Raw genomic sequence first — 72,089 nt, forward strand, 5'->3', positions numbered from 1 at the left:
ACTTTACGAACTTATGTAATCCTTGCTACATAAGCTTGGTATGAACTCAAGTAGCTTAAGTATGTAAGATTTCCAAGTTGGTGGATTACATAAATAAGTCGAGTCCTACGACTCATTATTTGGTCTCTAACTTCTTCTGGATTCTTATAACTCTATTTCCAATCTTCTCTACTATGGGGTATCGCATTCTCCTTTCCTTAGAGTTGTTTGATAGCGTTATAGATTACCCGGATCACATGGTAACTCTTAAGAAGCTTAAGAGTTCTTAAGAAATCTTAAGAAGCTTTTAGAAGCTTTAAGAAACTTTAGAAAACCTTAAGAAACTTAAGAAGCTTAAGATCCTTTCAACAAACTTAAGAACGTGTTCCAAGGTACAAAAGTATGAGGTGTAACATTTGTATTGTGTAAAGTTGAAGTGATTTACTTGTAAATGTGCTGCTGGTTTTTGTTGTTGGTATGGTTGTTGATATTTTGGCCTAGTTGAAATCTCGGAGATGTTGAAATTATAGGAGAGATGCTGCCCAATTTTTGATAACTTCGGAGCTAGTAATAAGCTAGTCAAGGGAAATTGATAAGGAAATAATTCCTATGGATACGGGGTTGTAGAGTTGGAAACTAGAAAGTGAAAGGTTATTAATCTTAGTAGTACTCTCATGTTAAATAGGTTCAAAAGATGACGAGGCGAACGTGGTTAAGAGTAATCCATAAGAGGTATGTAAAGCTACCCCTTTTTTCTCTTGGCATGTTTGGCATAAGTATGTAAAGCCTATCATTTCTCTTCTTCTAGCTTATCCTAGATGTAAGTAAAAGATGATACAATCTCTAAGGTGATTCCAGTCCTAAGTGTTTCTTATTTACCCTTTAATGTTGGAACTCTTACAATAATTGGCATGACTTTTATGAAGCAAATATATGACTTTTATATGATTCCCAGGGTGTTCCTATTCTCAGAGCCACTTGGATGTCCAATTTAGTGATTTCCAAAAGATATTTTATTATGCCTTGATACGAGTATATGATTTCAGAAGTTCTATTTTTATATAATCCATAGTGATATTCAAAAGGTACTTAATATGACTCCTGTCTTGATTTTTGAATGATAGCTCATTTTGATCATTCCATCGAGCCTCAAATATGAGTTAAATTTCATTTAGTTTCTCACTATTCCACTCTTGGATGCCTCAATGCTTCCTTCACTGAGCCCAGGCCAGGATATACATGATCGTGTGTACTTTTCTGCCTTGTTCATCGTACCCCGATATGAGGGGGCAGGAACGCCCTGTACATGGAGTCGTTTATGGAGTTATGCTATGCCATATACACATATGCTGATGTCTGATGATATGATATGATATGTCCATATGATATGATATGATCTGTGATAGGATGGCGACTATATTTTGTTCACCGTGTCCCGTAATGGGGTCGGATATGATATATGTTTTTCCACTTGCATTATCAGGGGTTGTGATATGTATTTTGATATTTTTGGATATTTTGCTCATTTGTTTTGCACATTCTTTTCTAGTGATGACTTTATTTATTATACTCCATAGTTTACATACTCGGTATATTTTCTATATTCACCCTCTTTCTTTGGGGAGCTGCGTTACATGCCCGCAGGTACTGACGCTCGATTTGCCAATCCACTTGCTTAGAACATCCACTCTGCTATTTGACGGTGCTCCTTTATCCAGATCCCTATTTTGGTACTAACTTTTCTGTTGCATATTTGTACACATTGGTAAGGGGTACGACGGGGCCCTGTCCCATCATATGAGTAGACTACCATTCTGTAGAGGTCTGTAGACTTGTGTTGTAGGTTCTGTATATGTTTTTTGGGTCCTGTATATGTGTTCTGGAATTTTATGTTCCGTGATGGCCTTAACAGCCTTCGTGTGCTACTTCTGCTTTCATGTGCTCCCTAGTGACCTCTTTTGATTTCTACACTTGTTTCTTCTGCTAACATGCTAAGTGGGGCTAAGGGTTTGTATGGGTGCCCAACTCAGGCACTAGTCACGGCCTACTAGATTGGGTCATGACAATTAATGTCATGGGTGATGCAAAATGGATCTAGATCTTTCCATGGTTAGTGAGATAAATCTTTTTTTAACGAAATACTCTTTTTTCGGAGCTGCGTTTGAAAAAGATAACTTTCTCATTAGGATTTGGTATCCTAATATGAATTGTTGCTCTAGAATTCTAGTTTCATGTTGTTCAAGAAAAAACTGATTTGGAGTATCCTACAGTGAGATGTGATTTTTCTTCTACAAATACTCTATTTTGTCATAGCACTATGTCTTGCAACAATTAATTTATTTGACCTACTTAACTCCAAAACTTAAAATATGGTCTCACAAAAGTTATAGGTAATGATGTTAGGGTTATTCATAAATTTGAATCACCTAATTTGGACCATCCTATAAAAATTTATTCCCAAAATACAGAAGAGATATCATTTTCATCGAGAATTAGAACAACATATACAACGTTTTTAGGGGGTGTTACACTCAACTTCTCTTTCAACTCTTTTAACTCTGCAGGAGCCATCCTATATGGTGGAATATAAATAGGCTGAGTATCGGGAAGAATATATATTCCAAAGTCTATCTCCCTATCAGGAGGGACTCTGGGTAAATCATTAGGAAAGACTTCAGTAAACTCACTCATAACTGGAACTAACTGAAGGGATGTTGCCTCCATATTATCATCTCTAAATTGAACAATGGTAGATACACCCCCTTCGAGACTAACTTTATGGACTTAAGGTATGAAATAAATCAAACCTTAGGAAAATATGGACTACCCTTCCACTCAATAACTGGCTTATTTAGAAACTGAACCTTGAAAATTGGGTTCTAGAATCAACTAAGGCATAACAAGCATAAAGTTAGTTCATGCCAAGAATGACATCGAAATCAACCATGTATAACTCAACTAAATCTGCGGAAGTATCTTTATGATAGATAAAGACAATATAAAAAGCTTCTAATATCCGAAGTAGACAATGGTCTAGGCCAATTCTTTACCGTCTCTATTTTCTTTGGATTAACCTTAATCCCATCACTAGACACCACATGGCCAAGAAATGCAACTTCCCTTAGCCAAAATTCGCACTTACTAAATTTGGCAAATAATTGCTTGTCCCTCAACGTTTGCCATACAATCCTCAAGTGACCCATATGATCTTCCTCATTTAGAGAGTAAATCAAGATGACATCAATAAACACTATCACAAACATGTCCAAGTAAGGCTTGAAAATACAATTCATCAAATCCATGAAGATAGTGGGAGTGTTAGTCAATCCAAAAGACATAACTAAAAAATCAAAATGACCATACCTTGTTTGAAACACCATTTTGGGAATATCACACTCCCTTACCCTTAGTTGATGATAATCGAAACGGAGATCAATCTTCGAGAAGTAACTTGCCCCTTACAATTGGTCAAACAAATCATCTATTCTCAGAATTGGATACTTATTCTTTACGGTGACCTTATTCAATTGCCAGTAATCTATACACATTTGGAGTGACCTATCCTTTTTCCTAACAAACAAAACGGGATCACCCCATGGTGAAATACTTGGCCTTATGAAGCCCTTATCCAACAAATTTCTCAATTTTTCTTTCAACTCCTTAAGTTCCGCCGGAGCCATACGGTAATGAGGAATAGAAATAGGTTGAGTATCGAAAAGGATTTCTATGCCAAAGTCAATTTCCCTTTCAAGAGGAACATCGGGCAAATCATCGGGGAAAATATTAGAAAATTCATTAACTATAAGCACCGACTCAAGAGTAGGAGTTTCGGATTCCACATCCCTAACTCGCACTATATAATAAATGCACCCTTTGGAAATCAAATTCTGGGCCTTAAGACAAGAGATGAAAGGACCTTTAACTACCAAATCATTACACTCCTATTCAAGAATAGGCTCGTTAGTAAATTTAAACTTGACCCTACGGTTTCTATAATCAATGGAAGCATAAAAGGCATGTAACCAATCCATACCAAGAATAATGTAAAAATTGGTCATGTTTATTTCAACCATACCATAAGGGATAACTTTATGCAATACCGACACGGGATGATTTCTATAAACTTTCTTGGCTAACAGCGAATCACCAACGGGAGTATAAACCAAAAGAGGCTCTAACAAGTCCTCGAGGCACACATCAAATCTCATAGCAAGGTAAGGAGTAACAAAACACAAATTGGCATCCTGATCAAGCAATGCATAAACATCAAAGTTAAACACCCGTGACCACATCAGAAGAATTCTCAACATCTTGCCTAGAATGAAGAGCATAGAATCGGTTGTTGCATTGTCCACCCATTGGTTGAGCTTGGGCACTTTGTTGCACTTGGACCCCTTGATCAACTTGGCCTTGAGGACGACCTTCCCTTCCTTTGTTAGCAACACTAGGGCACTCGGATTGCTTGTGGCCCATATTGCAATATCCATAACAAGCACCCATTCCCATCGAGCACCTTCCTTCATGATTCTTTCCACACTTAGCACTTTGTAAAAGTGGGGCTACTAGCACTCATACCTCCACCTTGACTCTGAGGGTATGGCACTCTATTTTTAACAAACTTCTTTCCCAAACATTGGCCTTATTGAGAAAGTCCACTACTATCACCTATTCTAGCATTCGAGAACCCAACTTCATACTGGGCTATCTTAGAATCTCTCATCCTTATCTCCTTGCGTTTCTCCACTTCAATTTGTTCGGCAAAATTCATAAGCCGAGATATGTCCATTTCCTTGAAAAGCATAGAGGTATGACATTCCTTGGCAATTGAGTCAGATACCCCCGATATAAATTATCTTATTCAAGCACGTGGATCGGCAACCAATAAAGAAGCATACTTGGATAGCTTGGTGAACTTGAGGGTATATTCCCTCATACTCATGTTTCCTTGCCTAATATTGATGAACTCCAACACCTTTGCCTCCCTTAGATCAAGAGGAAAGAAGTGATCGAGGAAAGTACGCTTGAAGGCTTCCCAATCAATAGGACCTTCATCCACTCTTTCTAACTTCCATTGAGTATACCAAACTTGAGAAACACTCTTGAGTTGGCAGGCCGACAACTCCTCTTTCTCTTTCAAAGTCACCCCTATAATACTCACTATCTTATAAACATCATCAATGAACTTTTGGGGATCCTCATCAATTTTTTGAACCATGGAACTCGAGAGGGTTCATCATTGCAAAGCCTCTTACTCTAGAAACTGGAGTAGGAGAATTAGGAGGAGCAATAACTCCTTGGTTTGTGAAAACTTGGTCTAGCATGGTATTAGCGGTCGGAAACTCTGCATTAGTCACTTGGTCGGAAAGGGGACCATTGTCTTGATTGGCCGGAGGAGCTTTGTCTTTATGAGCATTGACCCCTTTGCATAGATGCTCTTCTTGGAGGCATTTTTGAAAATTGCAATGAACAATTGTTAGGGAGAGGAAGTCATAGAGTATTCTCTATCGCATGACATAGATCATGAAAGAAGTAAGGATTTCCTAAAATTCCCTATAGCCTCTTATTCATAGATATGGCGCGCTTCACACTCATTAATAAGACTCTACTTGATGCGACATGTTGGACTCCCTAGGACATCTTAAGCCTTGTGCTCTGATACCAAGTTTGTCACGGCCTGGACTAGGCCCTAGACATGACGCAGCGATCAAAACCCTGAAGGTCTCCAACCAAGCCTCTTGAATGTATCGTAAGCATGCATAAGGTAATTAAAGTGAAAATAACATAGGAAAGAGTCTCAAAGCATGAATCATAAAAGAGAGTGTAAGCTTGACTATATAGACTCTACATTTTTTATCCAACAATGCCTTTGATAATCAGTATGGTCGGGGGCTAAGACATGTATCTATCTCACCCTTAATATGAATATAACCAAAGTATTGAAAATTAAAGTAACTCATAACTCACCCTCGATAGATGAGGACTCACCAATCTTCATATGATAGAAACTCAACTAGCCACATGTTGAAGAAATGTGATCATCGACCCTACATTATAAGACAATGTAAGCAACAAATATGTGTTAGTACATTTGAATGTACTAAGTATGTGGGAATTCCATTCAATATAAATCATAGGATGCAATGATCAAATAAAGTATATGATGGAAGAAGATAAGTAAAGTCATGAGAAAACCATAATGATCAAAGCATTTAAAAGACATAGTTGAGATCATAAAAGAACATAAAAGAGTATACATATATGGGATAGAATGATAACAAAAAATAAGACCATGTGAGTTATAACATGGAATCCCGATGTCTCCCTATAGAACGAAAGAGAGGGAAATCTACTTTTTAAGGTAGACTCTACCCCGCTAGGCAAGTCATGAATATGTGATATATGTGGATCCACTAGATAGGTCATAAAAGCTAATCCTATGGTGGAACGTAGTTATGAGATAAGAGACTTTATATAAAGACCCCGTAGGTCGAGCCCCCACCTCAAGCCTCATTCGGTGCTAAGTCAAATCCCATGGAATACATAACATAGTAATCATACTTAACGTATCATAAAACTTGTTTGTAGGTTCAAAACTCCTAGAATAGCTCATTTTATATCATAATTGCAACGTGAGAAAAGTCTTTCAACATTATAAACCATACTTGCATAATTCATGTCATTAAGTTCCTAGGTCACCAATCAAGGATCCTAAGTCACCTCTTTCATAGCTTGCATGAAATTCATATCTTGAAGATAACGTAATCCATCATTATAATTCATACTTCAAATTAGGGTATAACTTGTATACATATTCAATATGATTGAAAACCATGAAAGTACTTTGAAAATCATCAAACTTCCAAGTCATGATTTAGGTAAATCATCATTGAATATAGCATCATGCATGGGCATTCATAATTTGACTTGAAATCATACAACTGATGTAGAATTATACTTATAATGATCATTAAAAATAATTAAAAACGTAATTGAAATATCCCAATGCAATTCATAAAAACTAGGGTTACAAAGTAAATGAAATTCAAGAGATATTTTGATGAAAACTTGGCACTCCATGGATGAAAGGAACCCATGGATCAATCCCCACATACCTTGATAAAATCAACTCAGAATTTGAAGAGGAACCTTGCTGGACTTGAAACCCTAACTTGAAATTTTAGGAGGAACTTGAGAGAGATTTGATAGTCTTGCCTTAGGGAATTTAGGGGAATAAATTAGAATAGGTGGGGAATTTGAAGAGATGGGTAATTATAGGCTTTGAACTTGGCCATAAAAGTGTCTAGGTTCATTGAACCAAACTTTGGGAAAAGACCCTTATACACTTTATTAAATATGGATTTTGGACCTACGAATTGAACTTAACGAGTCGTAGAAGTTTTGACAAGTCATAGGAATGACTCATCCAGCAGCTCCTTGAAACCCTGACATTTTGGGGCCTCTGATTCTCTTCCACGAGTCATGTCTATGACTCGTCCTTGAGTCTACGAATCGTAAACTCCACTCATCCTATAGGTCTAAAAACCTGCAAATTTCTGAGTCTCTAAAGTTTCATTACGACTTGGTATTACGACCTGTCAAAAGTCCTATGACTTATCTTGTTGAGTCGTAGGACCTCTTTTGAGATAGGTCCTAAATCATCTTAAGAACTCCTTCTACAAATCATCCCTACGAGTCGTAGGAATAGTTACAAGTCGTAAAGTCACTCGTAATCTTAAGAAAAGTCAACATTTTGAGAATTTCTCCTTGGTTCCAACTTTTCGACTTCTGGGTCTTACAGAGTTGCTTTAGCAATATGCTTAAATTGTTTTTCAATGCCGACCTGAGATAACTTATTGGGGTCCTAAAATTGCTAACTTTGGCGGGCTTAATATCCATTAGTCATACACCGATTGATCTTGTGTAATCTCAACTTCGCCTTTTTCCTATTCTCCAAGCTCTTGGCTTCTTTTGATCTCTTTTGTCCCTATTCATCCTTAACCTCTCATAGCTGAAATTCAAACATATTTTATCCGTAAAGGACATAAATGGGCATTGAGGACATAACTTTGGTGAACCAGAAGGCAAAAATGAGTCCAACATTCTCGATTGACCAAATTCAATGGGTGAAAGGATATCCATTGACGAAATCTCACATACCTAAAATGGAAGCCCTAGCTTATTTCTTGAACTGAAACTTGAAGATGAAGAACCCTAGTTCTTGCTTAAGAGGAGCCTTGAAAGAAAACAATTTGATTTCTAAGTGCTAAGGCATGAATGGGGATGTTTAGGTTGACTAAATTCTCTTAATTCCACTTAGAATAGGCTAAAATGACATATTGTAGAGAATAAAAGAGTGAGATAAGACCAAAATGACCCTGAAGAAAAATTGACATCAACAGGTTCTACGAGCCCATCTACGATCCATAGATTGATCTATGAATTGTACATTCCATCCGTGGAATCAGGATGAAATACTGAGTCTCTAAAGTTTGACCTATAAGACCCATTTACTGTCCGTAGTTTCATCTGTGATCCATAAATGTGGTCCATAAAATTTAGACGAAAATTGAGTTTTTGAAATTTGATTCGCGAGCCCATCTATGACTCGTAAAAGGATGTAACATCCATGGTTTGGGTTTGTGAACTCAAGCTGATTTTTCCAGTTTCTGAAATTGGTTTACGAATACCATCTATGGTCTGTAGTTCTTCCATGAACCGTAAACACCATCCGTAAAACTCTAAAAATTTCTCTATTTTTGAACTTGATCAACGAGCCTTATTTACGGCCCATGATCCCATCTACACTCTGCAGATGTTACTCGTAAATTCCAAAAATTCTGTAGACTTAAATTTCTAAACTCACATGTTGATTTGGGAATTTAGAACTTTTGGGGTGTTACATTTTTGAATGAAATGGACTTAAATAGAGATTTATGTTGATATCATCTATGGAATAATGTGAGGTTCGCACTTGGCACTATGCAGCACATTTGTATGGTCCGCATGTGCTTCTAGTGAATCGGCCAGCTCGCTATCTTTTGGAAAAATGGTCATAATTTTCTACTCCAAAATTAGATGAATGAGCGATCAACAGAGTTTGAAAGAAGACTCAAAGACCTTTGATTTGATAGGCTATGGTCTACATAACTCTACATATTTTCGAATTCATAAGGATTGAAATGTTTTCTTATTCTTGTATAAATCATCATGTTAACGAGCTATTCTTATGACTATTTTATGATGTTGGATTAGTATCTATTATTGCCTTTCCTAATGATGTTAATAACTATGTTTTATGACACTTTTATTGAGATATTGACTAAGGACAGAGAGAACTTTGAGGTGGGGTTCGATCTAGAAGCTCAAGAAGCAACCCAAGGGAAGTCGCAACCGCTAGTCCCTAACTACGTTGCCAGTATAGGTTTGCCTTTGTGCCTAGCTAGTAATACACAAATAGCTCAAATTTAAGATGTTCTCACGAAGTCTACCTTAGCAAGTAGCCTCTCTCTTCTCGATGTGGGAGTTACATCGTATTCCATGTTATAGCTCCCATGGTCTTAAGTGTTGGTTAAAGGATATATCCCACAAATGAATGGAATTTTCTTCTTATGATCCCTTGTGATGATTTTCAAGGATGCATTGACCACATGTTATGGATTATGGTTTTCAATCTCATGCTTTTAAATGATCATTCGTCTTGCATCACATGTTTTATGCTCATCATGCTATCATGTTTACATTTTGCAAATTTCTCACATACTTAGTACATTCTCTATACTAACACATACTTTTTGCCTACATTATATCATAATATAGGGTCTGACGATCATCACGCTCATCCTCCCGCTCGTGGCTAGAGTTGTATATTGCTATCATTGCTTGATTGGTGAGTCCTCATGTCCGGAGGGCATAACCAACATGAGTTTTATGTTCTTTCATTATGACGGTTCTTTCTTTCTTTGGATGAGCTAGGAACATGTCTTATGCCCCCATCTAGACTAATAGAGGCATGTTTTAGACTATCATGAGTTTTATATCTAATTATTCGGTCAGGTTTCTTTAAGTTTTCTCTTTATTTGATATTTACTTTGAGACTTAACTTCCGCTTTATGTTGTCATTTGATGTTTTACTTACCTTATGTACGTGACATATGCTAAGAGTCTTGGTTGGAGTCCCTCGATCTTCCGATCACTGTGTCACGCCAAGGACCTAGCTTGGGTCGTGACATACGCATACGAAAAATGGTTCAGGTCTTAGCTTAAAAACATTGAGGTATTATAGTATGCTAGGCTAAAGCTTCGCTTGGGACCAACAATGGTTCTGAGTGCTGACCATATTTAGGATATACTATCCCATCCCTAGAAATCCTAAAACTTTGAAATTCAAAATTGGAAATATTCCCTCTTGACTTCCTATTCCTGTTCTTCTTCTTCCTCACCCTCCTTCTCGTCCTCTTCTTTCCTTTTCTGTTAATAAGTATTTGAACTGCGCCTGAGGAAGAAGGTGAAATTTGGGAAGGTGAGAGAATTGTTTAAAAAATCCTAAATAACTTGTAGTTGTTTAACCAAATGCATGTTGATGAATAAGGTTTCCATTTGGAGGAATATGGGATGATGGGAAGAAGAACTAAGGCTACTTTTTGGGTAATATTTGAAATTTTATATTTAGGTCTTTCTGTAAATATAAAAACTAATGAGCTTCAAGTAAGAGTACTTTTTCTTATCATACACCCTTAAGTTTAAACGAGGTCACATCTCATTAATTCTTAATCCTTGAGTCATTTTCTCATAAAAGAAGACTTAATTCTCAGTATTTACATAAAAAAAATGCATTAATAATCATAATCAAGTGATATAGGTTGTCATTTAATTTAGGCATAATACATAAATATGCCTTTTAACTTGATTTTAGCTGACATTTATCCCCTCCAACTTTGAGTGTGCACAAATAGGCACTTAAATTTGTATAAAATTGAATAAATAGACACACATGTTCTACGCGGCATAATACACATAGGACTCCACGTATGACATAAAATTGTCATGTAGAACGTGACGTAAGACGAATATATCTATTTATTTAGTTTTTTAGAAGTTTAAGTGTGTACTTGAGTACACCGAAAGTTAGAGAGCATATATGTCAATTAAGATCAAGTTAAAGTGCACATTTATATATTGTGCTTTTAATTTGTAACTCTTAACCACCAATTGCATGTAAAGTATTCGCATCCTAATATTGTGTATGTCTAGTCATCATCATCGTTGTCTTCCTCCCCCAACCCCTTGACACTTGATCCCCCCTCCCATTCCCTCCTTCAAAAGTCCCCCTTCCTCTTTCTTCTTCTCTTTTAGATTTTTCTGCTATCTTTCCTTGAAAGTTTGTTTTCAGTTGTGAAGCTTTAACTTGAAGATTGCGCTACTGAATTACAAAAATAAAAAAGGTAAGTTTAAACCAATAACTCAAAAAATTAACACGAGTTTTTCATAAAGGAAAATCCAACCAAATTCAAAACCAGAGGGCAGTTCATTCAGTTTTGCCAAAAAAGAAAGGGGACCTTGTTAACTTTCTTGTCATTGAACATAGCTAAAGAAGGCCAAAGTAGCTAAAGTACCTTATAACATAATCCCCAAATGACAATTTTGAGTTGGGGAAGGAATTTTGGGCATTTCAAAGTGCCATCTTCAAACAATTCGTGATATTAAGCAATATATTCTGTTGCCAAAAATCTACACAAGAGGAAAGCGATTTTTAGGAAAACTACTTCCAATCCAGAGTAACCAAACTTAGCAGCAACCTAGGATTATGTTTAGCCCAAGCCTTAGCGGAGAGTTTCTCACATAGATAAGAAGCTTAAATCACACCTAAAATAGGAAAGATGAAATTGAATATGAGTGTGCCACTTTATGCTATAATCCTTCACCTTACATAATGGCTTATTTCTCTTATCTCCCCTCATATTGATGATTGACATTTGACTTCATATTTCCAGCTTATAACAGAGATACCATTTTATTCAACTTGAAACACGCAATGACTAAACAAAAATTAACACAGGAATCACAGTTGTCTGCCCATAATCTGCAGTACATGGTTCCACGCCTTAGATAATCAGTCATCAGCATTCATCGCTGTGGGGAGTCAATTGTCCGAACATTAGCACCTGTAATTCCTTCGAGGCGATCTTTGCTTATCTCTACAAAGTGACCCACCATTTCATAAAATTGTTTCAGGCCAGAAAGGGGAAGAATTATTGAAGAGCGATCAGAACCTGCTACCTGCAAGTTACAGCAAAAAAATGACATGATAAACAGATGACCAAACAAGATTGCTTAAATTATATGAAAGTTATCAAGAAGCCAAACCTCAGATATTCGTAAGAAATGGCCCCGGTTGTTATTCCCAAGATCAAAGAAGAACCTCTTCTGGTCAACCCTGATTACTTTGGAGACCCCCAGGTTACTAGCTTCGTCAGCTGCTGGCAAATCAATGGTCCGTTCTGCACTCAAATCAGCTGTGGGGGCAGATTGAGAAGAGTGACTGGATATAAAACCAGCTCCTACATCATCTGAAAGCCCAAGACGCTCTGAGGTTTCCGAAGTCTGCTGCTTTCATGCATTTTCAAACAAGAGAACAATGCAGCTATTATTTTAAGACACCTTAAAGGACACAAAAAGGCACTGACTGTAAAATTACCTGATTGGGTGAAATAAATAGCCTCGAGGCTTCGTTAATCTCTGCCAAAATATTCCTAAATGCTGCCCATCCCTCATCCCGGGCACTTCCTGCTGGAACAATAATGGTACTACGGTTCCTGCTAACAGATGCTTCAGAGACCTACATGCATTACTCTGTTAAAAAATAGGTGTAAAATATAGGGCTGCAAAAGAGTCCCCATTAGAGACTCATAAAACCTTGGTTGTAATCAAACTGCAGCTAATCTTCTTCTAGTCTAGACAGATATAAACTAAGATGGCAGTTGATAATGTCATGTCTAGTCCAAGAATCAATGATCTTACATTTCTAATTGTCTTGATTCAGTTTGTCTTAAGATTTCTTAACTGTGTCCATTTTTAGCATTATTTTAAAAAAAATTGTAATCTAAGGTATCTCGGGCCTCATTTGTTTGCACTTAATAAATGTCTTAATCTTAATCATTCAGATCTTAGTCATCAAGTTTGTTTGTTTTCAACATCTAAATCTTAATTATTTAGATCTTAATCATTAAGTGCATTTGTTTTTCTAATTTTTCAGCCACTTAATGGGTATGAATATATCTAAATGAATAAGATCTATAACAAAGTCTTAATATCATTAAAATGTCTGTTTAAAAAATTCTACAAATATGACAGTTTACTATCACTCCATCTACTTTCAACCACCACAGACAACCATTATCAATCACCACCACCTATTATCCACAACAACCATCCTCAACCCAACCACAATTATCACCAATCACCACCACCTATTATCCACAACCACTATCCTCAACCCAACCACAACTACCGTCAATCACAAAAATCAACCCTCATCACCATTAGTCACCAGAAACAATCATCACCATCAACCATTATTATATTTACTAATCACTATCGATAATTACCACAATTAGTCATTATTATATATCGCTAACCCCCATCATCATTCACAACTATCATTAGTTATCAGTATTATTCCACTGTTAATTATCAATTGCTACCAACAATAACCACGTTAATCACTAGTACCAACAACTATACCATAATACTACACATAACCACCATCGTCAGCGAACACCGTCCCAAATTAGCACATACAATCACCATCATTATTCATCACCATCACTAATTGCTATATAGAAATTTTAAAATATGTTATTGATATAATATTAGATCAATTCAATATTTTATTTGAATTTTATATTTATTATTTTTTAAATAAAGACAATATTTATACATTTAGGTAACAAAACAGTTTTAACTATTTAATATTCAGATCTTAACGTAACATCTTAATATTCAGATGTGTATTCAGATTCAGACCTCTAAATCTTAATACACATCTTAATATTAAGATGTGCAATTAGATTCAGACTTCTTAATCTTAATGCACATCTTAATATTCAGATGTTCATTCAGATTCAGACGTTTTATCTTAATAAAAACAAATGAGGCCTCAGTAGCTTTTAAGAAATCCTACACTACTCCTAAAACCCAGTATTCTAGGGTTTAGTTTCTAGTTGGATCTAAAAGACGTACCGAAAGTTGGAGTTAGCTCTAGAATGATTTCATAATTATTATTTTTTGAGAAAAGTTAACTGGCACTATAAACAGAGAAATACAACAATAGTGTACTATAGTAATTACATCAAAAGACCCCAAAAAAATAGAGATCTGTCACTTATCTCCCTCAAAAACTATCAAAAAACAAGGTAATTCCCCCCCCAATCGTTAGGTACAATATGGATACACCAAAAGTAAAAGGTCCTTAAACAATTCATTTTTAGGCTTTGAAGGGAATGCACTTGTTCTCAAAACATCTCTGATTTTCTCCCTCCATATTTTCCGACAGATGCAGGCAGGGACAATCTTTTATCTCTCCTTGTGTTCCGACTGATTTCAATCCCTATTCCAACATGCTAGAACTTCTAGAGTATTCATTGGCATGGTCCATCTAATACCCCTCAAGCTAATGAACCGCTGCTATAGTTTCTCAGTCACTTTACAATGCAAAACAAATAGTTTATTATCTGTCTCAGATCACAGAAAAAGCATCCGGAGCATAACTGTTTTCCCCTTTCATTAAATTGTCCTTAGTCAAAACTAATTGTCTTGGAACTACCAAAGTGAAGCAAGGTCACCTTATGTGGCATCTTCCCTTTTCTGATCATCTTCCAAGGCCACAATTCTTTGGTTTGAGTTGAGGTATCCAATAACTTGTAGGCTGATTTCACCTTGAACTCACCATCTTTGTCCATCTTCCATAACAATCCATCTTGCTCACAGGTGAGCCTCTTGGCTTGTTCCATGGTATTGTAGAATTGAGTCATTCTCTCCACTTACCAGTCATGATTGAGGAACCTTCTAAAGGTCAAATTGGAGCCTTGAGCATTTCTGACTCCTAAAATTGTAGCCAATATATGTTGATTAAGGTTGTAGATGTCCCTCAAAGGTGTTTGTCTCACCCATATCAAGATCTTTCTACCATTTCCCATATTGATAACAGAATTACCCAACATTCTTGGCCACTGATTTCTAATAGTTCTCCATAGACCACCCCATAAGGAATTTTAACTTCCGTAGTAGTCCATTGTCCTTCCCTTCCATATCTTGCAATGATGATTTCGTTCCATAAGCCCTGATCATCTGTTTCCAGTCTCCATAGCCATTTTAACAAAAGGCTCTAGTTTTGTGGTTTCAAATTCTTAATTCCCAACCCCCCCCCCCTTATTTTTGTAATTCTTAATTCCCAAACCCCTCCCCCACCCCTCCCCCTATTTTTGTTTTTTATAAACAACATCCCACTTGACCAAATGATACTTCTTCTGACCTTCACCATTACCTTGCCATAGGAAGTTCCTTCTAATAGCATCCAATATTTTAATGATCTTCCCAGGGATGGGAAAGAAGGACATCATATAGGTTTACATGGCCTCAAGAACACTGTTCATCAGTGTGACTCCGCCACCCAAGAATAATTATTGACTTCACTAATTAACCAACTTCTTACATTTTTCCACCAAAGAATTCCGACTATTCATGGACTTACTCTTAGCTCCCAAAGGGCAAGCTAAGATAGATGGTGGGAGCATCCCTATCTTGCCACCTAAAATGTTGGCTAGGATACTAATCTCTAGTACTTCATTCACAGGGCAGACAAAACTCTTTACCCAGTTTATATGAAGTCCATATATTGCTTCAAACAAGATGAAGATAACACTTAGGTGTTTCAGACGTTCACTCTCTGCATTACAGAACACCAATGTGTCATCAACATGTAAGTGGGAGATAGGCACTCCAGTGAATCTCCCTCATTTACCTTCAAACCTCTGAGTATATTATTCACTTGAGCAATCTTCAACATATCACTTAAACCTGCCATAGCCAGAATGAAGAGAAAAGGAGAATCCTCTCGAAACAGGGAACTTCACTGTGGACATACAAAACCTTATCCAGTTTATCCAGGTGTTGCCAAACCCTATCCTCCTTACTTTTCTCCACATATATTCCCAATTTAAACGATCATAAGTTTTCTCTATGTCAAGCTTGCATAGAAATCCTGGGACTTTTGACTAGTATCTCACATCTACACATATTACCCACCAAAATGGCATCCATAATTTTTCTGCCCTTTATGAAGGCCATTTGCGGATCATCCACTAGGTTTGGCATGAGTTTCTTGAGTCTCTCGGTTAGGATCTTTGATGTGATTTTGTAGAAGCTCCCAACTAAGCTGACAGAAAGGTTTCATCGTTAACCGTACTTTATGTCACAATTGGTTTGAGATCCTTCTAGATATTCTCTTTTCCATTTTCCCCTCTGTTTTTAGATAGATAAAGTTCCATCGAAAATATAGGAGTCTGACGATTAATTTCTTTCCTGATGTTTAAATGGTATGTTATAGTCTAAGAAGTTCTTTACGTTTCTTTAATTTCAGAAATTACTCACTGTTCATAAAGCCAAATGTAAGACTTCTGATTATGTTACTGTGCTGTTTTGATAATGAAAGACAAACCCGTAAGAATATTCTGTAGGGAAATAGAAGAAAAAAAATCTAGCAAGAGGATGAATTTGAATCACCGGAGTGCTTAAAGCTTGGTTATGGCTGCAGCTAGAATCATTCATACAAATAGATAAAGATAGAGAAAGGGTCATGCATTTGCGAGGGATATTCTCTTGCCAAAGGAAGAAATAGTTGGTCACAATATACTAGAGAATTTGGGAAATGGGTTAAGTCACTCAGGTGGTGGAAGGGGAATAAAATGGGACGGAGCTCCTGGTTGAAAGGGCTCAGAGAAGGATTACAATACTTTTGTGTGATAGAATAAAACATAGAAGAAATCTGGCAGAAACGGGCATCGGGCAAGGTTCCACGTTCAGCTTTAGAGGAGTTGGGGGAGAAAACAAAGGTTAAGGTCAAGATTATGGTTACCCCAAGGTCACAGAAGACAAAACAAGCCACAATGAAGGTGCAGGTTAAAAAAGAGAATGCAGCTACTGGAAAAACAAGTGGTTCAGATCTTTTCTTTAAATTACCAGTTCTTAAAAACAAAAACGAAAAAAAATGTGGTTCAGATCAGAGAAAATTTTGACTAGGGATAATCATAATAAATTCAGAGATTATAGATTGCGCCAAGGCATAATATTACCAACAACAATCTTAACCAGCAGATAACACAATAAAACACCACTCAACTAAGGATGTAACCAACTTCAAGGAATCTAGCCAGCTTGTTTACATTTTGCAGGGAATATTATAGGTAGTAAAATGATTCTTCTATATTTATTACATGCAAATGCACACAAGAGGCTGTCTTTGTGCCTCAATTGTACTAATTTGACAAAGTCACAGTGACCAAAGACACAATTTATAGATACAAACAACCAGTTTTACGAGGTCCTCAACCTTGGCATCAAAAACAATAAATGATTCTCAACTCTCAAGAGGCTTTCCCCACCTACCTTGTATAGTTATGCCAGAAATGAGCTCCACTACACAGATCACCCACCCAATGGAATTTCACATTCACATCAAGCCAAAGCTCATGTCATAATTGTTAGAATATTAACATATATAGTGTCCCACGTGGAAAAGGATTAATAGGTACTGTATCAAATATAATAATAAATAGGGCTAAGTGTAATAATGTAGATACAAATCTCAATAATACTTCTTCCCAGATCTTTACTTCTCACATGTTACCAGAATCACAGTGAGAAACATTCGGGACAGAAAAGGAGGTCGTTGTGCATCTTTCCAGAGACTCCTCATATCTGCTTTGTGTCGTTCCACTTTCCGTTGGTGTTGGGTGAAAACCAACACCACCGCAAGGTCTCCCACCCTTCGGCGACCAAACCCCAGCAAACCACGCCATCAGATCATTGGATATAGAGCCGTTGAATGGGCGAGATCACTCTATGATAAACGCTTGACGTTTGGATATTGTGCTTTGGCATGAGGTAATTTGGTGCAGTGGAAGAGTAAGAAACAGAAAATTATAGAGCAGAAGAATAATATCGACCAATGGTTGTAGCAACTTGCGAGCTAGTTTGGATCAAATAATCGCTCACAAAACTAAAATTTGGAGAAATCAATCAGATGAAACTTGTATGTGATAATCAAGTGATCCATCGCATTGAGTCAAATCTAGTATTATGAGAGGACTTATCACATTTAGATTGACCGTCATTTTATCAGAGAAAAGAGAAAAAATACTCGCAGGAGAGATTGTTACAAAATGTGTGAACCCAAAGATTAGCATGCAAATATTTTCACCAGGTTCCTCGCTGGTCCTCATATTAGTTACACCATAACAACCTTGGTAAATACGTCTTAGTTACATCTGTAACAAGCTCAGTAAATATAACTTATATGAACCAATTTGAGGGGAGTGTTAGCATTGAGAAGAAGATTAACATGTTAAGGATATAAAAAGGAAATAAGGAGAAAGAGGTTATAATCTAGTCAAGTGGGATTCACTGATACTAAATAGAAATCAGGGGGCCTGGACATTAAAAATCTAAGCATACAGAATGAATGCTTACTTCAAAAGTGGCTTTGGAAGTTTTGCACAGATGATATGGCTTTATGGAGAAGGTTTACTGAATATAAATATAGTTAGCAAAGCCAGTGAGCCACTGAGGAGTTCATGGGCACCTTTGGATGCAGTATCTGGAAGACCCATCCGGAGGTTGTGGTATCAGTTTTACAACAATATTTCCTTCCAAGTAGGCAATGAAGTGAAATTTGATTTTTGGAGTGAGCATTGGGTTGGGAAGATAAATTGAGAAGTCTTTTCCCCCAACTTTACATTCTGAGCGCTCAAAGGAATGCCTCAGTCTGACAGGTGTGGAGTCCCCAGGGTTGGAACTTGATCTTTAGAAGAGCACTGAACGAATGGGAAGTGACAGAGATTGCCAGGCTTCTCCGGGTATTGAATACTTTCTCTGGTATTGCCACTAATGCAGACAAGCCTATCTGATCACTACACAACAAATGGACCTTCACAGTGAAGCCATGCTACTGGTGGAGGAACAATAATCAAGTCAACGCAGAAGTATCCATAGAAGCTAATTTGAAAGGTTGAAAGCCCATTAAAAATATCTTGTTTTACTTGGTGGTGGTAAGAAAAGCATGTCTAACACATGAAGAGTTACAAGGAAGAGGTTTCCAGATTCTCTCAAGGTGTATATGTGCAACCAAGAAGCAGAGGTAAATAACCATCTATTTCTTCATTGCAAAGCAGCTACAAATCTGTGGAACATGTTCCTTTGTATCCTAGGAGTCAGTTGAGTAATGCCTAAGTCTACTATGGAATTACTCAACAACTGGAAAGGTATTGGCAGAAGAGGAGCTGGTGAAGATTGGTGGAGATCCATATCAGCTTGTGTCTGGTGGACATTGTGGAAGGAGAGAAATCAAGATGTTTTAAAGGCAAAGGGACCAACAACCAGAAGATTAGAATCCAATACTTTAGTCTACTTTATTTTTGGTGCAAATAGGATATGGTAGGGGATACAGTAGACATAGTTGACTTCATAGGCAACTTGTAAAGCTTTTTTATTGAGTAGTCCTCACTAAGGATAGTGCACACACTGTGTGTGGGTTGCAAAATGGCTCATCATCCTTTGTTGATGAGTTTTTTTTTGAATACGAAGTTACCTTTACTAAAAAACAAGAACATTAATGGATAGAGTGTCTCACATGGAAATGAATGATCATGTACTATGTAAAACATAACTGTAATAGGGCCCAGCGTAATAATGTAGATATAAATCTCAATAACACTTTTACCCATTTTTTTTACTTCTCAGAACAACAAAGTACTCAAAGCTTTCAACTGTACATAAAGTGTAACCTTGTTTTAAATGTTTTCCCAACACACAAGAGTGCTAGTAGTTAAGAAAGAGAAAAGATATATAACATCCATCACAAGAGGAGTATCCTGATCAAAGGTATTGCATAAATGGAAAAATGGATCTTCAGCAAAAAATTACATTATTGAGGTTTGGATGACACGGATAGCAGCTAAATTCCCTTCTTAATTTTAGAGACTGGGTTTTAATGAATTTAGTTAGGGAAGTAGAAGAGCAGACTCATAAACAAGAAGATGTAACTAGGTAAAGGGAAAGTACATCTCTAGACAATAATCATGATTACTTTCCTGGCAACCATATAAAGCTCTCCTAAACTCTTTGAGTTGGTTCCTCGTCTCCCCCAAACTACAATTGTATAGGGGCGGAGGTGCCAACTGCCACACACATGGACACAAGCACATGAAAATGATTTTCCAAAAAATTATTGCACACACAACAACAAATAGGAGACAATATAACTAATTTGTTTTAAAAAATCAATTCATTAAGGGAATTGACAAGAGTTCAGTTGATGTCAAGAACTACAAATTTTAAGATTCCTTCAGCATCTTAAAGTTTTTAATGTTTTCTTTACAACTTTGGAACCTTCTTAGTATTCCTCTATTATCATATGTGGCCCTTTACTAATTCAAAAAAGATATAAGCATGGTAAAAAGAACTTCAATCTTATTTCTATGTTAGTGAGCTTGTCCATTATGTATGTTAGTTGAATAGCATAAAAAACTATGTTTCACTCAAATGAAAGTAGAGAGAGAAAGAAAGAAGTCCACGCTACCTAATACACTGAATTTTGGTCATGGAACATGAACAACAATTCAGTTTACTAACCAACCCTGACAAAGGCATAGGCTTCTTCATATTAGATCACAGGCATAGTGTACAAGAGATTAACTGGAATCCAAATAATAGCAATTTCCTTCAAGGTTGGTGTAAAGGCAATACAAATAATAGAGATTCCATCAAGGTTGGTGTAAAAGGAATAGAGGAGAAACAAATGCTGATTACGACAGTTGCAATCCAGATAGCTTATAGGGAAACCAATTATCTGAGTTACCAAGCCCAAGCCATGGTTATTGATACTTGATATATCCTTTGGATTTTTTTTACACAGAAATCTACAGATGAACTCAAATTAGTATATTGGTCACCAGTAAAAGGATACACAAAGTTCCTTGTTCTAATGGTTTTTTTCCCGCATTACACACTCTCATATGCAACTTACCTATTCAACATGTGTACCAATTATCGAAATTCTGAATAATGATCAAGAATCAAGACTAGACTAAGCAGCCATATCAATGGAAATGTGCAAGGAAACGAAGGTTGCAAATATATTTTCTATTAGCATCAAAACAGAGCAGAAGCAAAGCCTCAAGGTCAGGAAAGTAGATTAACCTTCAGAAAGCGCCCTCGCCTATTCTCCCCTACATCAAAGTAAAACACCTGCAATATGAAGGAAACAAAACAGAAAACAACATTTAATGGAAGGTACTGATAAAAAAAGTAAAAAATTAAAATAAAATAAAAACAGTTGAGAGATAAAAAGGAGATGAAGCGACATATGTATATAATAATCTGCCTTTGTATCAAGTTGGAGTTCTTTGCTAAAGACGTCCTGGTCATCTGAATTGACATAGTAATTGAAGAGATCGAGGAACCATGAGATGCCGTTGAATGGTACTATTATAGTAGACCTTGTTGCCGACGTTTTCTCAGAGATTTTCAGGTATCGTCCGCGTGGATTCTCCTTCAGGTCGAAATAGAAAAGCTTGTGTTCTACCTGTAACGTCTTGCACAGCAACTCCGCGTCATTTCCACCACCGCCACCGCTCGAATTTCCCTCCATCAATACTCACTCTTCCACTTAAGAATTGAACAAAAAATAATCAGTGAGAAATGAATGACATTATGGAGAAAATTTGGGGATTCGATTGCAAATGTGTGAATTAGGGCTCCATGAAGAAGAGATATTTCAGTGGAAGTAATCGTTGACCAGTTCCGCTTGCTAATCGAAAATGGCCTGCGTCACTTGTCTTGCCTTTTATTTTATAAAAATAAAGTACGGTACATCTTATCATCTTCGATTTCTCCCTTCTTTATATGATAAAGACCGTTGGATGGGGAGCTGAACTATAATAACTGAAAATATATCCGGTAAACGTGTTTTCTGTTTTAACTCAAAGTTCTGACTATTCTGTGTAGGAGTAGAGGGTGCGAGTTGGTTGGCCTTTTACCCTGCAAGTTACGAATTTTAGGAATGATTTTCAAAATTTAATATATATTTTAAATAAGATTTTTTGATATATATGTTAAATTTAATAAGATTCTAGATGAATTAATTTGAATATATGGTAGAAAGATAAAAAACAATTGGTATAAAAAGTCAAGGTAGAAAATTTATAGTTAAAATATTAGTAAATCATTAAATGGTTTCACAAGATAAACTTTGATAATTTAACTCATAGTGATATTATATATGACATCAACAGAAAGATTTCATTCCTATAAATAGATAGCTCTTGATTAATTTGAAACACACCTGTCACTTGTCTTCTCATCTTCTAAGACATTTGATCTTCTTTCTCTCTTGTAATATTTCACTTGTATTCTTTTGGAGTGAAATAAATATTGGTTAATTATATCCGAGGATTAAACAAAGTAAAATAACTTTTGTCGAACCTCGTAAATTTTTAGTGTTCTTTTTATTGTTGTCTCATTATTTATTAGCTAGCTTTAGATATAGCAATTGTGATTTCATATTCCGCTTTCGCAATAATTGATATCAAAGCCAATGTTTTATTTGAGTATGCACTATGGTTGCAGCACAGTCTGAACTTCCACATAAGAAAAATTTTACTTTGATCTTTTACATTGGTTAGATAATAAATAGTATTTGTAGCAAAAATGAAAGATAAGAAAAATGATGAGTCCACATCGAATGACAATAATACGTCATCATTGGCATCTTCGCTTATGATAAGAATTGTGTCAAATGTGAAATTTGAAGTTGAAATTTTTAATGGATCAGAACATTTCAGAATATGGCAGAGCGGGGTCCTTGATGTCCTTTTTCAACAAGGGCTAGACATTGCTACACAAGAAAAGAAATCAGACGGCGTAGGAGAAGAAGATTAGAAGATTATCAACAGTGTTGCTTGCGGTACCATTCGATCTAACCTTGCAATAGAACAAAAGCATCCATACATAAAGAAAACTTATGCAAGTAAATTGTGGAATGCATTGGAGGACAAATTCTTGAAGAAAAATGATCAAAATAAACTTTACATGAAAAAGAGATTGTTACGCTTCACATATATTTCTGGTAGCACAATGAATGATCATATCACTAGCTTTAATAAGTTGCCAACAGATTTGCAGAATATGGATGTAACTTTTACTGATGGAGATATGGCCTTAATGTTGTTAAGTTCACTTCCCGATGAGTTCGAGCACCTTGAAACTACTCTACTTCATGGGAATGATGAAGTATCTCTCAAAGAAATTTGTTCTGCTTTGTATAGTTACGAACAAAGAAAGAGAGAAAAACAAAAAGGTGGAGAAGTAGAAGTACTGTTCTTGACAGGTCGTTCTCAAAATCAGATGAGAACGCAGAAAGGAAGATCCAAGTCGAGATCCAGGCCCAAGAAAGGTGAATGTGCCTTTTACCAAGAAAAGGGGAACTGAAGAAAGACTGTCAAAAGATGAAAAGTAAGGTCAGACCAAACAATGGAAAGGCCGTCATGGATTCAAATGTAGTTGATTGTGATAAGTCTGATTTCTCACTAGTTACAATAGACCCATCCAAATCATCTAGTACATGGTTGATGGACTCAGCTTGTAGCTATCATATGTGTCCCAATTGAGACTGGTTTATTTATTTACAAGAAGGAGAATGTGGAGTTATTCACACAACAAACAATAATTTTCTTATCGCATATGATATTTATTCAATCCGATAAAGGAATCATGATAGATTGAGCAGAACACTAACAAATGTTCGTTACATACCAGATTTGAAGAAAAAACTCATTTTTGTAAAGCCCAGAGTCAAAGGGGTTCAAAATCATTCCAGATAATGGGGTAGTGAGAATATGCTCTAGTGCACTGATGGTGATGAAGGTGATTCGAAGAAACAATAATATGTACCACTATTAAGGTAGTACAATTATTAGAAATGCGGCAACAACATCCAGTGACGATAAGGAGGCAGAAATGATCAAGCTATGGCATATGCGCTTGGGACATGCTGGAGAAAAGTCCTTGAAAACATTATCAAATCAAGAATTGTTGAAAGGAGTAAAAACTTGCAACTTGAAGTTTTGTTAGCATTGTATCAAGGAAAAATAGACAAGGGTTAAATTTGGAATAAATATCCATAATACTAAAGGTATTTTGGATTATATTCACTCTGATGTTTGGGGTGCTTCCAAAACACCTTCATTAGGTGGAAAATACTATTTTGTAACCTTTGTTGACAACTTTTTCTGAAGACTATGGGTGTATACGATGAAAACTAAAGATGAAGTTCTGGAAATTTTTGTCAAATGGAAAGAGACGCAAAGTGGCAGAAAGATCAAGTGTCTTCGTAAAAATGGTGGAGAATACAAAAATGATCTTTTTCAGAAGATTTGTGAAGATAAAAGCATCGTTAGATACTTCACCTTCAATAATACACCACAACAGAATAGCGTGGCAGAACGCATGAATTGGACTTTACTGGAGAAAGTTTTGGTGTATGTTGTCCAATGCTGGCTTGGGAAAAGAATTTCGAGCTGAGGCAATAACATATGTTTTCCACCTCATTAATCATCTACCATCTACTGCTATTGGTGGTAGGACACCATTAGAAAAATGGTATGAAAAATCTGCTGAAGATTATGATTCGTTTTATGTATTTTGCTCAATTGTATGTTATCATGTAAAAGAGTCAAAATTAGACCTAAGAGCAAAGAAACTTCTATTTATGGGGATTACTTCTGGAGTCAAGGGATACCATTTATTGTGTCCAGAAACAAAAAAAAATTAGCTGGGATGCTACCTTTGATGAATCTGCTTTAACAAATAAGGTAACAGTTGAAGATATCAAACAAACTGATGGTGCTTCAAAGCAGGTGGAGTTTGAGGGGAAAATAATTTTCCCAACACAAGGAGAAAATAAGGAAACAACAAAAGATTTTTGTCTGGAAAAAGAGTCAGTTGAGGGGGAGATTCAATCTCAAAAACCTCAATCACAACTTGAATCAATAGCAACCAGCAAGCCAAAGAGAACAATAGGAAAATCTGCTCGACTCATAGATATGGTGTCTTGTGCAGACTCAATTGCAACTGATGGCATTCCTACCACTTATAAAGACGCAGTCCAAAGTTCAAAAGAAGATAAGTGGGGGATAGCCATGAATGAAGAAATGCAGTCCCTTCATCATAATCACACATGGAAGTTGGTCAATCTCCCGGAGGGCAAGAAAGCAATTGGGTGCAAATGGGTATATGCAAAGAAAGAAGGATTTCCTAACCAAGAAGATGTTCGCTACAAAGCAAGATTGGTGGCCAACGGATATGCTCAAAAGGAGGGAATTAATTATAATGAGGTATTTTCTCTAGCCGAAAAATACTCATCCATTAGAGTTTTGTTGGATTTGGTAGCACAGTTGAATTTAGAACTAGATCAGTTGTATGTAAAAACTGTGTTTTTACATGAAGACTTGGAATAGGAAATCTACATGACTCAACTAAAAGGATTCAAAGTTGTCGAAAAAGAAAATATGGTGTGCAAACTTGAAAATCATTGTATGGATTAAAACAATCATCACCTTCTCTAAAGCATCAACTATCAAATCGGGGCCTAACAAGGTCATCTCACCTACTTCAAACCAACCAATCGAGGATCTACATCGTCTTCCATAAAAAGTCTCAAATGGCATCATCTCAATACTTTAGAGGTAATTATTATTATAGACAAACTCGAGAGCGGTAGATGATCATCCCAATTTCCTTTAAACTCAAACACATAACCCCTTAACATATCCTCTTGTGTTAGAATTATCCTTTTAACTTGCCCATCTGTTTGAGGATGGAATGCGGTGCTCAATTTTACCTTAGTACCAAGGCCCTTTTGAAATAATCTCTAAAAGTGAGAAGTGAATTAGGTACCACGAACCAAAATAATGGATAACAGCACACCATGCAACCTTACTAACTCCCGAATATACAACTTGGTATAGTCTTTGGCACTATAAGAAATCTAAACCAGTATGAAGTGAGCCGACGTATTCATTCTATCAACAATTAGCCAAATTGAATCATGACGCTTTCGGGTATGATGAAAACCTACTACAAAATCCATAATTAAATCTTCCCACTTCCAAGTAGGAATTTTAATGTCTTAGGCTTAGCCACCCGACCTTTGATATTTAGTCTTCACTTGTTGGTAATTCAGACATTTAGACACAAACCTTGCTATGTCCTTCTTCATGCCAACCCACCAATAGAACTATTTTATGTCTCGATACATTTTCGTCGAACCAGGATGAATGGAGTATGTAGAATTATGAGCCTCCATCAAGATCAAACTCCTTAGACTTTCCACATCTGGTACACATAGCTGACCTTGATAGTATAGCACCCCATTTCCCCCTTGGGAAAAGACCTCTACCTTCTTTTCCTTCACCAACTTCCTTAACTCAATAAACATCGGGTCAAAATCTTGCTTTGACTTAACATCCACCACCAAAGAGGATTCAGATCTATTTTGATCAGTCATACCACCATCATCGGTACAACACAACTTCACCCCTAATCTAGCCAACCGGTGAACTTCTTTCACCAACTCTCTCTTCCCTTCATCAACATGGTCCACACTTCCCATATACACTCTACTAGGTGCATCAACAACAATATTGGGTTTACTCGAATGATAGTACATACTCATGTTATAGTCTTGAGGAGATCTAGCCATCTCCTTTGCTTATATTAAGGTCCTTTTGGCTGCATACATATTAAAGACTTTTATGATTGGTATACACATCCACATGCACCCCATAGAGGTAATACCGCGAAATCATCAAAGAGAAAATAACGGCCGCCAATTTAAGGTCATGGATAGGGTAGTTACGCTCATGTATCTTTAATTGCCTAGAAGCATAGGCTATGACCTTGCCACTCTTCATTAAGACACAACCTAAAACAATCTTTGAAGCTTCACAATAAACCACAAACCCTTTTAATCCTTTTGGTAAAGTCAAAATAGGAGCAGAAGTAAGTCAATCTTTCAAGATCTGAAAACTCTTCTCACACTCATCTGTCCATATGAATTTGGCTTTATTTTGGGTCAATTTCGTAATAGGAGATGAGATGGAAGAAACCCCTTCGATGAACCTTCTATAGTACCCGGCTAGACCCAAGAAGCTCCTAATGTCTGAAGGAGACAATGGTCTAGGCCAATTCTTGAATTCCTCTATTTTCTTAGGATCAACCTTCATCCCATCATCGGACACTACGTGACCAAGAAACGCCACCTCCTTCAACCAAAATTCACACTTACTAAATTTTGCAAACAATTGCCTATCCCTCAACCTTTGAAGCACCACTCTCAAGTGATTCTTATGTTCTTCCTCACCTCGAGAGTAAATCAAAATATCTTTAATGAAGAGTACCACAAAAGTATCAAGGTAAGGTTTGAACACGCTATTCATTAATTCTATGAACACCTCTGGGGCATTCGTCAACCCAAAACTCATCATTACAAACAAAGTGACCATACCTTGTTTGGAAAGCTGTTATGGGAATGTTACACTCCCTTACTCTTACTTGGTGATAGCCGGACCGAAGGTTGATCTTAGAGGAGTGACTTGCCCCTTGCAATTAATCAAACAAGTCATCTATTCTAGGGATTGGGTACTTGTTCTTAATGGTCATCTTATTTAATTTTTAGTAGTCTATGTACATTCGAAGCGACCCATCCTTCTTTCTCACAAATAACACAGGAGCACCCCATGGCAAAAAACTTAGCCATATAAACCCCTTTTCCAACAAGTCTTTTAATTGTTCCTTCAACTGTTTCAATTCCATTGGGGCCATCCGATAAAGAGGACTAGGGATAGGTTGGGTATCGGGGAGGAGATAGATACCAAAAACAACTTCCTTTTTTTGAGGAAAACCGGGAAGGTCATCAAGAAAGACATCGAGGAAATCATTAACTATGGGAACTGACTCATGGGGAGGAATTTCGGAGTCAACATCCCTAACCTTCATAATGTGGCAAATACAACCCTTAGCAATTAAGTTTTGGGCCTTATGACAAGAAATGAACTTACCCTTCGCTACCGAATCACTACCGAATCACTACCCTCCCATTCAATAAGAGAGTTATTTAGAAATTGGAACTTGACTCAATGAGTCCTATAATCTATGGAAGCATAAGATGCATATAACCAATCCATCCTAAGAATGACATCTAAATCTACCATGTCAAGATCAATGAGATCACAAGGAAGAAATTTATGCAAGATAGACACGGGATAACCCCTATGAACCTTTTTAGCAACAACCGACTCACCAACAGGGGTAGACACCAAATAAGGTTCTAATAACATTTCAGTTGACAGATTAAACAAGGAATGGAGTAAAAAATGATAAATTTCCACCCAGAACTAATAATACATACACATCAAAAGCAAAGACCTTTAACATATTGGTAAACGATATTGGGTAAGTCCTCAATCTCTTATCTCCCATGCAATACATAAAAGCGGTTGGTGCTGTAGCCCAGGCACGACCCTAAGGTCGGCCTCTACCTCCAGTACACGTGCGAGCCATCCTATAATAGAGTGGAATAAGTGAGATTTCCATAAACCAACAAGACACACACTACACAACAATGATACAAAAGAGACACGTTCCTAAAAGCATCCTGTAGCCTCCCGAGGATAAGTCACGGATGTCTCTGTGCTAATCCGCAAGACTCTACTAGATGTTAGCTCTATATAAGTGAGACCGGTGAACCTGGGGCTCTGATACCAACTTGTCACAACCAAATTTCTCAATTCATGATGGCGCCTACTATGACCCACCAGTAGGCAAGCTGACCCATATACCAAAACTGTGAGCAATGGGATTTCAGGGTAGAAGACCAGTAATTTAATCTAAATTAGTAAAGTAATAATAAGAGCATACATGAACGGGTAAAAGCAACTAAATATATACAAACAAAAAGGATCCCTCACAGAACCTTAAAGTCACATGTACAAAGCTACTAGTAAAAGAGTACAAGTCCCAAAAGAGGACCACAGAAATAGAGCTATCTCAAAAAGCAAAAGACAGATAAAATATATGTACAAAGGGAGACGGGTAAATCCAGGATGCAATGTTCTCACCCTCACCTCCGATCACGATAGTAGCTGGCTCGAATCAATACCAGTAGCTAGTATTTGGACCCGCAAAATGAAAACAAAAGTAATGTGTAGTATGAGTACCAAAAAAATATGTACCTAGTAAGAATCATAGGCTGATTGAGCAAGATAAGCAAAATTAAATTGAAGTGAGAGTAAAATATCACAACGAAAGATAAGACAAGAAGTAAATATAGGTATGTACACGAGCGTACTAACAAAAAAAGAGAAAGAATCTAACTAAATCCGCTGGGCTCCTATAAACTCGACGGGTACACTCGTGCACAAGTAAAGAGTAACCACATACACGGACTCTCATAAGCCCGACAAATGTAAGAATAGCTGAAGAAAAATGAACGGAGCTAAAGGGATTCCAATAATATCACCATTTCCCAGACTTGAACCGAACCATTCTCAAATCTAATACCTCAACCCAAAGTTGAGAGGAGATGAACAAATTGAACCAAAGATTCATCAGGGAATTAGGAATTGAACCATGAGTAAGCTAGACCACAAACTTCAACCGGGTAACTGTAGCTAATAAGTCGATACAAGAAAGCTAGACCACAGACTTTGACCGAGTAACTACATCCAAGGGTCGAACACAGGTAAGCTAGACCACTTACTTCAACTGGGTAACTATAGCTAAGGACCTTGAGCACAAGTAAGCTAGACCACAGACTTCAAACGGGTAACTGTAGCTAACGAGCCAAACACAAGTATGTTGGACCACTGACTTTAACCTTGTAATTATAGCTAAAGGAGTGAACCGAGTAAGAATGAATGACTAACCATTCATCACGAGGAGTACCCCTAAATGAGAGTCATCAATGCACCACTCCAGCTCGAATAAAATACAACCTAAATCATCGAAAAGTCTCTCATGAATCAAGAACCAAGCAATACAAGACCGATAGGAGAATAGGGAATTATGGAGGTAAGTTCACAAGCTGTGCTACTGCCTAGATAAAACTCAGACTATCAGACTCAAGTCTACTATTTCAGTTTACAGAGAGCTAACCATCCGAAATAACATAGGATAAGTTTTGAGGCCTAACGGCACCAAACTCGCGCATGTCTAAGGAAATCACTTATCTAAGCCTAGATTAAGGTCCGTCATGCTTCCAAATATATAACCAAAGACACAACACACACCACAAGGCATGTATGATCGACATTAACATGAGCCATGCTTACACAACCCAATAATTTCCCAAAAATAATACCTAGGGAATGGAATCTAGGAATTGAGAATGATCAACAAAAAACCCCCTCTAAACTCATACAATTCAATATACAATTGCCTAAACAAGCTCAGTCTAATGAGGGAAAAATAGTAGCCTACTTGTAGGCCGACCACGCGTGCTCCAACTCACATAACCAAACCTTTTCCCTTCCGAGAGGCCTCCGAATGCTTCCACGCTATCAACAATAGAACCACAATGTTAATACGGTCATTATGATACTAAAGTTATCAAATTCAGAGATGGGCCAATTTTGGATTCTAAAGAAGACAATGTGGGGCTAACGTTCGAAATTCTAGAATTCACACCAAGAATAGGTCCTAATCAATACCCCAAGCTCAAGAATAAAATTACAACATAATTCGAGATGGAAAAATAATGTAAGATGATCATGCAACAAAATGCTCAAAATTTGAACTAAAAAGATGAAAATGACAGCAACTTGATCAACGAATTCTCAAAAAACGAAACTCTCTCAATTCAAATAAATTACACCAGGACGTTCTTTGTGAAAACCCCACAACTTAGCCTCAAAATTCACTAAAAAAGAAGTTCATATGATCAAGATACAATCTCTAAAAATACAACAAAATATCCATCAAAAAATAACTAAATCAGTAGCTAATTTTGAAAGTTTACCTCACATGATGCCTCCCCTCGAGATTCTGATCTATCCACCATATTCCTCATGAAATTCTCTTGAATATAGACCTTTGAATTACCTAAGTTGGGCTTGTATGGAATGAGATATCGAGGTTTGAAGTTTGCAAGAAATGCTGAAAATTCATACTTGGTCTTTTATTAAACGATCAAGATTTGGTCTTCGCGAACGTGGCCACTGTGGTCCACAAACGCGGAGACCAAGAATCTTGGCTTTTGCGAACACTGAGGAAAAAGTCTCACACCTTCGCAAATACAGAGAACAAGTTTCTAGACTTAAGCGAATGCGGCCAAGTGCTCGCGATCGCGGAGAACAAATCTCCCTACACCAGATATCAGCTAAAAAGTTGAGTTTTCTCAAGCTCAAATATTCAAACAGGGTGCTTAAAATTCGTTCAGAATCCCATGCGCACAAACAAGATATGCTACCCTACCAAATTTGATATTCTGGACTCAATGATGCATTCAAATTTTCCATACGAGGTCATTTTAATAAAAAGTGGTTCCCACACCCAAGTGCCATTTTGAGCCTATTTCTACAATGGGCTTTGGGATTAGACCGAAAGACTCGATAAGAAAACGAAGGGTTATTCTAGACCAAACTTTATGTTTTGGCGCTAACCGTGCTGTCAGAATATTTATCTGAGTGTGTTTCCAAAAATGTTGACCAAAATCAACTATATGCCAAATTTCAAAGGCAAAAGCACCAAATGGCCCTACACTCATATTAATCAGCTTGGTACCCATAACGGCCATGCTACTAGCCTAATTTTACTATTTTAGAGTTGATGGAATCGTCAGAACTCCATTTTAAGGTCATTTTTATGAAGTTAGGACCAAAGTTAACTTTTTAAATTATAAAAACTCCACAACAGGGAAACAAAAACCCAAACGAATGGTCAGGCAACCGAATAGTCAGTTCTAACAAGTCATAAATAACTTGGGGTCACTACAGAAATGCTCTTAACGATAAAATAACTGCTTTAATTTAAAATTGGCTTGGAGGGTCATTACACCAACCGACCCCAACTCCTATACTCATCATCCCCAACCAAATGACATCTCAACACATCCTTCTTTTCTATCTCCTCTACCATATCCACTCGTACAAGGACATTACAAGAATGAAGCAGTTGGAACCATCTCCTTGGTTGCTCGCCCTTTATCTCCAAATCGAACGTTCCTCCTTCAAATCCTTTGAGAATGGTTGTTAAGGATTAGCATATTATAATTCTATATCTTCAAGGATTTGAATTTCATATTTCAAATCCCTATTTTCATCTGTTTCCCTCCTCCCCCCAATTTTATCATATTCTCCTCCTATATAAATCCCTCACTATTCAATGATTGAGGTTGTGGGTCAGAGTTAGAATTTTTAGGCAAGAATAAAGTATTTCTATAACATCTAAACCACAAAAATTCTGGTCTAGATTCCTTCAACTTTCTCTTTATTTTATCAGAAGCTCTCATTGGAGTTTATCGGAGTTTAGCAAAATATGCTCACGATGGTGGTGGAAGTTGTGCCTAAGTGTGTCTATCTTAGTTCGCTTCTTCAGGACAAATAATATCTTTTCCCTCTTTCACGTTTTATTTAGATTCTAAGTGTTATGTGTTATGATGAATCTGTTTCTGTGGAGCCTCTTTGGATTCATTCTTTGTTCTTCCTTAATTTAATTTTAGCACTCATGAATAAAAGCACATTTTATCTTGAATACAGGTCTTCAAATTATTTTCTTTGTTGCTCAAATTTTCTTACTGATTGTAGTGTTGTTCTGATGATCATTTGCCTACCGATATGGATTCAACAATATCATAATCTCTCTATATCATTATATAGTGTTTATTTGGTTAATTTGATGTTGTACTTAATCGTTTGCTTTGATGCTCTTTCTGTTTAAATCCAATCAACATTATTTATTTTTGTCTTGAAAGTTCTTTGAATATTCATTAGTATTAAGGTCTCTATTTGATTTTTGGTGTTCTAATTCAATATGTTGTGATCAATATTTTCACGATTATCTTAGTTTTGATGTTTCTTTGGTTGTTGATTTAACAAGCTTTTAACTCTGCTACCGGTGTATGATTTTAATAATAGAGGATGTGTTAATTATAAAAGTTTAGTCCATCTATTTTTCTCTTAAAGTTCTTCATTGTTTCCTATAGTTTTTCTTGTTACGTATATTTCACCTTCACTATTTTGGCTTTCTAAATTAGTTTCAAAGCTTGGTTTTCGTTTTAATCTCCAAGTTAACCATGTTTTTCAGTTCCAGTTGTTAGAGATCCCTTTTTTAACTTTCTTATCTCTTTGGGGTCTCAATAAGTATTAAGTTCAATCTATTTAATTTTTCATTTCATCTTGTCAAGCATTAAACATTTTTTAGTATTACAAGTAAAACCTTTGTTTAAATGAATAAGTTTGTTCTTATGACAAGCCTCATTCTTATTTGTTTTAGTGTAATTGTTATCATTTATGTTGAAGTATTCTTTTAAGTTTCTTAAGACTACATATATTCATTCAAATCTTAAATTCTACATAAATGCTTGGTGTGTTTTAATAATTTGGGAAAATTATGGCTTCCTTTTAAATGGGTAGTACTTACAGTGGTTTGTATATAGTTATTTCTTTTTCTTTTCTTTAGTTGATTAGCATGTATGGCCACATATTTCAAGGTGAGACCCTAGGATTTGATTGAAATTTTTTTCTCTTGTATTCCATCTTTATTTGCATATTTTTTTGAAACCAATAGCTTATGAGATTGTTTAATTGGTATTCAATATGCTTTTTCTATTTTCCTAACTTTTTCATAATTATGTGTTGATGCTATCACTGTGTAATCCATCTTTTCAACTAAAGAGAGTTGTTTTCTCCTAAATTCCTCATCTACTGTTCTGGAATGATTAAGATGACTCTATTGGAATGTTTTTTCTTGCTTTTTCCTCAATTTCTAAGCTAAGCTTAGTATCCGACTATATATGGTTCCTTTAGTGATTTATTGATTAGGTTTTATCCTCATAAATCAACCTACATGAATGAATTATTTATCTTTGACATAAGTAGGGGATTTTTTGATGCCTATTCCTACTCAATCATTATTTAAATAGTTTTTACTGAACTTGGTGAATAATATAATTAGTATCATATATATAAATGATGGTTAATTAGTAATATTTATTAATACTTTTTGTCTTGTTTTGTGCATGAAACTCATCAATTCGAGTCCATTTGGATTCCATCCCTGCACTTCATTGGATTTTTGAGTTCGAGTATGCCTCGTCAATCAAAGAACGCGACAACATAAGCTAGTATATGGTTTATGGAAGCTAAAATACAGAAAAAGGGATCGATATACAAGGTTGTATACAATAGATACATGAATGATACACTTATATATTGTGTGTATCCATACAGTGTATACATAAACGAAAATAGGCTAGAAAAGCCCAAATGCAATAGTTTTGCCCAAGTACTGGCCCAGACGAATAGAACCAGGCTTGGGCCCAATATTCATTTCTTTTTATTGTATTTAATTTGTTTGATTCTCATTTATTTTATTTGACACTTAAAATTTGTTTAACTTAATTAAATTCCCCTAAAAGAGGAACCATTTTGTGTAGAGTTATTCTTTATAAATGATTTTACTCAAATGTATTCTTTTACTTAGTTATTTTGACAAAAAAAGTCATTCCTTCAAAATTATTTCAAATGTTTCAAATAAAATTTTTTCCAAATGAGTTTAAATGTCTTTTTATTAAATTATTTTTAGGTTAGCTAACTGATTTAATTCGCCGGATAACAACATGTTAGCGGACATTTCAAGTGTGTAAAATCTTCTTTAAATAAAAATAAGAACCTCGTACCCATTTCTTTGTAGTTTCGAAAAGATTTTTGTCGTTTTAAGTCTTTTTAAAATAAAATTGAAATGGTTTCTTGATTTTCCTTTAAAAAATAAGTGGCAACTCTTTTTTAAGTTGATTTTTCGTAAAACAAATTGAAATCAATTTTAAATCGTCTTTTTGATTAACCATTAGATTTTGATTATTTGGCTATGTATGTACTATTGTTTACTTTCCTTTATTTGTTTAAATTCAGCAAATTATAAATTATTTTACTTCATGGCATTGAATTTCGTCAAATGACAAATAAAATGCATTATGAAAAGGGAGGTTACGTGGTCATTCATGATTGTCCCTTCAGAAATTAACCGTTTACTTTCTAAAATAATAAACGAATAGTTGGTTCATGGTCGTCCAACACTGTTTATTATATTCACCCCACAGTTTGTCCAACTCGGGTAACAAGTCACTTTTCAAAAGCCCACTCAAGTCCACCTAGTGTAGAGAGAAAGTCAAATCCCTTTATTTAGGGCATTAACCTAAGTTGACCCAATACTCAAGGTGTGTTGGACTCATTAGAAAGACCACCCTGAGTCCAAAAGTCCCACATCCCAATTGGATGCTCATACTTCTTTATTTTAATTTAAAGGTTCTATACGTTTTTTGAAAAACCATTGTCCCTCGGGTTTGAAAGATTATTTTGATAGCTTTATTTTAATCTAAGAAGGATCTTCACAAGATACTTTCATCCAAAAGTTTTTGATGTCCCCTTTCCCTATTATGTATCTCCATTCAGTTTATTCATAAAACTTGTATGATTTTTGGGGAAAGTGGAACATTTCAAATGTCGTTATACATCCTTCAAATCATTAGGCCCACCCATGACACAAAAGGTCACTTATCTGTTTAGGACGTGTAATAACTGTTTATATGCTATATGATATTACTGTTTGTGAAGGGGATTCTTGGAGTAACTGGTAAAATTGCAGCCATGTGACCAAGAGGTCACGGGTTTAAGCCTTAAAAATAGCCTCTGCCAGAAATACAAGGTAAGGCTGCGTACAATAGACCCTTGTGGTCAGGACCTTCCCCGGACTCTGCGCATAGCAGGAGCTTTAGTGTACTGGGCTGCCCTTTTATGATATTACTGTTTGTGCGAATATGTTGATTTATTTGGAGAAGTTCCAGCCTACTCATTTTTCAAATTTTTTCTAGAAACCCCTAATCACAAATATCAAGTCACTATCACTAATTGTTAGTTAATGAACCTAGACATTTTTAGGACCTAATTCAGCTCTATAAATTAACCTAAACCTGTAATTCTATTCACTTTTCTACAATTTCCCTACTCAAATATTTCTCTCTCTACAAAAGACTCTCAAGGACTCTATTGTAGATTTTAAATAAATTCACTCAATCTCTCCATCAAAACTATCAAGTTCTTCTAAATTATTTGGTTTTCTCACTTAAGGTATGTGAGTATTGATTTATGGATTCTTTCATCCATGAAGCCCAATCAATTTCTCAAGTTTTCTATCAAATTAAAGTATGGTATTTTATGAATTTTATGATTTATATTCCAATTGCATGAATTATGTTTCAAATTATGATTATGAGTCTATTTTAATATTAATTGATAGTTATTGCATTGAATTAAAATTTTTTTCATAAATTCTCCTACATTGATCTGTAGGGTTCATGATATTAATTATCGATATTTTTAATTATACTTTCGAATGATATTATCTTTATGAATTATGTATGGGTTAATAAAATTATATGATCATGCATGTTTTCAAGTCAATTTTATTATTTTCAAGTCAATTGATCATGCATTCATGTCTTATCCTAATTTCAAGTATAAGCTATGATCATGAATTTTCAAATACGAATTATGTCTATGTATGTATGATTTGTAATGTGGAAGGACAATACCCGCATTTCACATAAAAATGAGATACTCTATGATTTCAAACCTATGATCATGACTATGATATATGTTCATTACTATTTCTATGCTATGCATGTATTCCGTAGAATTTGACTTAGCACGGAATGTGGACTTGAGGTGGGGGATCAAAATATGGGGTCTTTATATAAAGTCTCTTATTTCATAACTACGTGCCATGGTAGATTGCCTTCATGTCCTAGCTGTTGGATCCACATATAGCGAATGTATGATCTACCTAGAGGGGTAGAGTCTACCTTTGCTAGTAGATTTCCCTTTCCTCTAATGTAGGGGTAATATTGAGATTCCATATTATAGATCACATAGTCTTATTATTGGTTATGGTTACTATCTCACATATGTATGGTCCCATATGTATTTTCATGATCTAAATTATACTTTTCAAATGCTTTGGTCACCATGGTTTTCTGATGACTTTACTTATCTCATCTTATCATGTGTTTTACTTGACCATTGCATCCCATGATTTACATTGCATGTCATGCCCTCATACTTAATACATTCGATTTACTAATGCATACATTTTGCCTACATTGACTGATAATATAGGGGTTGAGGTTGAAGATCATATTCGTCCACATGGCTAGTTAAGATTTCCTATCTAAGGGTGTTTGTGGTGAGTCCTCATTTATCGAGGACTAGTCATCGAGTTGGTTATTTTTTTTAAAATTTTTTGTTATGTGTCATATTGAGGGTGAGCTAGGGACATGTCTTATCCCCCTCTAATGTTCATGAGTAAAGGTATCTAGTTGGACAAATATTTCGAGTCTATGTTGTCATGCGACATTCTTTATGTGCTATTCATGGTTTAGACTATCTTATATTATTTTCACTTTTACTTTACCTTATGTATGCTTATGATATGTACAAGAGGATTGGTTGGAGACCTTTCGAGGTTTTGATCATCATGTTATAACTAGGACCTAGGTCGGGTCATAACAAACTTGGTATCTGAGCACAAGGTTCAAGTGTCTTAGGGAGTCTGACATGTCGCATCAAGTAAAGTATTATTCTTGGTTGTGAAGAATGCCACATCTATGAATAGGAGGCTATGAGATATTTTAGGAATTTTCACTTCTTCCATAATCTATATCATGCGATAAAGTGGTACTCTAAGTTGTACCTTTCTAATGATTATTCTTCATGATTTTCAGAATATACCTCAAAGAAGACAAAATGCTCAATCTAATGGTCCTCTTCCCAATCAAGCAACTATGAGGAGTTTTGGACCACTATCACTATGATAGCTCGCATAGAGGCCAACCAAGGAGTAATGACTCCTCTAAATATGATCACACCGGCTTCAAGAGTTAAAGACTTTACAAAAATGAACCCTCCTAAGTTCCGTGGTTCGAAAGAGGATGAGGATCCCCAAGATTTTGTTTATGAGGTATATAAGATTACAGATATTATGAGGATGTCTTTTGAACAAAAGGCGAAGATGGTGGCCTACCAATTTAGGGGTGTCGCTCGAGTGTGGTATGATGAATGAAAGGTCGAATAGGTGAAAGAGGCCCTATAGGTTGGGAGGATTTCAAAGTTTCTTTTCTTGAATGCTTCTTTCCACTCGAGTTGGGGGAGGCAAAGGTGTTGGAGTTTATCAACCTCAAGCAAGGTAACATGAGTGTGAGGGAGTATGCCCTCAAGTTCACTAAGCCTTGCAAGTATGCTCCTTTATTGGTTGCTGATCCATATGCTCGAATGATTAAGTTCATTTTGGGAGTGTCCGACTTAGTTACTAGAGAATGCCGAGCCACTATGCTTATGAAAGAAATAGACATATCTCAGCTCATGACCTATGTTGAACAAATAAAAGGAGAGAAGCTTGAAGAGAGAAAGATGAGGGAGTCCAAGAGGGCTTGGTTTGAAGGTAGATTTTCTATTGCTAAGACTGGTGATGATAATGGTTATTTTCAAAAAGGCCAAATATTCCAAGGTCAAGGTTTCCCCTCGAAATTTGGGCCAAAGATTTGATAAGGATAGGGTGTCATACCCTAAGGTCCAAGGTGAAGGTATGAATGCTAGTAGTACTGCTCTCCCTATGTGCACCAAGTATGGAAGGAATCATGGGGGTAAGTGTTTGATGGGAACGGGTGCTTGTTTTGGATGTGGTAAAATAGGGCAAAAGGTCTACAAATCCCCCAACAAGAGGAGAGAAGGACATGCTCAAAGGCAAGCTACTGAAGGTGGACAAGCTCAATAAGGTGGAGGCCCACGCCACAATAGGTTCTATGCACTTCAAGCTAGGCAAAATATTGAGGAGTCTCCGAATGTGATTACGAGTAAGTTGCGGGTGTTTGATTTTAATGTTTATGTTTGAATTGATCCGAGTGCCACATTATCTTTTCTTACTTCTTACCTTTCTATAAGATGTGATCTATATCCCAAAATCTTGCTAGAGCCTTTTTCGATTAATACCCTTATGTGACACGGTATTTAGGAGTAAGTTTGAGTGAAGCTAATAAGGGTGGTATTTTTGTTAGAGATGGTTAGGAATTTTAATTGGTAGTGCATGAGAAATTAGTGGTTGATGAGAAGATCGAGGTTCTCTCACAAGGGGGAGATAGAGTATTTCGTTACCAAGGTTTCTTAGGAGCTTTAAATGTAGATGGCCTAAGACAAATGCTATTGATTAAAGTTCATAGGTCTCGATGGATAAGTTAGGGAAGATTTTGGGGAAGAGTGGGTGTTTTGTATTGTGATAATTTTCGTATGCTTGGTCCATTTAGGGTCATAGATATGGAGAAAGAGCTAGATGAGACCTTATTGTGTGCAATAGATAGGTAAGAGTATATTGGTGTGAACTTTTGTAAGAATGAATACCAATGAGGATATAGAGATGCTAAGGTAGAAACAAAAATTATTAAGTGATGTTGACTTCAAGGGAGCCATAACATGGTTAGAATAGTAGGCTTGAATGTGTGGTTGTGGATATGTGAGTGATTGTAGTAGGTTATTGATGACTTCTTGTTAAGGGTTTTAAGTGAATGTATTAGAGTGGTTATAGAACTAGGCTTGAATGTAGTGTTGATAGCATATGGGTGGATGTTCGACGCATTATGTGTTTTTTATTAGGTCTCGAGGTTTGTTGAATATAGTAGTAAGGGCTAGTTCTCTTGGGATAGAATTTCTTATAGAGGTAGAGGGACCTAAGGTGTATTGTTACAATAGACGAAGAAGGAAATAGCAGAGTTGTGGCTAAGTGTCCTAATTGTCAACAAGTTAAGATTGAGCATAAAAAATCGGGAGGTTTAGTTCAATACATCTTATGGTGCCGAAGATTATGCTAAGTTGTACATTCGAGAACTTGTGAAAATTCATGGTGTTCCTTTGTCAATTATATCGGATAGAGGTACCTAATTTACTTTACATTTCTGAAAGTCGTTTAAAAAAGGTATAGGTACTAGAGTCAAGCTATGAACCGCTTTCCATCCTCAAACCAATGGACAAGTGAAAGAATGATTCAAACTTTGGAGGATATGTTAAGGGTATGTGTGATTGATCTTAAAGGAAGTTGGGATGAGCATTTTCCATTGATTGAGTTTGCATATAATAATAGTTACCACTCTAGAATCCAAACAGCTCCTTTTGAAACCTTATGTGGGAGAAGATGTAGGTCTCCGGTGGGATGCTTTGAAGTGGGTGAGATGGCATTGATTGTTCTAGATTTGGTAGTTGATGCAATGGATGAAGTAAAGCTCATAAGAAAAAGATTGAAAATGGCTCAAAGTCGTTAAAAGTCCTATTTAGACACTAGGAGGAGAGAGCTTGAATTTGATGTGGATGATATGGTGTATTTGAAGATTTCACCTATGAAAGAAGTAATGCATTTTGGTAAGAAAGGAAAGTTGATTCCTAGATATGTAGGGCCCTATAGAATATTGAAGCGTATTGGCAAAGTATCATATGAGTTAGACTTACAATTTGAGTTGGGTTTGGTTCATCTGGTATTTCATGTGTCAATGTTGAGGAAGTTTGTGGGTGATCCAAATTCTGTTGTGCCAATGTAGAATGTGAGTATTGAAGAGAATTTGACATATGAGGAGATCCCGATTGCTTCCGTCAAGGTGTTATGGAGAAATCAACAAGTAGAGAGTGCTACGTGGGAAGTGGAATTGGATATGATGAAGCATTATCTGTATCTCTTTCCTTCCACTCAAGCCTAAATATACTAAGTTGTTCATGATCAAATCTATTAAACTCCTACATTTCAGTTCCATATGTCATTCATATGCATGTATGATTCATGAAAAAATAAAGTTTACATGTTCTATGCATTTTTTAAGTGTCTTCATATTCATGTTGGATAGCTAGTCCTTTTTCCATGTCCTTGCTATATTAGTTGAATCTCATTTGAGGATGAATGTTCCCAAGGGAGAGATATTGTAACATTCCTCAAAATGCTCAGAAGCGCCTTAAGAATGCCTTGGGAATAGGCCGCTCACGTAATGCATTATTCTTAATCTTTTTGGAAAATCCGACTGCGGAATATTGATCAGGGGGTCAAAACCTATGGGAAAAGCGTCTCTTTAGATTTTTAGGACCCGTATATCGATAGATAGATTTTTCAAAGAAACTGCTAAAATAGTAAAGTGCGCGGCAAGTCCGCATCGCAGACCTGGGCGATGGTTTTCGTCCGAATTTAATTTTAAGTATGGGTACTTTAGACTTTTCCCTAATTATTAGTTAATGAACCTAGACATTTTTAGGACCTAATTAATCTCTATAAATGAACCTAAACCTCTAATTCTATTCATTCTTCTACAATTCCCCTACTCAAATATTTCTCTCTAAAAAAGACTCTCAAGGACTCCATTAAAGACTTTCAATAAATTCACTCAAGCTCTCCATCAAAACTCTTAAGTTCTTCCAAATTATTTGGTTTTCTCACTTAAGGTATGTAGGTATTGATTCATGGATTCTTTCATCCATGAAGCCCAATCAATTTCTCAAGTTTTCTATTAAATTAAAGTATAGTATTTTATGGGTTTTATGATCTGTATTCCAATTGCATAACTATGATTCAAATTATTATTATGAGTCTATTTTAATATAAATTGATGTTTATTGCATTGAATTGAAAAGTTTTTCCATTAATTTTCCTACATTGATCTGTAGGGTTCATGATATTAATTATGGGTATTTTTAATTATACTTTCGAATGATATTATCTTTATGAATTATTTATGGGCTAATAGAAAGTATATCATCATGCATGTTTTCAAGTCAATTTCATGATTTTCAAGTCAATTGATCATGCATTCATGTCTTACCTTAATTTCAAGTATAAGATATGATCATGAATTTTTAAGTATGAATTATGTCTATTTATGTATGATTTATAATGTGGAAGGAAAATTTCCTCATTTCACTTATGTTATTAAAATGAGATACTCTATGATTTCAAACATATGATCATGACTATGATATATGTTCAGTACTATTTTTATACTATGTATGTATTCCGTGGGATTTGACTTAGCACCGAATATGGACAAGAGGTTGGGGCTCGAAATATGGGGTCTTTATATAAAGTCTCTTGTTGCATAACTACGTGCCACCATAGGTTGCCTTCATGTCCTAGCTATTAGATCCATACATAGCATATGTATGACTCGCCTAGCGGGGTAGAGTCTACCTTTGCAAGTAGATTCTCCTTTCCTCCAATATAGGGGTAACATTGGGATTCCATGTTATAGATCACATGGTCTTCTTGTCGGCTATGGTTTCTATCCCACATATGTATGGTCCCATATGTATTTTCATGATTCAATTATGCTTTTCATATGCTTTGGTCACTATAATTTTCTCATGACTTTACTTATCTCATCTTATCATGTGTTTTACTTGACCATTGCATCCCATTATTTACGTTGCATGTCATTCCCTCATACTTAGTACATTCCAACATACTAATTTATTCTTTTTGCCTACATTGTCTGATAATATAGGGGTTGATATTGAAGATCATATTCGTTCACGTGGCTAGTTAAGATTTTCTATCCGGTGGTGTTTGTGGTGAGTCCTCATTTATCGGAGACTACTCATTGAGTTGGTTATTGTTTTCAAAGATTTTTTTTATGTGTCATATTGAGGGTGAGCTAGGGAAAGAAATACCATGGTAAGTGTCTGAAGATCTCAACATATCATAAGCTAGAAAGATAAATGAGTATTGTTCCCAAAACTTGGGAACTCACCAAAAGTAGTCTTGAAACGAAATATCAACTAGCCACGTGTAGGAGAATGAGGAGGAGCACCGGTCCCTACATGGTGATATCATGTAGGCAAAGGAGTATGCGTTAGTACTTTGAATGTACTAAGTATGTAAGCATGCATGAACATTGAAGAAACATTAAACTATTTATGTAATATGAAACAGAATGCAATGCATGCATAATCAATCATATTGATCTCCTTTAAAACATTCATTTTGTGGGAAAATGACCATAACCGACATTTAAGACCATGCAATCTATTATATGGAATCGAACATAACCGCCTACGTTGGCCGGGTAGAACTCCATCAACTCCATTCATTTATTTAACATTAATTTTAAGGGCTTTCATGGATCCATTAGCCTAAGACCAGAAGGGCTCCTATGTTGGCACATAGTTAATGAGATAAGTGGTTGCTACTAGGATTCCCTTATCGAATTCTACCTCAATGCTCCATTCGGTTCTAAATCAATCCCACAAAATAATTTAATACTTCAAAATATTCGTATCATATACCTTGAGAATTCAAAACATCATATTTGATGGAATAGCTCATTAAAATATTTGGTTATTAAAATATGCAATAATTATCCTTATTGCATAAAGAATCCATCATTCATATTATTTCATCATTCTTTTATTTTATAAGAATTCCATTTTATTATAGACATTGCTTTCATAAATATTCATTTGGAGTCAAAATTTTCAAGTCAAACTTCATTGAAAATATAGTAAAACTAGGTGGGTTCAAATCACCTCAACTTTCAAACATGTATGTAACTGAAATTATACATAAATACTTTGAAATACATTAATAAAAATCACGCTTTAAACAACTCACCATGAATTTCAAGAACATTTAAAGAAATAAATAGAGAAATTATTTGCAAACCATCAATTCATACATATAAAATTATTTTGCATCAAAATAGATCAATAATCATTAGTTTGACCATGATTCATGCTATTAAATAGAAATAAGAATTATCCATAAGAAAATCTTATTTGAAATCAAAAGATTTAGTTGAAAGAATTTTGGACTATATGGGTGGAAGAACCCATGGATAAAATTACCCCGATTGAATTATTTGGGCCCACTTTGTTTCTAGTAGACCAACATATTTCCCTGGAGAACCGGACTCAATCACTACTGACTTTTTGGAGCATTGATGTCTTGCCCGAATGAATTATTATATAATCAAAATACTTTAGGCATGAGAGTGGAAGGAATATTCTTATTGAAGCCTTACATACTTAGAATCCGAAATGTTACTTAGAATCGAAGGACTTAATGAAAACTCTTGAATCCTAGCTTTTTCTCCTCTCCAAAGCGTTTTGAGTACTATCCAGATTATGAATCACCAGAATAGTATTTCTACACTACTAAGAACTAAAACTATATTTTGAGAATGAGTAAAGGAGTGTATAGAGAGAAGAGTTGCTTGAGAAAGTTTGATGAACAAAATGATGAAATAAGGTGGGTATTTATAGATGTGAAGAAGGGATCTAACAGTAATTAAAATAATTATAAAGAAAAATATGAAAATTTAATGGAAGATTATGATATCATGGGTGATGTCAAATGGATCTAGATCTTTTAATGGTTAGTGAGATGAATCTTCTTTTAACAGAATACCCTTTTTCGGAGTTGCGTTTGAAAAAGATAAACTCCTTATTAGGATTTTGTGTCTACATATGAAATGTTTCTCTAGTGTTCTACTTTCATGTCATTTAATAATCAACTAACTTGGAGCATCCTATAGTGAGATATAATGTTTCTTCTACAAATACTCCATTTCATCACAACACCATGTCTTGTAATAATTAATTTATTTGACCTACTTAACCTCTGAAACATAAAATATGGTCCACAAAAGTTGTAGATAATGATGTTGGGGTTATTCAGAAATTTTAATCACCTAATTTGGACGATCCTATGAAAAGTTATGCCCAAAATACAGAAGCTGTATTATTTTTCATCGAGAATTCGAACATCATATACAATGTTTTTAGGGGGTGTTACATTATCTCCCCCTTGGGAACATTCATCCTGGAATGAGGAAAGACTTAGCTTGAGTAGAGTAGAGAGTAAATCAACAACCCATCATTAATGCAATAGTGAAATTTAAAACATCATTTGAAACATATTTCATAATTTTGCAAGCATATGACAAGAAAAGTTGAAATGCAAGGATTTCAAATAATTGAGCAAGGACAACTTAATACGTTAGATTTGGGTTGTGGAAAAAAGATGAGGGTATCTCTGAATAATATACACTTCCGCTTCCCATGTAGTACTTTCGATTTGTTGATTTCTCCAAAGAAATTTAACAGATACACCTTCTTTGTTCCTCAATCTCTTAACTTGCCGGTCCAAAATTTTAACCAGAACTTCTTCATAGGTAAAGTTTTCTTCAACATTCACTATTCTCAAAGAAACATTGGAACTAGGATCATCCACAAATTTTCTCAACATAGACAAATGGACCACTGGATGAACCATGTCCATTTCCAATGGCAACTCCAACTCATATGCATCCTTTCCAATAGGTCTCACGATTCTATAAAGCCCTACATACCTAGGGCTCAATTTTCCTTTTTTACCAAATCGAACCATACCCTTCATGGGTGAAACCTTCAGATACACCCAATCATCCACATTAAACTCAAGATCCTTTTTTTGTGTCGGAATAGGAGTTTTAACGACTTTGAGCCATCTTCAACATTTCTCTAATGATATTCACCTTCTATAAAGCATCAAGTACCAAATCGGGGCGTAATAAGGTCATCTCACCTACTTCGAACAAACCAACCGATGATCTACATCGTCTTTAATACAAAGCCTAAAATGACACCATCTCAATATTTGAGTGGTAACTATTATTATAGGCAAACTCAATGAGTGGTACATGATCATCCCAATTTCCTTTAAACTCCAACACACAATCCCTTAACATATCCTCTAGTGTTTGAATCGTCCTTTTGGTTTGCCCATCCATTTGTTGATAGAATGCGGTGCTGAATTTTACCTTAGTACCGAGGCCCTTTTGAAATAATCTCCAAAAGTGAGAAGTGAATTGGGAACCACAATCCGAAATAATGGATAACAACATACCATGAAACCTTACCAACTCCCAGCTATACAACTTGGCATAGTCTTCGGCACTATAAGAAGTCTTAACTGGTCGGAAGTGATCCGACTTAGTCATTCTATCAATGATTACCCAAACTAAATCATGACACTTTCGGGTATGAGGCAAACCCACTACAAAATCCATATTCACATATTCGCACTTCCAAGTAGGGATTTCAATATCTTGGGCTAGGCCACCCGTCCTTTGTGTTCGTCCTTCACTTGTTGGCAATTCAGACATTTGAACATGAACCTTGTTATATCCTTCATGCCACCCCACCAATAAAACTCTTTTAAGTCTCGGTATATTTCCATCGAACCGGGATGAATGGAGTATGTAGAATTATGAGCCTCCATCAAGATCAAACTTCTTAGACCATCAACATCCGGAACACATAGCTGACCTCGGTAGTATAGCACCCCAATCTCCCCCATGGGAAAAGATATACACCTATAAATATCCACCTTATTTCATCATTTTGTTCATCAAGCTTTCTCAAGCAACTCTTTTCTCTATACACTCCTTTACTCATACTCAAAATATAGTTTTAGTTATTAGTAGTGTAGAAATTCCATTATGATGATTCATATAATCCGAGTAGTACACAAAATACTTCGGCAAGGAGAAAAGGCTAGGAATCAAGAGTGTTCGTTAAGTCCTTTGATTCTGAGTAATGCTCGGATTCTAGGTATCTAAGGCTTCAATGCGAGTATTCCTTCCACTTTCATGCCTAAAGTATTTTGATTATATGATAAATAATGTTTATTTTCTTTAAGTTTTACTCTAAGTTATGTGGGTGTTTATCCATGGGTTCTTCCACCCATGTAGTCCAAAAATCTTTCAACTAAATCTCTTGATTTCAAATAAGATTTTCTTATAAGTAATTCTTTTTTCTAGTTAATAGCATGAATCATGGTTAAACTAATAATTATTGATCTATTTTAATGCAAAATAATTTTATTTATAGGAATTGATGATTTTCAAGTAATTTATCTATTTATCTCCTTAAAGGTTCTTGAAATTCACGTGGGTTGTTTAAAACATGATTTTTAATTAATGGATTTCAAAGTATTTATGCATAATTTCAGTTACATACATGTTTGAAAGCAGAAGTGATTTGAATCCACCTAGTTTTACTATATTTTCAATGAAGGATTTGACTCCAAATGAATATTTATGAAAGCAATGTAAGTAATCAAAAAGGGAGTCTTATCAAAATAAAAGAATAATAAAATGATATGAATGATGGATTCTTTATGAAATAAGGACAATTCTTGCATATTTGAATAACCAAATGTTTTACTGAGCTATTCCACTGAATATGATGTTTTGAATTCTCAAGCTATATGCTATGAATATTTTGAAGTATTAAACTATTCTGTGGCATTGACTTAGTACCGAATGGGGCATTGAGGTGGGATTCGGTAAGGAAATCCTAGTAGCAACCTCTTGTCTCATTAACTATGTGCCAACATAGGATCCCTTGTAGGCTTAGGCTAATGGATATATGAAAGCCCTTAAAGATAAAGTTAAATAAATGAATGGAGTTGACGTAGTTTTACCCGACAAGTAGTCTCCCCGGCCAATGTAGGGGGTTATGTTGGGTTCCATAAAATAGCTTGCAAGCCCTTAAATATTATGCATGCATTGCATTATGTATCATATTACATAAATATTTTAATGTTTCCTCAATGTTCATGCATACTTACATACTTAGTACATTCAAAGTACTAAAGCATACTCCTTTGCCTACATGATATCACCATGAAGGGACCGGTGCTCCTCCTCATTCTCCTCCATGTGGCTAGTTGAGATTTCGTTTGAAGACTACTTTTGGTGAGTTCCCATGTTCTGAGAACAATACTCCTTTATCTTTCTAGCTTATGATATGTTGAAATCTTTAGACACTTACAATGATATTTCTTTATATTATGATTGAGGGTGAGCTAGGGACTTTTCTTAGCTCCGATAAATTTAAACGTTAGAGGTATTGTTGACATATGTAAGTTGAAGATTTATAATTATAATTTTGCCTTTTTATTTATTGTCAGTACCTATAAAAGGCTAAAAAATGCTAAGAGGCTTGTTTGAGGGACTTTCGGATTCCTCATTCGCCATGTCACGTCTAGGCCCTAGGCATGGTTCATGACATTAGTGAATTTGAGGTAATAATACCTCACACTCATACTCCCTTGATGAAGGTTGATGAACTCTTTGTTCTTGGCCTCCTTTAGCTCCAATAGAAAGAAGTAGTCTAGGAAGGCACCTTTGAATTCTTCCCACTCTGTCACCCTCCTGTCTTCACCTCTCTCGATGACCCATTTCTCATACCAATCCCTTACCACACATTTGTGTTAATAGGCCACTATCTCATCCTTTTTATTTGGAGGCACACCCATGATAGATACAATGCGGTAAATCTCATCAAGGAAATTAATAGGGTCCTCATCAACTTTAGAACCATCGAACTCGGGTGGACTCATCCTATTCAAATCCCAAATCCTAGAAGCAAAATTTTACAATTGAGGAGGAGGAATGCCTTGATTCCCTTGGTTGGCTATGGCTTTAGTAACCAATGTGATGATATGGCAAAATTTTGCATGGGTTACCCCTTCCTAATGATATAGAGCATTTAGAATCGAAAGAATTTTGTCCTTATCATCAACCTTTTCTCTTGGAGGTGCTCTTCCTCGAGGCATTATCTTGAGAACACAAAATGGTCTGTTAGTTAGAGGGAGGATTAGGACACTCTAGGGCACGATAGGAATTTGAAAGAAGTGAAAACTTTCTTAAACGTCCCATAGTCTCCTATTCATAGTTGTGGAATGCTTTACAATCATGAAAATGATCCTATTAGACGTGGCATGTTGGACTCCGAAGACTATTTGAAAACCTCAAGCTCAGGTACCAAGTTTTTTATGACCCAAGCTTAGAGCCTTGATGTAACATAGTGAATGAGACACCCAGAGGTACTCACCTATCATGACCCAACCTAGGACCTAGTCATAACACAGCGATACCCCGAAGGGATCCAACCAAGACTCTTGTACATATCATAAGCATACATAAGGTAAAGAAAAAGCAAAAACATCATAAGGGAGTCTAAACTATGAATAAAAATTTAAGAATGTCACATGACAACATAAACCCAAAATATTTGTCCAACTAGATGCCTCTACTCATGAATATGGGCGGGGGCTAAGACATGTACTTAGCTCACCCTTAATATGAAACATAGAAAAATTCTTTGAAAATAATAACTAGCTCGATAAATAGTCCTCGATAAATAAGGACTCACCACAATCACAATGACAGGAAAGCTTAACTAGCCACATAGATGAGTGTGATCCTCAACCTCAACCCCTACATTATGAGACAATGTTGGAAAAAAGTATGCATTAGTATGTTGGAATGTAATGAGTATGTGGGCGTGACATGCAACGTAAATTATGGGATGCAATGGTCAAGTAAATCACATAAAAAGATGAGGTACGTAAAGACACGAGGAAAATCATATAGACCAAAGCATTTAAAAAGCATAATTTAAAATCGTAACATACATAAGAGATAATACATATATGGGATAGGAACTATAACCGACAATAAGACCATGTGAGCTATAACATGGAATCCCTTTGTCTCCCCATACAATGAAGAAAAAGGGGAATCTACTTGCCAAGATAAACTGTACCCCGCTAAGCTAGTCATGCATTTGCTATATGTGGATCCACTAGCTACGCCATGAAGGAAATCCTATGGTGGCACGTAGTTATGAGACAAGAGACTTAATATACCGATTGCGTATTTCGAGCCCCCACCTCTATTCTATATTCGGTACTAAATCAAATCCCACGGAATACATACATAGCATAGAAATCATAATTTCATATATCATAGTCATGATCATCGGTTCGAAATCATTGAGTAGCTTATTTTCATAACATACTTGTAATGTGAGAATTGTCCTTTCATCATTTCAATCATACTTACATAGACATAATTCATACTTGGAAATTCATGATCATAGCTTATACTTGAAATTAGGGTAAGACATAAATGCATGATCAATTGACTTAAAAATTATGAAATTAACTTGAAAACATGCATGATCATAAACAATATATCAGCACATATGTAATTTCATAAAGATAATATCCCTTGGAAGTATAATACAAAATACTCATAATTTACATCACAAACCCTAGAAATCAAAATAAGAGAATTCATGGGAAAACTCTTCAATTCAATGTATATCAAAATAGACTAATGATCATACTTTGAATCATAATTCATGCAATAGGAATAGAGATCACAAAATCCATAAAATATCATACTTTAATTTGATAGAAAACTTGAGAAATTATTTGGGCTTCATGGATGACAGAGTCCATGAATCAATACCCACATACCTTAAGTGAGAACACCAATTAATTTGAAAGATCTTGAGAGTTTTGATGTAGAGCTTGAGTGAATTTACTTGAAATCTTCAATGGAGTCTTTGAGAGTCTTTTGTAGAGAGAAAAATATTTGAGTACGTGAATTGTAGAAGAATGAATAGAATTAGAGGTTTACGTTAATTTATAGAGTTTAATTAGGTCCTACAAATGTCTAGGTTGATTAGCTAATAATTTAGGGAAAAGTCTAAAGTGCCCTTACTAAAAATTAAATTTGGCCAAAAACACACAGCCAGGTCCACGACACGGACTTGTCGCAGACCTTTCTATTTTTTGCAGTTTCTTGAGAAATCTATCTTTCGATCTACAGGTCCTAAAATCCACCGAAACTATTTTCCTACAGTTTTTGACCTCCTGATCGATATTATGAACTCAAATTTTGCAAAAAGATTAAGTATAATGCATTACTTGAGCGGCCTATTCCGAAAGCATTCTTAAGGCACTTGTGAGCATTTTTGAGAGATGTTACAATATCTCCCCCTTGAAAACATTCATCCACGAATGTGATTCAACTAATATGGGAAGGACATCGAAAAAGGACTAACAACCTAACATGATTATGAGGACACTTCAAAAAAAATGCATAGAACATGTAAACTTCCTACTTAACATAAAACATAGTCTTTGAAAAAATCATTTTCATTAATCATTCATGCATATGAATGACATGTGGAACTGAAACGTAGGAGTTTAATCGATTTGATCATGAACAACTAAGTACCTTTAGCCTTAAGTGAAAGGAAAGAGATACGGATAACGCTTCATCATGTCTGATTCCGCTTCCCACGTACCATTCTCTACTTGTTGATTCCTCCATAACACTTTGATGGATGCAACATCTTTATTTCTTAACCTCTTCACTTGCCGGTCTAAAATATCAATCAGGACCTCCTCATAAGTCAAATTCTCCTCAATACTTATATTCGCCATTGGCATAATAGAATTTTCATCACCCACAAACTTCTTTAACATTGATACATAAAATATCGGATGAACCAAAGCCAACTCAAGTGACAAGTCTAACTCATATGCTACTTTGCCAATGCGCTTTAATATCCTATAGGGTCCTATATATCTAGGGCTCAACTTCCCTTTCTTACCAAACCGCATTACCCCTTTCATAGGTGAAATCTTCAAATTCACCATATCATCCACATCAAATTCAAGCTCTCTCCTCTTAGTATATGAATAGGACTTTTGAAGACTTTGAGCCATTTTCAATCTTTCTCTTATGAGACTTACTTTCTCCATTGCATCAACTTCTAAATCTAGACCAATTAATGCCATCTCACCTACTTCAAACCACCCTACCAGAGACCTACATCTTCTCCCGTACAAGGCTTCAAAAGGAGCCATTTGGATGCTAGAGTGATAACTATTATTGTAGGAAAAATCAATCAATGGCAAATGGTCATCCTAACTTCCTTTAAGATCAATCAGACATGTCCTTAACATGTCCTCCAATGTTTGAATTGTTCTTTCGACTTGTGCATCAGTTTGAAGATGGAAAGCAGTACTTAGCTTGACTCCAAGACCTTTCTAAAATGACTTCCAAAAATATGAACTAAATTGAGTAACTCTATTAGATATAATTTACAAAGGAACACCATGAAGTTTCACAAGTTCACAAATATAAAACTTAACATAGTCTTCGGCACCATAAGAAGTCTTGACCAGTAAAAAATATGTCGATTTGGTCATTCGGTCCATAATGACCCAAATAGAATCATGTTGTCTTTTAGTATTAGGAAAATCCGTGAAAAAGCATTTTCACATCTTCCCACTACTATGTAGGAATTTCAATTTCTTGAGTTGTATCTCCTGGCCTTTGATGCTCAACTTTAACTTGTTGATAATTTGGACACTTAGCCACAAACTCCACTATTTACTTCTTCATGCCATTCCACCAATACACTTCCATCAAGTCACGATACATCTTGGTGGACCCAAAATGAATTGAATACCGAGGACTATGAGCCTCATTCAATATCAACTCTCTTAACTCATCAACATTTAGAACACACAAATGACCTTGATAATGTAGTACCCCATCTTCTCCTAGGGAGAAAGCCTCAATGGATTTTTGGCAACCGACTAAGGGAAACAGCTACAACATTTGCCTTACTTGGATGGTACAATACGCTCATGTTATAGTCTTTTAGGAGTTCAAGCCACATTCTTTTTCTAAGGTCCAAGTCTCTTTGATTAAACATATATTGCAAGCTTTTTTGGTCGATAAACACATCAACATGCACTCCATAAATATAATGGCACCAAATTTTCAACACAAATACAACTACTGCAAGTTCAAGATCATGGGTTGGATAGTTCCTTTCATGCACTTTAAGTTGCCTAGAGGCATAGGCTATAACCTTGGCATGTTGCATTAAGACACAACCCAAACCAACATGAGAATCATCACAATAAATAACAAACCCATCCAAACCTTTGGGAAATGTCAAAATAGGAGCCGACGTAAGATGATCCTTCAATATTTGGAAACTTTTCTCACATTCTTCCGACCATTGGAATTTTTCCTTCTTTTGTGTCAATTTAGTTAAAGACGAAGCAATAGATGAGAACCTTCATCAAACCTTTTGTTGTATTCGGCTAAGCCCAAAAAGCTTCTAATGTCCGAAGAAGATAATGGTCTAGGCCAATTCTTAACTGCCTCCGTCATCTTTGGGTCTACTTTAATCTCATCATCGGACACCACATGGCCAAGAAATGCAACTTCCCCTAGCCAAAATTAGCACTTACTAAATTTAAAGAATAATTGCTTCTCTCAATATTTGCAACACAATCCTCAAGTGACCCATATGATCTTTCTCGTTTCGAGAATAAATCAAAATATCATCAATGAACACCACTACAAACATGTCCAAATATAGATTGAAAATACGATTTATCAAATCCATGAATATAGCGGGAGCATTAGTCAAACCAAATGACATTACTACAAATTCAAAATGACCATACCTTATCTGAAAAACCTATTTGGGAATATCACACTCACTTACCCTCAATTGATGATAACCGGAACAGAGGTCAATCTTAGAAAAGTAGCTTGCTCCTTGTAATTGATCAAATAAGTCATCTATCCTTGGAATTGGATATTTGTTCTTTATGGTAACCTTATTCAATTGCTGGTAGTCTATACATATTCGGAGTGAACTATCCTTCTTCCTAACAAATAACACGGGAGCACCAGATGGTGAAATACTCAGTTTTATAAAACCCTTATCAAAAAAATCCTTCAATTATTCTTTTGACTTCTTAAGTTCCGTCGGAGCCATACGGTAAGGAGGAATAGAAATAGGTTGGGTATCGGGAGGGATATCTATGCCAAAGTTAATTTCCCTTTCAAGAGGAATTCATTAACTATAGGGACCGACTCAAGAGTAGGAGTTTTGGAATTGATGTCTCTAACTTGCAAAATATGATAAATGCACCTTTTGGAAATTAGTTTTTGGGCCTTAATACATGAGATGAATTGACCCTTAATCACTGAATCATTGCCTTTTCATTCAAGAATAGGCTCATTAGGAAAGTGAAACTTAACCACACAATTCCTGCAACATATGGATGTGTAAGCGGAATGTAACCAATCCATACCAAGAATAATGTCAAAATTAGTCATATCAAGTTCAACAAGGTCACATGGAATAACTCTGTGCAAGACCCATATGGGATAATTTCTATAAGCTTTCTTGGCTAATACTGAATCACCAACGAGAGTATAAATTGAAAAGGATTCTATTAACACCTCAGGGCACACATCAAATCTCATAGCAATGTAAGGATTAACAAAAGACAAGTTGGAACCCGGATCAAGCAATGCATAAACATTAAAGTTAAAGACTCGTAACATACCCGTGACCACATCGGGAGCCTCATCAACCTTTTGTCTAGCATGAAGAGCATAGAATCGATTGTTGCGTTGGCCACTCTTAGGTTGAGCTTGGGTGCCTTGTTGCACTTGGCCTCCTAGAGGATGAACTTCTCCACCCTTCTTGGAAATAAGAGGGCACTCAGATTGCTTATGGCCCATCTTACCACATCAATAGCAAGCACCCGTTCCCATCAAGTACTTTCCTCCATGATTTCTTCCATATTTTGCACACTTAGGAAAAGAAGGGTTACTAGTATTTACACCTCCTTCTCCTTGAGCTTTAGGGTATGGAACCCTATCCTTAGCAAACTTCTTTCTCGAGCTTTGGCCTTGTTGAGAGCGTCCACTACTACCACCGGTCCTAGCATTGGAGAACCCACCTTCATATTAGGCCTTCTTAGAATCCCTCATCCTCATTTCCTTGAGATTTTCTCTTTCAATTTGTTTGGAAAAAGTCATAAGCTGAGATATGTGTATCTGTTTAACAATCATAGTAGAGCGACATTCCTTAGCAACCAAGTCGGACACCCCCGATATGAATTTACTCATTCAGGCATGTGGATCGACAACCATTGAAGAAGCATACTTGGATAGCTTAGTAAAATCGAGGGCATAGTCCCTCATCCCCATATTGCCTTGTCAAAGATTTATGAACTCCAATACTTTAGCCTCCCTTAACTTAAGAGGGAAAAAGTAATAAAGGAAATCAAGTTTGAAAGCTTCCCATTCAATAGGACCTTCATCCACCCTCTCCAACTTCCATTGAGTGTACCATATTTGAGCAACACCCTTAAATTGGTAAGATGCCAATTTTAGTTTTTCTTCTGAAGTTACCCCATAATACTCACTATCTTGTAGACCTTATCAATGAACTGTTGAGGATCCTCATTGACTTTTTAGCCATAAAACTCCAGAGGATTCATTCATGCAAAGTACCTTACTCTTGAGGCCGGAGTAGGAATATTAAGAGGAGCCACAATACCTTGGTTGGTCATCACTCGGGCTAGCATAGTAATAGCGGTGTGGAACTCCGTATTAGTCACTTGGTCCGGTAGAGGACCATTGTCTTAAGGAACTGGGGGAGCTTTGGCTTCATTAACATTATCTCCCCTTGGAAATAGTGGTCTTTTTAGAGCCATCTTTCTGAAAATCACAAAGAAAAACCATTAGGGAAAATAAGTCTTACGGTACACTCTATAGCACGAAATGGATCATGAAAAAAGTGAGAATTACTAAAATACCTCATAGCCTCCAACTCATAAATGTGGCACACTTTAAGCCCATGAATAAGACTCTACTTGACGAGGCATGTTGGATACCCTAGGACACTTGAAAAAAAGAACCTTGTGCTTTGATACCAAGTTTGTCATGACCCGACCTAAGTCCTAGTCGTAAGACAGTGATTGAAACCCCGAAGGGCTCCAACCAAGCCTCTTGTTCATATCATAAACATACATAAGGTAAAGAAAAGCGGAAACATCATAAAAGAGTCTAAACTATGAATAAAAATTTAAGAATGTCACATGAAAATATAAACCCAAAACATTTATCCAACTAGATGCCTTTACTCATGAATATAGGCGGGGGCTAAGACATGTCCTTAGCTCACCCTCAATATGAAATATAGCGAAAATCTTTGAAAACATTAACTAACTCGATAACTAGTGCCCGATAAATGAGGACTCACCACAACTGCTGTGATAGGAAAGCTTAACTAGCCACGTAGATGAGTGTGATCCTCAACCTCAACCCCTACATTATGAGACAATGTAGGCAAAAAGTATGCATTAGTACGTTGGAATGTACTAAGGATGTGGGCGTGACATGCAACGTAAATTATGGGATGCAATGGTCAAGTAAATCACATAAAAAGATGAGGTACGTAAAGACACGAGGAAAATCATATAGACCAAAGCATTTAAAAAGCATAATTTAAAATCGTAACATACATAAGAGATAATACATATGTGGGATAGGAACTATAATCGACAATAAGACCATGTGAGCTATAACATGGAATCCCTTTGTCTCCCCATACAATGAAGAAAAAGGGGAATCTACTTGCCAAGATAAACTGTACCCCGCTAAGCTAGTCATGCATTTGCTATATGTGGATCCACTAGCTACGCCATGAAGGAAATCCTATGGTGGTACGTAGTTATGAGATAAGAGACTTAATATACCGACTGCGTATTTCGAGCCCCCACCTCTATTCTATATTCGGTACTAAATTAAATCCCACGGAATACATACATAGTATAGAAATTATAATTTCATATATCATAGTCATGATCATAGGTTTCAAATCATAGAGTAGCTCATTTTCATAACATACTTGTAATGTGAGAATTATCCTTTCATCATTTCAATCATACTTACATAGACATAATTCATACTTGAAAATTCATGATCATAGCTTATACTTGAAATTAGGGTAAGATATGAATGCATGATCAATTGACTTGAAAATCATGAAATTAACTTGAAAACATGCATGATCATAAACTTTATATCATCCCATATGTAATTTCATAAAGATAATATCCCTTGGAAGTATAATGCAAAATACTCATCATTTACATCATAAACCCTAAAATTTAAAATAAGAGAATTCATGAGAAAACTCTTCAATTTAATGCAATAACCATCAATATATATAAAAATAGACTCATGATCATACTTTGAATCATAATTCATGCAATAGGAATAGAGTTCATAAAACCCATAAAATACAATACTTTAATTTGATAGAAAACTTGAGAAATTGATTGGGTTTCATGGATGAAAGATTCCATAAATCAATACCCACATACCTTATGTTAGAAACCAATTAATTTGGAAGAACTTGAGAGTTTTGATGTAGAACTTGAGTAAATTTACTTGAAGTCTTCAATGGAGTCCTTGAGAGTCTTTTGTAGATAGAGAAATATTTGAGTAGGTGAATTGTAGAAGAATGAATATAATTATAGGTTTAGGTTAATTTATAGAGTTTAATTAGGTCTTAAAAACGTCTAAGTTCATTAGCTAACAATTTAGGAGAAAGTCTAAAGTTACTAAAAATTAAATTTAGCAAATAAAACACAGTCAGGTCCACGACGCGGACTTGTCGCGGACCTTTCTGTTTTGTGCAGTTTTTTGAGAAATCTATCTTTCGATCTACGGGTCCTAAAAATCCACCGAAACTATTTTCCTGCAATTATTTACCCCCTGATCGATATTCCAAACTCAGATTTTCCAAAAAGATTAAGGATAATTTATTACTTGAGCGGCCTATTCCCAAGGCATTCTTAAGGTACTTGTAAGCATTGTTGAGGGATGTTACATCACCCAAGCCTCTTAGAATTCATATATCTTTTCATAGGTCATGAAATTTAAGAATAAGCGGAAGTAAAAAGGATTTAATGGGACTAAGGGATAGACAAGATAGCATAAGAATAATCAACAACATCAACATAGTCTATTTGTCCAACAACACCTCTATATTCTTAGACTTGGAGGGGGCTAAGACATGTCCCTAGCTCACTCTCAAATGTAAATCAAAGTACTAAAATGTAACCCAATAGTCTATACATGACATAAGCTAGAAAACATCGGAATGTTGTTCTCGAAAAATGGGAACTCACCAAAGTAGTAGTAGCCTTAAATGATTGAACTTAGCCACTAAGAGGAGAGTGTAGAGCAATGCCGCTCCCTGCATGGTGATATCATGCAGGAAATGAGTATGCATTAGTACTTTGATTGTACTAAGTATATGAGCATGCAATATAATGAAGAACATTAACACATTTATAAGCAAAATGCATAAGTGAATGCATACATGAGAAATCATCATATGTAACCTTAAAAAGAGTTCACATGCTTTCAAATACCCGAAAACTGATAAAAGCCTATAACATGATTTCTAAGACCTAAGATATAGAGGTAAGCTACCCAATCCAAATTCTATCTATCTTAACATAAATTCACACATTCTAGCTTAACCTAAAGAAAGAAAAGTTGTAGCCTACTTGTAGGCTAAACACGCATGCTACAAATCACTTTGTCAAAAGTTTTCCTTTCCCTGTGACATCGAAATACTGCCATGTGAATAGACTGAGACCATCAATTCGGTCGTTATGACATTAAAATTATCTAATTTCGAGATGGGCAAATTTTGGAGTCAAAAATCGAGAATTATGGGACCTACTCTGTAACTCATAAAATTGACTTCGATAATAGGCCCTAACTGCTAGCCCAAGCTTGTGTTCCAAAAAAAAACACAATTCACCCATAAAAAGAGATACAAACCAAACATGCACACATTCTTACCTAATTACCAAAAATCACTAAGGCCGCAGTGAAAAAGAGAAATTTACCACACACAAGGCATTTAATCCTAGTTCTAATCATACCACTTGATTCCCCTCAAAAAACCTCTTAGTGGGTGTTGCTCAAATTGTCTCTAAATTGAAAGAGAAATCCCACTTGTCACGGGCCCATTTTTTTCAACTGCGTCAGCGGCACGCATTTTGCCCGTGCGGCGCCCCAAGCTCCCCATAGCTTAGGGCCAGCCGTTCTATTTTCCCAGGTTCCTCAGTACGATCCTTGTACCTGTGGGGAGGTTCGCCTCTTAGCTCGCCTCATGGTGCCGCCTGTGTTATGCCCAGCCATGCTGCGGCATACACTTGACTATAGTGGCGCATCCTTGTAGGTTGGATCATGTCCATATGCGCCCCGGGGTTTGGCTAAGGGTAGTTGGACACTTAATTAAAAAGGTGAACCCAGGAATAAGCGTTAGGTGATGCAAAATTGCATACCCAATGGTCACTTAAGCAACACCCACTAAGAGGTGGGCATCACTGTAGCGATACAAGTCGCCTGAGTGACCTATTGTCTTAGTGATGGGGTGGTTACTTTAGCAACCCCGCCCCCAGGTGGTTGGTTGCTTTAGTGACGACACTGTACTCAGCTAATGCAAAATGCACTTGGCATATCTAAATTCTTCGACGGGGTGCTCGATATTTATTCAGAACCTCATGCAGGAAAATGAGATACGCTACCCCCATAAAATTTGATGTTCCATAAACAATGGCACATTCGAAACTTCCATACAAGGTCATTTTAATAAAAAGTGGATCCCATACCCAAGTGTTATTTTTAGCCTAGCTAATTCCACAACTGGCCTCGAGATTATAGCGGAAGCCTCATAAAGAAAACAAAGGGTAGTTCAAGATAAAACTCGATATTCAATAACTAACCGCACTATTAGAATTTTCATCTGAGCAAGTTTTCATGAAATGTTGACCAAAGTCAACCATAGGTTAAATTTCAAAGGCAAAAGCGCCAAATGGCCCCAAACTAGTACTGATTGCCTTGATACTCATGCCGATCATGCTACTAGCCTAATTTGGCTATTACAAACCTGACGGAACCATTAGAATTTAGTTCTAAAACCATTCACCTGAAGTTCTAAATAAAGACTACTTTTCAAGTTATAAAAGCTCCAAAATAGGAAAATGGGTCTAAAACCTAAACGAACAAGAAGGAGACCGACATATTCTCTCCAGTAGGTCATAAATGACCTAGGGTCACTATAGGAATACTATAAATGATGAAATAGAAGAAGAAACAAGAAAATGACCAGGAGGGTCATTATAGAGAGACATTGTCTTTATTGACAAGGAATACATCATCTTTATTATGCATAGGGACATCGTGTTCATTGATAAAAAGGACATTGTAAGACCCTAGAAATTTGCAAATTCATGAAATGAGGAACAATGAATGAAGGTATAGAGAAATGCAGAAAAAATAGCACCAAGTATCGACCATAGAAGGCCATCATGGGCTACAATATGCACAATTTATTGAGGTGAGCCACCATATTAGGGATTCAGAGACTCATACCTGCAAGGAAGGGACAACGAAGAAGGACCACGGACCGTGGTGAGCATCACAGAACATATTGCCCCCATGCTGATCCCTACCCTAAGGCCCCAAGAAACTTCCCAAGGCAATGACCACAGATGATCACCAGGGGCCATGGAGTTATGCACGGACCGTGGTGTGATCCGTGATGGTCATTCCTGCAAGTCCGCCTTAAGGGCCTGCACCATGGCCACAATTCACTGGCCGTGATGCCCTCCATGGACCGTGAAGGTCTATGTGGAGAAAGTTCAGAGACCTACCCTGCAAACTTCAAAAAATATTTCCCAACTCCTTCACCATGGGACCCCACCATGGATCGTGGTAAGAACAACTAACCATGAAGGGTCTTTATGAAGCCAGTTCGGCTAGATTCTTAAAAAGGACATTTTGGTCTTTTCCCGCATTTTAACACATAGTGAGGCCATTTTGAATGCAAAATTCACCAATCTAAAACACCCTAAGTCTTTCTACACTCATTCATTCCCACTCACATGCTAAGAATTCAAACCCTAACCTCCCATGTGGTCTCAAGGTCTTCCTCTTCACCAAGAAAGCTAGGTTTCACTTCAAGAAGATCAAGCCTCCATTTCTTTTCAAGTTTTACATTAAGGAATTGTTTCCCCAAAGTATGTCATTTTTATTCATGGGTTGTTCCACCCATGGAGCCCTAGTGATTTCCAAACTTAATATTTCAATTTTAAATGAAGAAATCTTATGGGTTATTATATTATGATTCCAAATGCATAGATTATTATCTATTTGGAGTTTATTTACCTATATTGATGATTATTAACTCTCAATTTCATGAAAAGGATAATTTGTCAAGTTCCTTATATGAAGGCATGAAGGTAATTTTAAAGTTTATATGGTGGATTGTTTTAATATGTTTTAACTAATGCATTTCCATCACTCTCATGCATGCTAGCATTGTTTTAAATGTATTTGAAGATTGAATGAAATTAACCCACCTGGTTCATTATGCTGAAATAAAGTTGAATTGAAATTTGATTTTAAAATGAAAGTTTATGAAGGCAAATGTTTGTGTTTAAGGGAATCTTATGAGATGATTGTATGATGATGAAAGGGCTTCTAAGTCAAAGAATGGATTCCACGTGATAAGGATAATTCTCACATATTTGAATCAAATGAAAAGTTTTAATGAGCTTTTCTACCGAATGATGATTTGATTTCTAAAAGGTTATGAATGCTTATATGATTATGATATTTATTCCATGATATTTGACCTAGCACCGAATGTAGAATCTAGATGGGGACTCCACATAAGGGGTCCTTAAGTAAGTCTCATGTTGCATTAACTATGCACGAACATATGAGCTTTTGTAGGCTATTTAAGCTAGTGGATCCACAAATAGCCTTTAAAGTTAAAGTTAAAGAAATAATTAAAGTTGATGGAGATATACCCGACAAGTAGTCTCCCCGTGCAAACATAAGGGGTTATGTTGGATTCGATGTAATAGCTTGTAGAGTCTTAAAGGTCGGTTATGTTTATCTTCCCATAAAATGAATATTTCAAATGCTATGTACTTGATTGATTACTCATGCAGTGCACTATGTTTTCTATTACATAAATGTTCATACATGCCTACATACTTAGAACATTCAAAGAACTAACGCATACTCGTTTGCCTATATAATATCACCATGTAGGGATCAGCGTTGGTCCACACTCTCCTCCTTATGGCTCATTCGATCATTTAAGGATACTTCTACATTGGTGAGTTCCCATGTTTCAGAACAATACCCCTTTTACCTTTCTAGTTCATGATTTGTATAGATGTTTGAATTCCTTTTGAGTACTTGTTCTATTTGCTATGAGGGTGAGCTAGGGACATGTCTTAGCCCCCACCAAGTCTTTTAGTAGAGGTATACTTAGAAATAAATGTATGATATTTAAGTTGACTTTTGACTTATATTCCATGTTGATTCCCTTAGTCCCATTATCCCCTTATATTTCTGCTTGTGATTGAATGTCATTACCTATGAAAAACTATGTGAATGCTAAGAGGCTTGGATGAGGTACCTCTGGGTGTCTCATTCACCGTGTCATCTCTAGGAACTAGGCTTAGGTTGTGACAAACTTAGTATTAGAGATCAAGGTTTTGAAATATTGCTCACAGTATAATATACCGCATCGAATAGGGTCTTATTCATGGTTGTGAAGTGCGCCACAACTATGAATAGGAGGCTATGAGACATGTACTAAAGTTTTTATTTCTTTCAAATTCATGTCTTACCCTAAATTTTCCTTAGACTTCCTCTAACTAACAAACCATTTTGTGTTCTCTAGATAATGCCTCAAGGAAGAGGACCACCAAGAGTAAAGGTTGATGATGAGGACCAAGATACTCATGTTCTTGAAGCTTCACATCATGAGGTGGGATTGACTCATGTGGAATTCGGAAATATCATCACATTATTGGCTCAAGCCATAAAAAACTAGGGAATCAAGGCGTTCCTATGAATGAGGACCCTATGGAGTTCATGGATGAAGTTTATCGAATTGTAGCTATCATGGGTGTGACCCTAAATGCAAAGGAAGAGCTAGTGACCTATCCATTCAAGTGTGTGGAAAGATTTTGGTATGCATAATGGGTCATTGAGAGAGGTGAAAGTATGTGACCGATAGACTAGGAAGAGTTCAAAGGTGTCTTCCTAGACCACTTCTTTCTATAGGTGCTAAGGGAGGCCAAGATCCAAGATTTCATCTACCTTCGTCAAGGAAGTGTGAGTGTGATGTTGTATGCCCTCAAATTCTCTAAATTGTCTAAGTATTCTCCTTTCACAGTCTCTAGTCGAAGGGAAATAATGAGAAAGTTCATTTCTGGTATCTCTAGCTTGGTGTCCAGAGAATACAAAATGGTCATGTTGGTCAAAGAGATGGATATCTCCCGACTTATGACATATGTAGAACAAATTGTAGAAGAAATGTTAAGGGAGAGGTCAAGAGGGTTTAAGAAGGCTAGAGTTGACAGTCGAGGGTTCAATACTCAAAGTCCAATTATAGTGGTAGTAGAAAGGGCCATGATGGACAACAAGTTGTGGGAAAAGGTTTTATTAATACTCCTCCTCCAAGGTTCAACAAGGACAAGGGTACTAACCTGATGGTTTCAAAGGAGAGTGTTGGAGATCAAGCTTTTCCCGCTTGCAAGAAATGTGGGAGGACTCACAAAGAAGTGTGTTTAGCCAACTTCAAGCATCATGAAGCAAACGAAGGGTAGTTCTAGAAAACACTCGATATTCAATAACTAACAGCGCTATTAGAATTTTCATCCGAGCAAGTTTTCACAGAATGTTGACCAAAGTCAACCATAGGTTAAATTTAGAAGGCAAAAGCGCCAAATGGCTCCAAACTCGTACTGATTGACTTGATACTCATGCCGATCATGCTACTAGCCTAATTTTGCTATTAGAGCTGATGGAACCATTAGAATTTAGTTCTGAAGTAATTCACTTGAAGTTCTGAACAAAGACAATTACTCAAGTTATAAAAGCTCCTAAATAGGAAAATGGGCCTAAAACCCAAATGAACAAGCAGGCGACCGAGATAATATCTCCAATAGGTCATAAATGATCTGGGGTTACTATAGGAAAACTCTAAATAATGAAATAGGAGCAGAAATACGAAAATGACTAGGAGGGTCATTATAGAGGGACATTGTCTTTATTGACAAGGGATACATCATCTTCACTATCCATGGGGACATCATTTTCATTGATAAGAAGGAAATTTTAACACCCTAGAAATTTGGAAATTCATGAAATGAGGAACAAAGACTAAAGGTATAGAGAAATACAGAACAACTAGGAATATGTATCGACCATAGAAGGCTATCACAGGCTACAATACGCACAATGTCTCGAAGTGAGGCACCATGGTGGGGATTTAGAGACTCATACCTGCAGGGAAGGGATAAAGAAAAAGGACCATGGACCGTGGTGAGCATCACAAACCGTATTGCTCCCCGTGCTGATACCTACCCTAAGTCCCGAAGAAACATCCTAAGTTAATGACCATGGATGACCACCACGGGCCATGGAATTATGCACGGATCATGGTGTGATCCATGATGGTCACTCCTATAAGTCCTTCTTAAGGGCCTGCACCATGGCCACAATTCACTGATCGTGATGCCTTTCACGGACTTTCAAGGTCTCTGTGGAGAAAGTTCAGAGACCTACCCTGCAGACTTCCAAAAATGTTTCCCAACCTCTTCACCATGGGTCCCCACCATGGACCGTGGTAATAAATACTAACCGTGAAGGGTCTTAATAAAGCCAGTTCGGCTAGATTTTAAAAAAGGACATTTTGGTCTTTTCCCACATTTTAACACATAGTGAGGCCATTTTTAACGCAAAATTCACCAATCTAAAACACCCTAAGTGTTTCTATACTCATTCACCCTCACTCATATTCTAAGAATTCAAACCCTAACCTCCCATGTGGTCTTAAGGTCTTTCTCTTCACCAAGAAAGCTAGGGTTTCACTCCAAGAAGATCAACCCTCTATTTCTTTTCAAGTTTTACCTTAAGGAATTATTTCCCCAAAGTATGAAATTTTCATTCATTATTTCTTCGACCCATGGAGCCCCAGTGATTTCCCAACTTAATATTTCAATTTTAAATGATGAAATCTTATGGGTTATTATATGATGATTCCAAATGCATAGATTATTGTCTATTTGGAGTTTATTTACCTATATTGATGTATATTCACTCTCAATTTTGTGAAAAGGATAATTTGTCAAGTTCCTTATATGAAGGCATGAAAGTAGTTTTAAAGTATATATGGTGGGTTGTTTAAGATGTTTTAACTAATGCATTTCCATCACTCTCATGCATGCTAGCATTGTTTTAAATGTATTTGAAGGTTGAATGAAATTAATCCACCTGGTTTATTATGTTTAAATGAAGTTGAATTGAAAGTTTGATTTTAAACTGAAAGTTTATGAAGGCAATATTTTTATTTAAGGGAATCTTATGAAATGATTGAATGATTATGAAAGGGCTTCTAAGTCAAAGAATGGATTCTACGTGATAAGGATAATTCTCACATATTTGAATCAAATGAAATGTTTTAATGATCTATTCTACCGAATGATGATTTGAGTTCTAAAGTTATATGAATGCTTATGTGATTATGATATTTAAATTATATTCCATGATATTTCACCTAGCACCGAATGTAGAATCTAAATGGGGACTCCATATAAGGGGTCCTTGAGTAAAGTCTCATGTTGTATTAACTATGCGCCAACATATGAACTTTTGTAAGCTATTTAGGCTAGTGGATACACAAATAGCCATTAAAGTTAAAGTTGATGGAGATCTACCCGGCAAGTGGTCTCCCCTTGCAAACATAAGGGGTTATGTTAGATTCGATGTAATAGCTTGTACAGTCTTAAAAGTCGGTTATGTTTATCTTCCCACAAAATGAATATTTCAAATGCTATGTACTTGATTGATTACTCATGCATTGCGCTATGTTTTGCATTACATAAATGTTCATGCATGCCTACATAATTAGAACATTCAAAGAACTAACGCATACTCTTTTGCCTATATAATATCACCATGAAGGAACCTACGTTGGTCCACACTCTCCTCCCTATGTCTTATTCAATCGTTTATGGATACTTCTACATTGGTGAGTTCCTATGTTTTGGGAACAATACCTCTTTTACCTTTCTAGTTCATGATTTGTATAGATGTTTGAATTCCTTTTGAGTACTTGTTCTATTTGCTATGAGGGTGAGCTAGGGACATGTCTTAGACCCCGCCAAGTCTTTTAGTAGAGGTATACTTGGAAATAAATATTTGATATTTAAGTTGACTTTTGACTCATATTCCATATTGATTCCCTTAGTCCCATTATCCCCTTATATTTTTGCTTGTGATTGAATGTCATTACCTATGAAAAGCTATGTGAATGCTCAGAGACTTGGATGAGGTACCTCTGGGTGTCTCATTCACTATGTCATGTCTAGACACTAGGATTAGGTTGTAACAAATTTGGTATTATAGATCAAGGTTTTGAAATATTGCTTGTAGTCCAACATACTGCATCGAATAGGGTCTTATTCATGGTTGTAAAGTGCGCCACAACTATGAATAGGAGGCTATGAGACATTTACTAAAGTTTTCACTTCTTTCAAATTCATGTCGTAGCCTAGATTTTCCTAAGACTTCCTCTAACTAACAAACCATTTTGTGTTCTTTAGATAATGCCTCAAGGAAGAGGACCGCCAAGAGAAAAAGGTTGATGATGAGGACCAAGATCCTCATGCTCCTGAAACTTCATATTATGAGGTGGGATTGACTCATGAGGAATTCAGAAATATCATCACATTGTTGGCTCAAGCCATAGCCAATCAAGGGAATCAAGGCGTTCCTATGAATGAGGACCCTATGGAGTTCATAGATGAAGTTTATCAAATTGTAGCTATCATGGGTGTGACCCCGAATGAAAAGGAAGAGCTAGTGACCTATACATTCAAGGGTGTGGCAAGATTTTAGTATGCACAATGGATCGTTGAGAGAGGTGAAGATATAGGGCCGATAGACTAAGAAAAGTTCAAAGGTATTTTCCTAGACAACTTCTTTCCATTGGTGCTAAGGGAGGCCAAGATCTAAGATTTCATCTACCTTCGTCAAGGGAGTGTGAGTGTGATGCTGTATGTTGTCAAATTCCCTAAATTGTCTAAGTATTCTCCTTTCACAGCCTCCTATTGAAGGGAAATAATGAGAAAGTTCATTTCTGGTATCTCTAGCTTAGTGTCCAGAGAATACAAAATGGTCATGTTGGTCAAAGAGATGGACATCTCCCTGCTCATGACATATGCGGAATAAATTGTAGAAGAAACATTGAGGGAGAGGTCAATAGGGTTTAAGAAGGCTAGAGTTGACGGTGGAGGGTTCAATACTCAAAGTCCAATTATAGTGGTAGTGGAAAGGGCCATGGTGGACAAAAAATTGTGGGAAAAAGTTTTATTAATACTCCTCCTCCAAGGTTCAACAAGGACAAGGGTACTAACCTGATGGTTTCAAAGGAGAGTGTTGGAGATCAAGATTTTCCCGCTTGAAAAAAATGTGGGAGGACTCACAAAGAGATGTGTTTAGCCAGCTTCAAGCCTCATGAAGAAAACAAAGGGTAGTTCTAGAAAACACTCGACATTCAATAACTAACCTCGCTATTAGAATTTTCATCCAAGCAAGTTTTTACGGAATGTTGACCAAAGTCAATCATAAGTTAAATTTCAAAGGCAAAAGCGTCAAATGGCTCCAAACACGTACTAATTACCTTGATACTCATGCCAATCATGCTACTAGCCTAATTTTGCTATTAGAGCTGATGAAACTATTAGAATTTAGTTCAGAAGTCATTCACCTGAAGTTCGGAACAAAGACAACTGCTCATGTTATAAAAGCTCCTAAATAGGAAAATGGGCCTAAACCCTAAATGAACAAGCAGGCAATCGAGATACTGTCGCTAATAGATCATAAATGATCTGGGGTTACTACAGGAACACTCTAAATGATGAAATAGAAGCAGAAACACAAAAATGACTAGAAGGGTCATTATAAAGGGACAATGTCTTTATTGACAAGGGATACATCATCTTCACTATCCATGGGGACATCATTTTCATTAATAAGAAGGACATTTTAACACCCTAGAAATTTGGAAATTCATGAAATAAGGAACAAAGATTGAAGGCATAGAGACATACAAAACAACTGGCAATATAAATTGACCATAAAAGGCCATCATAGGCTACAGTACGCACAATGTCTCGAGGTAAGCCACCATAGTGGGGATTCAGAGACTCATACCTGCAGGGAAGGGATAACGAAAAAGGACCATGGACCGTGGTGAGCATCACGAATCGTACTACTCCCCATGCTGATACCTACCCTAAGTCCTAAAGAAACATCCTAAGGCAATGACCACGGATGACCACCACAGGCCATGGAGTTATGCACGGATCGTGGTATGATCCATGATGGTCACTCCTGTAAGTCCTTCTTCAGGGCCTACACCATGGCCATAATTCACTGACCGTGATGCCCTCCACGGACTGTCAAGGTCTCTGTAGAGAAAGTTTAGAGACCTACCCTACAGACTTCCAAAAATATTTCTCAACTTCTTCACCATGGGACCCCATCATAGATCGTGGTAAGAAATACTAATCGTGAAGGGTCTTCATAAATCCAGTTCGGCCAGATTTTTAAAAGGGACATTTTGGTTTTTTCCCGCATTTTAACACATAGTGAGGCCATTTTTAATGCAAAATTCACCAATCTAAAACACCCTAAGTGTTTCTATACTCATTCACTCTCACTCATATTCTAAGAATTCAAACCCTAACCTCCCATGTGGTCTCAAGGTCTTCCTCTTCACCAAGAAAGCTAGGGTTTCACTCCAAGAAGATCAACCCTCTATTTCTTTTCAAGTTTTACCTTAAGGAATTATTTCCCCAAAGTATGAAATTTTCATTCATCAGTTCTTCCACCCATGGAGCCCTAGTGATTTCCCAACTTAATAGTTCAATTTTAAATGACGAAATCTTATGGGTTATTATATGATGATTCCAAATGCATAGATTATTATCTATTTGGAGTTTATTTACCTATATTGATGTAAATTAACTCTCAATTTCATGAAAAGGATAATTTGTCAAGTTCCTTATATGAAGGCATGAAAGTAGTTTTAAAGTATATATGGTGGGTTGTTTAAGATATTTTAACTAATGCATTTCCATCACTCTCATGCATGCTAGCATTGTTTTAAATTTATTTGAAGGTTGAATGAAATTAATCCACCTGGTTCATTATGTTGAAATGAAGTTGAATTGAAAGTTTGATTTTAAACTAAAAGTTTATGAAGGCAATGTTTGTGTTTAAGGGAATCTTATGAAATGATTAAATGATGATGAAAGGGCTTCTAAGTCAAATAATGAATTCTACATAAGAAGGATAATTCTCACATATTTGAATCAAATGAAAGGTTTTAATGATCTATTCTACCGAATGATGATTTGATGTCTAAAGTTATATGAATGATAATGTGATTATGATATTTAAATTATATTCTATGAGATTTGACCTAGCACCGAATGTAGAATCTAGATGGGGACTCCACATAAGGGTTCCTTAAGTAAAGTCTCACGTTACATTAACTATGCGCCAACATATGAGCTTTTGTGAGCTATTTAGGCTAGTGGATCCATAAATAGCCCTTAAAGTGAAAGTTGACGGAGATCTACCCGGCAAGTGGTCTCCCCATGCAAATATAAGGGGTTATGTTGGATTCGATGTAATAGCTTGTAGAGTCTTAAAGGTCGGTTATGTTTATCTTCCCATAAAATGAATATTTCAAATGCTATGTACTTGATTGATTACTTATGCATTGCGCTATGTTTTGCATTACATAAATGTTCATGCATGCCTATATAATTAGAACATTCAAAGAACTAACGCATACTCTTTTGCCTATATAATATCACCATGAAGGAACCCACGTTGGTCCACACTCTCCTCCCTGTGTCTTATTCAATCGTTTATGGATACTTCTACATTGGTGAGTTCCCATGTTTTGGGAACAACACCCCTTATACCTTTCTAGTTCATGATTTGTATAGATGTTTGAATTCCTTTTGAGTACTTGTTCTATTTGCTATGAGGGTGAGCTAGGGACATATCTTAGACCCCGCCAAGTCTTTTAGTAGAGGTATACTTGGAAATAAATGTATGATATTTAAGTTGACTTTTGACTTATATTCCATGTTGATTCCCTTAGTCCCATTATCCCCTTATATTTTTGCTTGTGATTGAATGTCATTACCTATGAAAAGCTATGTGAATGCTAAGAGACTTGGATGAGGTACCTCTGGGTGTCTTATTCACTGTGTCACGTCTAGGCACTAGGATTAGGTTGTGACAAACTTGGTATTAGAGATCAAGGTTTTGAAATATTGCTCGCAGTCCAACATACTGCATCGAATAGGGTCTTATTCATGGTTGTGAAGTGCGCCACAACTATGAATAGGAGGCTATGAGATATTTACAAAAGTTTTCACTTCTTTCAAATTCATGTCGTAGCCTAGATTTTCCTAAGACTTCCTCTAACTAACAAACCATTTTGTGTTCTCTAGATAATGCCTCAAGTTAGAGGACCGCCAAGAGAAAGGGTTGATAATGAGGACCAAGATCCTCATGTTCCTGAAACTTCACATCATAAGGTGGGATTGACTCATGCGGAATTCGGAAATATCATCACATTGTTGGCTCAAGCCATAGCTTTTACATCCCACACTATGGAGATTGGAATGTCTCTTAAGCTTCTTAGCAGTTACTATGTGAGCCAGATAATCTACAACGCCATTAAACAACTCCAAGGAAGGGAGAATGTGATAGCCATAGTAGGGAAGGTTAGAAATAGGGTTATGAGAAGTCGGAAGAAGTTGGAGGCCAAGTAAGGAGTAGTAGGACTCTGCTTACCTACGTAAGCTACTAAATTAGAATTCCAACACACTTAACATACTTGAGTACACGTCGAGCTTAAGTAGCAAGGAGTGCATACGCTCTTGAAGTAAGAAGGGATTATGAGCTCACGAAAGAGAAATAAGGAAATGATGAGCCTACCCAAAGCAAGTAGGTGATGCACCTACTTGGACCAGCAGGTGATGCACCTACTTAGGGTCAAGTAGGTGACGCAGCAACTTGGGGTGGATCCCACTGCCATATGGCAGCATGTGATTGGCCATATGGGTTGAGGTGTCACCCTAGGAGGCTTCCACGTGTCACCCTAGGGGGATTCCACATGGCACCTTCTAAAAAGGTGTATATATGTGTTAAGTAAATCTTAGTCACATTTCTCATCCAAATCTTCAGCCAAAACAAAGGAAAACAATGTGAAGAACAAAAGGAGAGAAAACGTTCGAAGAAAAAGAAAGGTAGCCATAGTTTTGAGAAATTAAAGGTAAGTTCTTTAATTTTTCCTCCGTGAATTAATTATCTACGGTGTTCCTCAACCACATAGAGATGTATATATGTATATTATGATGTCTATGGAACCATAACTTCAGCTTTACACTTGGAACAAACAAGAGAAAGCTGAAGGAAAACGTCGGAGATAAGGAAAGGAGGGCTACGGGTTTGGGGGCTGCCAAGGTAAGCCTCCGAGTTTCATTACGTGAATTAATTATTTGAGGTGTACCACGGTTATATAACAGTGTTTTATAACCAAAAATTCCAATTTGGGGCAGCGGAGAAGGGACATAAACAGCCCGCTTAATTTCAGCACGTTTGGAGAAGTTGC

At 36.4% G+C, this 72,089-nt stretch overlaps 1 protein-coding gene across 2 annotated transcripts; it reads right to left on the reverse strand.

The window, feature by feature from the left end:
* Nucleotides 1-11,658: 11,658 nt before the first annotated feature.
* On the reverse strand, nt 11,659-22,109 carry LOC129887424 (transcription factor Pur-alpha 1). 2 transcript variants are annotated; one of them, XM_055962522.1, is made up of 5 exons: nt 21,635-22,109; nt 21,451-21,498; nt 12,674-12,814; nt 12,343-12,579; nt 11,659-12,255 (listed from the first exon to the last, which is right to left on the reverse strand). In XM_055962522.1, exons 1-5 carry the CDS (start codon nt 21,899-21,901, stop codon nt 12,103-12,105), a joined length of 846 nt encoding a protein of 281 aa, XP_055818497.1. In that variant the 5' UTR covers nt 21,902-22,109; the 3' UTR covers nt 11,659-12,102. The 2 variants fall into 2 exon arrangements, with proteins under 2 accessions (XP_055818497.1, XP_055818496.1); XM_055962521.1 differs by having other exon boundaries at nt 12,343-12,582; nt 21,635-22,108.
* Between the last annotated feature and the right edge of the window lie 49,980 nt (nt 22,110-72,089).

Source organism: Solanum dulcamara, chromosome 4 (genome assembly GCF_947179165.1).
Source record: "Solanum dulcamara chromosome 4, daSolDulc1.2, whole genome shotgun sequence".
NCBI lineage: Eukaryota > Viridiplantae > Streptophyta > Magnoliopsida > Solanales > Solanaceae > Solanum > Solanum dulcamara.

Coding starts and splice junctions, on each gene's coding strand:
- LOC129887424 (XM_055962521.1), bottom strand. CDS start 21,901: ATGGAGGGAAATTCGAGCGGTGGCGGTGGTGGAAATGACGCGGAGTTG. Junction 21,499..21,634: donor AACTCCAACTTGATACAAAG/GCAGATTATTAT, acceptor TTCATATTGCAG/GTGTTTTACTTTGATGTAGG. Junction 12,815..21,450: donor GGCGAGGGCGCTTTCTGAAG/GTTAATCTACTT, acceptor TAATGCATGTAG/GTCTCTGAAGCATCTGTTAG.